Here is a 72089-nt window from a genome sequence, read left to right on the forward strand (position 1 = left end):
AGGAAACTCTATATGTCTTCATATCTAATATATGCCTTAGCCACACATCACCTCTAGTCCGGTCTTCCCAATCTTGAAGACTATGATGAGAACATGAGGGTGTATGATTTCTATCCCCACCCATAGCTACAAAGGATCTTTAAAGAATATTTAAAGGTTAATGATGCCTTTACAATTAGGTTGTGTCAAGAATTTCAAGGTTTCCCTGAGTGGAGGTTTTCATCTGAGGCTATACAGTTGTAGGCCAATTCATATGTTGTTTCATCCAATTTATGTCTTTCTCCTACCTGGAGATTGGTGCATTTGATGGTTTCCCCAAAAGGCTTCCTAGGTATCCTAAGGACAAAATTGTTCTTGTTCAACTACTTAGACAAATACTAGAGGTGAACACCTTGTGCTCTAATGTGAAGAAAATAGTCAATATTTCCTTCCCATAAATAGTAGGACCAAACTCTTGTACTTCAACATCTGACGACTAAAATCTAGTCAAAAGATTTGAGAGAAAGATTAAACTAATTGATAATGAGGTAATAAGACCTCAATATGACCCAGTGAACTTTTTGAAAGATCATTTGAAGCTTGGATATGCTCATAGACATGTCACAGATATTGAAGACTATGGGGTCAAATGTTATGATGAATACTAGACCAGGGAGAGGTATTGGTCCAGGCTAGCAATAAATTAAATTAAATTGTATAATGATACTATTGATGTTTATGATCTTGTAGATGATGGCTCCTACATGCATCCTTCAACCTATGAGCAAGTCAAGAAGACCCTCATTGTGTCAACTTTGCATGAAGGTTATGTTGTTGACACAATGGAAGTCCTAGTGCATGGAATCATCAAAAGGATAGACAAGTGGATGGAATGGACAAGAACAAGGAAGAAAAAAACTAGAAGTGAAAGCTCTACTAGTGGATTAGCTTCTAAAATAGCTCAATCAACTACTGCTACATCCATGATTGTTGCTACTTCATCATCAGTTGGACCAACACAATCTGTTAGTGGAGGAGGAGACCAACCTCTTGAAAAGAATGTTCAAATTACTCCAACCTGAGGAGGAGGATCTCTACCAAACACAAGAAAGGTTGGGGATGATGAGACAAACAAAGAGAAGGAGTGGGAGAAGTTAGTGGTTAGCCTTCCTCCCCTGTGCAATTCATCAACCTGGATGGAGACAATAATTCCCTAGATGGTCAAGAGAAATAGGCATCTAAACAAGGTGACACTCTATCCCTCTCACTCACCAAGGTAACTACTTTTCTTACTGTTTCCCAAAGCAAGATAACACCTCTAGTGTGTGGAAGCTATTTGACCTCATAGCCTTGCAATCACCAATCAATGTCCTTTCAATTGATTCGTGGTTGGAAGAGACTATTGATTAGAAGAAAAGAAGATGTGAGGAAGCTGCCCCATCCAAGGACCTCATTGTGCAAGAAACTTTGACTCAGCTAGGATCAAAGAAGGTAAAGAAGCAGAAGACTATAGTGGCATTGTCTACTAATTCCTCTACTCATCATATGCTAGTAGAGATTGCAGAACCTCGGAAGGAGGGAAGATTTCAAGAAATTATTATGAATGATTTCCATATCAGAACTATTGACATAGGCATTCCAGCGCATGATTCTATGGTCAACATTTGGAAATCAACAAATGAGAAGATCGAGGATAGACTAGAAGAATTGAGGGCAAAGAAAGAGGCACTCAAGGCCTCAAATAAATAATTTTTGAAGTACATCAAAGCTGCACTTGGAAGCACCTCTACAAGAACATTTGACCCAAGTGTTGACAAGAACAAGACTCTTCTACTAAAGCTACATTAGGAGAGGCAATTTGGTCAAATTGGTTGTGCCTAGATTGATTAAATGAAGACCCAAGGACCACCCCCCTGCTCCCCCCCCACCATCAAGAACCTTGGAAACCTACTACTAGATACCAACAAATTAATAGAAGTAGTGTCCAGTCATTAGACCTTAATGCACAATGCATCAGAGAGTCTAACACAGAAATTGGCCTTGTTGTAGGAGGTAATTGATATGAAAACTAATGTTGCTATGACTCATGGGATTCTTCAAATGGGTTAAGAACCATTGCTTCATTGGAAGTAATCATTGGAATTCAAAGTTGACAACTCGGTAATGTTTAAAAATGAGTTAAAGGATGTACATGGTTTAGTGCAAAAAGTCATGGATAAAAAATTTGAACATCTAAAGGTGTTGCATATTGAATCATATGTCACCAATAATGGTCAATTGGTGAATATTGAACGAATGAAAGCTAAATTTCTAGCATTTTTAGATGAAGCTACCAACCCATCAATCTTCTAGATGTCAAATATCTTGGAGCTTTCATTAGTGGATTCCATTGTAAGGAGAGCATGGGAGAAGCTCCAATCAAATATCTCTAGCATTGACAAAATTATAGAAATTCATTATTACTGGATGATTAGAGATGATAACATTCTCATCCTAGGTGTCAATGAACTAAAGAAATGTAACTTATGCAATGAAATAATATAGAGCTAAGGTTGTGACCCCAAAGAAAAATTGATGCTCTGACACTCTCTTTGACAAGTGTCACCTCTTCTCTTTCTCAAGTTCTAAAATTGTGGCCATATTAGGCATTCTTCTCGAAGGCTATATTTTTGTAACTAATGACCCTCTACTCAACCCTATTATTAGAATGATTCAAAGATACTCTACAGAGTAATCATTAATGTAACTGGCCATTCCTATGAAGGCCTAAAAGTGTAACTTTTTGATGAAAAAATAAGATCAAAAAATTATTATGTGCGCAAACCCCTGAAGCTGGGACGACTATGTGAGAATCTACGTTTGCATTTTAATCTTGCTATTCATTTAAGTCTTTTATTGTCCTTGGAATGAAACATGTTGTTAGTGAAAACTATAAGATTGTAAATAAACTAGGTTTTGTTTCTTCTTTTCATTGATTTCATTGATTTGTGAGAAGTTTAGGATTTGGTTAATGAAAGGGACTGAATAGAAAGCAATCTGAGTAATTTTAGATCTCGACAATGAGGGCAATCTGGTTGTTGTCTATTTGACCATACTTTCTCTTCTCATGCAATGTGCATTACTAGTAAGTTTTTACATTGTCCCATCTTGCTTTAGAAGATAGAATAGATTGCATTTTAGGTGTTAGATGAGCTTAACAATGACTTAAAACATTCATATCTATGGAGATTGTGAGTCATAATATGAAATTGGCCTAGATTGCTTGAAGTGTTAGGAAATCTAGTTATACCTCTTCTTCTCTCTGGTTAAGAGCATACGCCCAAAATTAGTTGATCTACTAAAAAAAAATCTTTTCAAATTGTTGTACCACAAGGGAGTTGTACCTTTCAAATTAGGGTTCTTTAATAGATTACTACATTGACCCATTCTATCGTTAACTCTCTTTTTTTCCATCACACTGGGCATATTAAGAGTCAAGGTATAAACCAAATCCAAAGAAGACAAATTGTTAACCAATAGCTTTTGGTGAATATGCTTGGGAACATTTCTAGAATCTCTAAATCAAATCTTTCCCTTCACTAAAAGATAAAATCATGTGCTTTTTTTCATTATTTAAGTTATCTTTAGTAATTCTATCTATGGCTTTACTAGAGTAACTTTGGATTCCATCCTTATTGGCCCTCACACATTCATCAAGTTGTGCCTGTTAACACATGAGGAAAAATGGTGTTGCCTCATGAAGGTCAAATTCCAGAAATTTAGCCCAACCTTGGCTTTCAAGATGAACAAGAAGATATTATAATCATTTGAATACACTCACCTGGATAAATAGAAAATTCTTAGATGAGGATAGAAGAGTCAAATTTGCATTAGAGAGAGAAGAAGTTAGTGTTGAGTACCGAGAAGGTGTGTTGCAGCAAAGAAGATTGAGACAAGCACACCAGTTGTGCATAGAATTAGTTTATCCTTAGATCCCAAATATACCAGGAGTGTTTGTGATTGAGGACAAATTGATCCATTATTTGAAGAGCTAAGGAAAGCTGATTTTTAAATATTAGAAGATCCTTTGAGAAGAGGGAGAACTTGCTCAAGGGACCTAGTGTTCAAGGTATTTGTAGGGTATTATTTCCACCACCACGTCCTATTTCCCAAAGATGTAGTTATTCCTCCTATCTTTCATACTCAAATTTTGTCCTTGTGTAACACTCTCACCTTATACAGAGCTATAGCCCCAACCAATGTCACCTTCCAACCATACCAGTTATTCTTCCTACATCAATGGTTGTAGCCCCAACTAATGTCACCTTCCAACCCATACCAGTTATTCTTCCTACATCAATGGTTGAGCCTTAGGGTAATGCTATTGCCCCCCTATGACTTGTTGCTAATAATTTCTTACCAAGAGCCTCTCAAAAGAACTTCCCTAAATTCAATGGTGCTGGGAAAGTCTCTGCAAATGAACATATTGTTGTCTTCTTTGCAGCTTGTAGCATTTTCTATCCTCAACATGAAGATGTGGTCGTAAGAATATTTTTTAAGACATTATTTGAAAATGTGGCTGATTGGTTCCAACGTCTCCCTATGGGATGCATCACAACCTGGGATGATGTGTGAAATCGATTTGAGACATGCTATAAAAGTACAGAAGATTAACATACTTTATTGTCTCAATTCACTCAAATCAAGAAGGAACCAAGTTTTCCCATGAGAGACTTCATTGGAAGATTTAACAAGTTGGTTAACTGAATTCCTATTGTAAGTAAGCCAACTGCAGATAATCAAAAGATGTTCTTCATCACTTCTATACCTCTAGATATTAGCTTTCAAATTAGAAGAGCACATGTGGAAAACCCTCCAAGCTACTCAAACTTTGGTAATAGAACTAGAAGATGATTTGATAGTAGCTGAAAAATGAAAAAGAGATTTTCCAAGTGGAACTTCCATGAATATTGCTACCAGTATAGCCAATAATACGAAAGCAATGCTTCAAAAGTTGTCAAATGAGATGATTTCCATGAAAAGGCAAATGGGTAAGATAGTTCCTTCATTCCAGTAGCCTTACCAAGATGTATCTAGAAGGCAACATGAAGGAAAATCCTTACAATTAACACTTGCTCAACAAAAGCTTGCCATTGAGGCAGTTCCTAAGAAGTAGAGCATGTGCATATTCCACTTAAGAGCAGATCATGATGGTGATTCATGTCTGTAAATGAATAGATACAAGAAAATAAATGCAAGTAATGAGTTAATAGTGGAATACCCTAAAAGTGAAGATTATTATGTTCCCCTTGGAAACTTTAGAACATTTTACTTGGAGTATGAATTAGATTTGAAGATAGGAGGTGGTTTTTTTTCCACCTTGGATGGAGTAGAAATGACTGTAGCAACAATAAATCAAAGGAATAAAAATCTGACAAGCTTAGTCCATGTTTGGAACAATGCTTCTACCAAGTCACTGGCTATGGCCAGCACATCTACCCCCTCTACTTCAAGGAGGGAACAATCAAAAGCAAAGAAAAGTGGTAAGTCTAATACCTCATTTGATATCATCCAATCTTGCAAAGATTATTGTATTCAAGTTTCTCCCTATATTACTTGAAGTCTCATCCTATTGAACTACAAAAATTAGTGGATTATTACTAAGGAGAAACTAGTGATAAAACTCATCACAATGTCAATACTACAATTCTTAATGATCAACCATGTACTAGTGCGTGTTCCCCTACTTATGAAGAACTAGACCTACCCATGTTATTCAAGGAAGAAGAATCTTCATGCCTAGCTACCTCTCTTGGTCAAAAACTCAATCCATTCTATGTGTCCTTATATGTAAATGGTTAGAAATTGAGTAATTACATAATTGACTTGGGTGCCTTAAATAATGTCATTCCTTCTACTTTTGCATGTGCCTTAGGCTTGCCCTTAACTAAGACCTTTGGGCATTGTTACTCTATGGATGCAAAACAAGTCCCCCTATTAGGTGAAGTAAAGGATGCCCAAGTAGCCCTAGTTGCACACCCAGCAAAGAGAATAAAATTGACTACATAATAACCCAGCCAAAATAACCCTAGACAAAATAACCCAAGGAAAAAACAACCTAGGGTCATAATAAACCAATCCAAAATAACTCGAAGTCAAAATAACCCATGGACAAAATAACCCCATAAGATTATAGAGAAAGGAAAACCAAATTTATAAATTACAAGTATATTTCTAAGAAAAAAATTTATTCGAATTTTCAATTAAAGTGTCAAATTATGAGCAATGCCTCTTATATAATCTAAAATATTATTATTGTAATAGCCATCAACTAGTATTTTTAGTCTTTCTTTGAGTTCATGTTATTTTTTCCTACTTGGTTGTGTAGTGTGTCCAGCCATATATTTCTCTATTGTATTCTCTTGGTGACCCTGTTCTTTTTTCACTGCTTTGATGAATCTCCGGATTGAGCTATGTGATGATTGATGCAATTCACTAAATCCTCTATGCCATCCCTCAATAGAATTATTAGTTTTGGGAAGATCATCTTGAATAGGTGAATAGTAGTTCCACATTGTGATTGGAAACTTGGGTGACCGTCTATTGCCTCTTCTAGTTAGTCTTCCAATCCATGTGTCTTCAAAATAATCAATTATGGGTTTCAAACTGTCCTCATGTTCTATATAATAAGGAGATTGTAGAAGTATTTCAAATCCATTGATTACATATATATGAGGCACAAAAGCTAATGCAACTAGTTTTTTGATCTCAAATGAAAATACTTCATTGACACTGTAACGTGTTTGTAGACCTACTTCTTGAACTTTTCTCCACAAGCACTGAGAGAAATGGAAAAGACATCCTCAAATAGTGATATTTGGAAAAATTTCAGAAATAGCTCCCTTGAAACCTAATTCAAAATCAATAAGTATAGTTTTTAGGTTTAGATCAGGTTGCAGTTGCTTTAATTTACAAGTACTTGTGTATAAGTGGATCTTGTTTTGTTGGTCATAAGAATATAAACGAGTGGAAATATTGCATCATTTTTCAAGCCATGAATTGTGTACAACTGCTGAAATATACTTGGTATTGTTTTAAATGTACCATCACTAAACCAATTTTCAGATTCTTTTAGTAGTTACAAATTTTGTGTAGTGGTGAATATTTAAAAATGATTCTCATCATTCTTGTCATGATAAAGAAACTTTTCCCCTCTATTGGTAATTGTATGTTCAATTGGTAAGATAAGATCTCTTGATGTCTACGGATTTGGTGGTGGTGCTTCAAATATTATTCTTTTCCTTTGAATCATTTTGGATAATGCATTGGTTGATGGTATTGCTCCTGCTAACAGTAATGAAATATTAGAACATGTAGTAGAAATGATATTTCTTGTAGAGTCTTGAGTCAAGCACGCCATGTCTTTCATTTCATTCAACTTTTGTTTGACAGAGATCATTTCAATTTTTGGAGCATGATTATGTCATGTACTACTAATCACATCACCAGATTATGTTTGTGTTGTAGTAGTACAGCACCGACTTGAACATTTATTTGTAAAATATTCTACACAACACCAAATTATTTTATTGATACCTTCTTGATGAATCAAATATGTGTAACCATTTAAAATGATTAATTTCTTATTTTTTTGACTTTTTAAAAATTGAAGAGGCATCATATATATTAAAAATTATGAAGAATTTCTTGATTCCCTAAAAGTATATTTATTTTTGTATACTTTATAGAAACCCCTAGAAAAATTTAATATAATGTTTAAAATTTTATATTAAAAAATATTTTTTTTTATGAATTTTGATTTCGTTTTTTCTTATCACTCTACACACTCTTCATTCTTCTCCCCTTCTTCCTTCCTTTACTTCTCTAAGCTCTTAATTTTACCACTTTATATATCCTCTTAATGCCTCTTCATAATGCCTTTTGACTTACATATTTTCATAATAACTCTTATTTAGCTTATTCCCACGAATTTGTCTTTATTTTTATAATTGTTTACCATTTTATAAGTTATTTAAGCATATTAAAGATGTTTTAAGGCTATTTTAGGGGTATATAATGGACACATGGTCTAAAAATGACCTAAACATCCTCTATGGTGACTCACAATCCCTTTTTAAGCATACTAACTTGATCTAGAATGACTATGGGTTATTTTGTCCATGGGTTATTGTGACCCTAAGTTATTGTGTCCTTGGGATATTATGGCAGGGTTATTGTGTCCAAGGTTATTTTGGCAATGTTGTTATGTCTGGCACCTGACTATCCTTGTGGCTGACATCCCTGCCAATTATGGCACGTTTTTAAGTGGGGTTTTTGTAGGGATATGGGAGGTGAAATTAAACTAGATTGCTCTCATGCTATTATCCTTGTTGGCAATAAAAAGATCAAGCTTGAACCTGAGGAGAAATCTAAGTTTCTTGTTATAAAATCTGATGATCCTTAAGCCCAAATCTTGTATCAAGAAATGGATTTTGGGAACTACATGATGTTTGCTAACTTCAATGCTCTATAAGAAGAAGTAGACCCTCCTAATGATCAAAGGATCTAGACCTTAGAGTTTGATGGAAGTTATGCAACTATCGAATATGGAGCAAGTGTGATGCTCATTTCCCCTAAGGGAGATTTAACACAACTTTCTTATAAGCTGCAATTCAAAAATAAAAATAATACTATAGAATATGAAGCGTTACTATTGGGTATTACTATTTCCAAACAAAGAGGTGGGAAAATCCTAAAAGCCCAAGATGATGCAGAACTAATAGTAAGGCAAGTCTAAAGTCAGTATATTGTGAAGAACCCAAGACTTCTAAACTATAGGAGCAGAGTTTGGGATGAAATAGAAGACCTTGATGCCTTTTCTATACAAGTTATTCCAAGGGAGAAATATGTAAGGGTATATATGTTAGTTGCCTCCTCATCCCTTATGCTACCTCATCCAAAATTCAAAGACAAAGAATATAAGTTCAAAGTGCTCTTTAGACCTAATGTGCCTGACAATATTGAATCATGACAAGACAATTCTTCACCAATTATAAGAAAATCCAGTGTTTTCTAGAAGGAGTCGAGCCTTTCACTAACAAGTACTTTGAAGGAAATTAAAGTCCTTTTCGAGACTTCTCCCCTAATAGCAAGAAATATTTGGAGGTTGGTGTTGACCAACTAAAAGGTAACAAAATTCCTAGGCACCTAATCTCTTTAGAAAAATTGTTTAATAGACATGATGCATATATCAGAAGAGAAAGAGGTAGGAAAGGTGGAACCTATGGAGATTTTGAGGGAATGAATATAAGCACTAAGTTTGAGCCTAAGATGATTAACATTGGTAGTACTTGTTATAATTAAGAAAGGAATGGGGTTAAAGGGTTGCTTTATCAATATCAAGATTTATTTTCTTGGGGATATGAGGATTTAAAAACTTTCAAAAATGGTAAGTTTAAACATAAGATTCCCCTTAAGCTTGATGCAATCCCTTTTAGACAAAAGCAATGCAACTACAACCCAATGATCTCAAATGCCATCTTCAGATAAATTCATAAGATTTCAAAATCAAGGATCGTGTATCCTATACATCATTCAACCTGGATAGCTAATATTGTCCATGTCCAAAAAAAGAGTGGGAAGATCAAAATCTGTGTTGACTTTAGAAATTTGAATCAAGCTTCTCTTAAAGACAACTATGCTCTCCCTAACATGGATCATTTACTATAGACAGTGGCAGGATCTAAAATGATGTCCATGTTGGATGGTTTCTTAGGCTTCAATCAAATTGAAGTAGATCCAAATGATCAATTTATAAGAGCGTTCACCACTCCTTGGGGAACCTTTTCTTATAACAAAATGCCCTTTGGACTAATTAATGTTGGAGCTACTTTTTAGAGAGTCATGAATTCATCCTTTGCAGATTTAAAGTATAAGATTATTGTCATCTATTTGGATGATTTAACAGTCTTCTCCAAGAAAAGAGAAAATCATTTGAAGGTCTTGGAGAAAGTGTTGATGAGATGTAGGGAACATAGAATCTCCCTTAACCCCAAGAAATTTGTCTTTTTTATTATAGAGGGAAAGTTGTTGGGTCATATAGAGGGAAAGTTATTGGATCACATAGTGTCTCAAGAAGGCATTAAGATTGATCCTAAGCATGTCAAACCTATGTAGCAGCTCAACTTACCAACAATAAAATCTAGGATTAAGTCCTTCTTTGGACAGGTAAATAACTTATGTTTTGTTCCTGATTTCTCTAAAATTACCAAGTGTATAATTGACATGATGAGGAGAGGTCAAAAATTCAAATGGAATGACTTTGGAAGGAAGGCTTTTGATGAAATCAAAGCTGCCATAACCAAGGCTCATGTCATGGTCCATCCAGATTATACCAAAGAGTTTATTTTGTACTGTAATGTATCAGCCTACACATTATATGCCATACTCATGCAAGAAAACAAGGAAGGTATTCAAGAACTTATTGCTTTCATGAGTAACCCTCTCAAGGAGCCTAAACTGAGGTAATTTTAGATGGAGAAGCATTCCTATGTTGTGGTAAGAGCACTTAAAAATTTCAAATTTTATGTCTTACATTTGCATTCTATTGTGCATGTTCCTGATTCAGTAGTCAAGAGTATCTTGACTCAACAAGAGATAGGATGCAATACCAGATGAGCTTGGATAGCCAAAGTCCAGGAATATGGCATTAAATTAAAGCCAACAAAACTAGTTTGAGGTAGTCATTTGTGTAGAACAATTGTAGAAAACCAAGAGACAAGTAAAGAAGAAGAAACCTCAAGAGTTTTGATGGTAAGCCTCCAAGATCCTTGGTTTTCAAATGCTGCTTATTTCCTTACTTATGGAGAGTGTCCTAATGGATTGACATACAAGTAGAGAAGACATCTTAGGACTAAGTCAAGAAAGTATGTTATTTATGATTATCAGTTGTATAAAAGGGCAACCAATGGCACCTTCCTAAGGTGTGTGGATAAGCCTCAGCAAGAGAAGTTGCTCCAAGCATTTCATGATGAAGCTTGTGGTGGGCACTTCTCTTCTACATTAATAGCTTATAAAATTATGAGGCAATGTTATTACTAGCCTGGTATGTTCAAAGATGCCTATAAATGGGTAGCTCAATGTGACAAGTGTAAGATGTTTTCTAGTAAATCTTAGTTGGTTTCTTTACCATTGAAACCAGTAGTGATAGAAGGCCCCTTTCAGTAGTGGGGAATCAACTTTATTTATCCAATTAATCCCTCCTCCTCTACTGGTCATTTATACATTATCACTACTAAAAACTACTTTACTAATTGGGTGAAAGAAAATCCTACCAAGAGAACCACATCTGAAGTTGTCTATGATTTTATCAAGGAAAATATCCTTGTGAGATTTGGTGTCCCATTGAAGCTAGTCCTAGACAGTGCTACATACTTTTCTTCAATGGAGATTGTGGAATTCTACTATGAAAATAGTATCCATCTAAGTCATTCTTCAGACTATTTACCCCAAGGAAATGGTCAGGCGGAATCAAGTAACAAAAATCTGGTCAACATTATAAAGAAGCTTGTCTCTAATAATCAGAAGGATTGGCACAAGAAGTTACATGAAGCTCTTTGGGCAAATAGAGTAACACCCAAAAAGGCCATTGGTATTTCTCCATTTGAGCGAGTATATGGAGTTGAAGCTAGCCTTCCCCTTCCATTAGAGCTATATGTTTACAAGTTGCAACAAGTGATTGAGGATCCAGTATTTCAAAATGGTCTAAAAAAGGTGAATCCTATACTTAACCAAGCTAGAGGAAGAGTGCAAAAAATTGGTTGACCATATAACTGAGCATCAGAAGTGTGTGAAGAGCTTCTTTGATAAGAAAGTAAGACCAAGAAGATTCATGAAATATGACCTAGTCTTTTTGTGGGATAAGAGACATGTACCCAAGGCATGCAAAATAAGTTTGACTCTCTTTGGAAAGCCCCTTTCAAAATTGTGCAAGTAAATCAGAACAATTCTTTTATTTTGGCCTATCCCACTGGTGAGGCTCTGTCATAATGGTCAGGACCTAAAGTTGTATCAATCTCACAATTGAAAGAAGGTAAACCCTAGAGTTGATGGTTAGTCTAGGTAGACCTTAGTTTCCTGCTTTCTTAGCTTAGTTTCATGCTTTCCTAGTTTAGTTTTCTTTTTGGTGTGTGCTTAGCTTAGTAATTGCCCCTGCTCAAGTTTGTTGTTCTGGCTATGAGAAACTAGAGATGCTAGGACCCTACTCAGGAATTTACATGCCTAATTACCCAGTTAGAGCCATTTATTGCCAAACTTGCAGTCCATCCCTTGTGAGCTTCTAGCTTGATGTGTTTTCATTGCAATTATGGTCAATTTCTTGTCTAGGTAGCCCCTAGGTAGCTCTCTTCTCATCAAACATCCTAAGGCTTTCCTTTTGTGTCCTTTCAGTATTTTCCCTGCTCCACTTCCCCTTATACCTCCATGTGGGATTCTTGTCGTTTCACTACATTAAGGTCTTAGGTGATCTAGGTTTAGGTGGGTTGTTTTCTGAGCATCTTCTTGATGATAAGAAAGTCATATTTGTTTTGCAATTTTGTTCCTACCTCAAGTAAGAATGTCTCCATCAAATTCCAGCCCATTCCACTAACTATCTATCTTTGCCAAACTTTTTTAAGCAAGAATCCAAAGAACAAAGCAAAAATGGCATCCGCAAATATACGTCCAGTCACTTCATGACGAAAAGACTAAGAGAAGCAAAAATATAGAGCTAAGAAACTCTCTAAATGAAGATCTAAAGTTAGAGTTCATTTCTTTGCAAAGAAATGGAACTTCAACCTTTTAGTTGCTCATCCTTTGGAAGCGAACATCTTCTAATGTGTATCCGAAGAAAAATCTTTCCTAAGGATTAAGATTATATCCTAATCATTGATGTTATTTCAGATCAAAGGCTATGATTTTAAAATGAATGGATACGATGATAAAGCAAGAGAATTTGTGCTCCATTCAAAAGACTCCATGTGTCCAATGGACCCGAGTGCTAGGTTATAAAGAAGTTAATCTGGGCCCTTGATATGCATTAGGAATCTACAGTCAACGATTCATCTCGAGGATATATAGGGAAAATGACTAAATCATAGGAAAATACTTCTAACTATTTCTCTCTTCAGAAAGAAAAGGTCTCAATGGTGCTTTTCCATCTAATGGAAACACTCAAAGCTTCATTTCCAAAGGACAAGGAGAAAAAAAATTAAAAAACTACATGCAAGGATATTCTACGGAGATACTAGAAAGATGTTGTTAGATGGAATTGGTAGTAAAGTAACAGCCCAATGCAAAGGAAATCAATTGTTCAAGTGATTGAGGTGGAGAATACAATTCGTGGCTTCCCCAAATCGAGTTGTGAAATAAAGGGAGAAAGCCTTGTGCAGAAAGGAAATGAAGTGCCCAAGGTGCCAAAGGAGTATTTCTTGCACTGTGATCCCGAATCAAAGGAAAAGGAAAGCTTGCGGAAAGATAACTCTATGTTTCCCCCCCTGCACATAAGAAGTTGTGGTATGAACCCTTGTTCTAGATTTTGAAGTAAAGAGGGGAGTTTCCATTAAACCAAATTCAACCGATTCGGTAAGTGGCCAATCTCACTACTACATGAGATTTAAGTGAATGATATGATCATCAAATTTATGAATCATTATGTGGGTGGAAGTGAAAAGTTTTAAATAGTCGTCAACTATCAAGTTTATTACAAATCTTATCATTACCACTATAAGTTGTGCTTTATTTCATTCGTATGGCACCAACATTCAAATTCCTGCATCTATATTATCAATTTTTTCCCAAACATAGTTCTTCATTATTTTAATGGCTATTTTATCAAACAATTTATCCTTTTTATGAAAGTATAAGCTAATGGAAATCAGAGAAGCAGGGTATGATCATCTGATTGGTTTGGAAAGTGAATTGAAGAACTTCTCAGATACCTCATTCAAATTTTATGATTTAGGTGATCTACACAAAAGGCTCAACTCTCAACCTATTCACCCAATAACCCAGAAATTGAAGGAAAGCGGATTAGTTAAAGCTACTGGAAGCCCCATGGTTGTGCAATCACTAGAGTTGGTAAAGGAATGTATTGAAAGATACAACCTAGAGACAAAGAAAATATTGTTATCCAATCAGTCTATTTTTCTTTCTGTAAACAAAGCGTTGATGAAATTTGTATTTGGCATCCCAGTGAAAGAAGAATAGTGTGACATCGACTTCTCATCCTCTGCATTGATGTTCAATAAAGAGAAGACTTTGAGAAGAGTAGACATGCAAAGGACTTGGTTCTAGACACCTCTTTCTAAAAAGAGTAAAATTTCATGGACTCTTTTTGGAACCAATTTAAAAAGAGAGATTGTGGACATCTTGGCATTATTGCTAAGATTGAAAGGAATGGAGAAGATCTTAGATTTCATTGAACATCACTTCTATTTGGTACACGCCATATGTGATGAGGAACTATAGATTGATTGGGCTCAAATCATATGTGAAGAGTTTGCTTCTTGGCTAAATTCGGCTAAGGCATTTAGGCAATTCTCTATGTGATATAGCATACCGATCTCAACTCACAAAAAACTTAATAAATTCATAAAAAAAACCCAATATAGATTCAAACTCTAAATTTTTCATTACTAAAAACTACTTCTACATGGATCTCTAACTCCATTAAATAACAACTGACTCCAAAAAGAGAAAATAGGAAATTTCCAAATTTGGTAGATTTTGACAACTAGAAAAATATGTCATTTTTGGTAACTTCTAAAAAACCTCCGAAAGCAATTTTGAAGTTTCCTATATCTACCCTTTAAACCATAAAGGTGAGTTTCCAACTATAGTCCAAAATTTAGAAAGAAATTTTGAAGTTATTACAAAGCATAAAAATCAAAAAAACACCTAAGATATTTTTTAACTAAAATTCAAAAGTCAAGATGGAATTTTTGTCTCTCTAAAAATAAATCAAAATGGCCCTAATAGAGCTGGTTGAGATGGAATCCACCTCAACTATGGATTTTGAAAAAAAAAACCAAAAAAATCTAAGAAAACCCAGATCTGAGTCAAAAGTTACGACTCTCCAAACTCCTTGCATCCTTCTCCCCTTCTTGAAAGAAACATTGCTCCTGCAAGTGACTGTTGGTGAAGTGGTGCAACTTGGAAGGATCTAACTGCAGCACTGCCCACTCAAATAGCCATGTGTTTTCAGTGTCTGGTAAGCCATCCCACTGTACTAAATAGTGGTTGTATTGACCGTGCCTTATGGAAGTAGATTGTTTGTCAAGAATTTGGGCAATGGTATCCAGTTTTTTATTTAGAAGGTGATGTTGCCACTCAACTTCTTGTCCATCAACTACCTCTAGAACATTTCCATGAAATTTATGCAAATCAGCAACATTAAACACAGGAGAGATGTCTAGATTGTCAGGCAAGCTAACTTCATAAGTATTATTATTAATTTTCTTAAGGATTTTGAAAGGCCCAATCTTTTTGTATTTCAGTGTGTGATATGTGCCAGTAGGAAACTGCTCACGACATAATTAAACCATGACCAAGTCACCTTTAGTAAATGTTTGGTGTGTCTTCTAGTAGCATCTGCAAGAATCTTGTAGCTGTCATTGTTGAGTTGTAGCTTGTGTCGAACATCTTGTTGGAGTTGTTGAAGGTGTTCAGCAAAGTCCACTCCATCATCAGTAATCCTATCACCCAATGGTAGAGGCGTGAGATCTAGAACACCTAAAGGATTTCTACCATAAGCAATTTGGAAAGAAGATTTCCCTGTTGATCTATTAACGGAACTATTATAAGAAAATTTTGATTGGGGTAATTCCAAGTCCCACCGTTTGGGCTTCTCACCAACAATGCACGTAACAGATTCCCCAAACTCTGATGGACTACCTCCGTTTGTCCATCGGCTTGAGGGTGGTAGGCACTACTAAACTGTAACTTAGTCCCCAATTTCTTCCATAAAGTCCTCCAAAAATGACTCAAGAACTTGGTATGACAGTCAAAAGCAATGGTTTTGGGTAGACCACGTAAGCGAACAACTTCTGAGAAGAACAATTCGATGATCCTAGTGGCATCATTAGTCTTTTTACAGCAATAAAGTGAGCCAATTTGGAAAATCGATCAACAACGACAAAAATAGAGTCATTATCTCGTTGAGTGTGTGGAAGACCCAGTACAAAATCCATACTCAAGTCATTCCATGGTTCAATGGGAACTGGCAATGGCATGTATAAACCTGTATTTTATGAATGTCCCTTAGCCATTTGATAGATTCTGCACCTTGCCACATACTTAGTAATGTTTCTCTTGATCTTCAACCAATTAAACTTATCTTCCACAAGGTGTATTGTTTTGTCCTTTCTGAAGTGTCCAACCATCCCTCCACTGTGGAATTCTTGAATAATATTTTCTCACATAGAGCCAATTGGTATGCATAGTTTTCTTCCCTTGAAGAGGTAACCATCCTGTAGAAAATAATCTCCTTTGACCTGAGATGCCCTACCAATGCTTGAACCATTCAACTATTCCACAATTTCCCAAAAATCATCATTAGCAGTATATAATATTTTAATAGTATCAGATCCAATGACTTCGATTGCCATTGTGGTTAATAGAGAAGTATGCCTACTCAAGGCATCAGGAACCTAATTTTGTTTCCCATACTTATGCTTCAAAACAAAGGTGTATCCCTGTAAGAAAGAGACCCACTTTGCATGTCATGTATTCAACTTTTTTTGGGTGTTGATGTAATTCAGACCAAGGTGATCAATAAATAGCACAAACTCTTGTGGCACTAAGTAGTGTCTCCAATGGCCTAATGCGTGAACAATGGCATAGAATTCCAGATCATATGTAGAGTAATTTTTCCTTGTATCATTGAGTTTTTCACTAAAAAAGGTTACAGGTTTACCTACTTGACTAAGGATAGCACCTATTACAATGTGAGAGGCATCACACTCTACTTCAAAAACTTTGTCAAAATTTGGAAGTGCAAGTATAGGAGCTGTAGTTACCTTCTCCTTCAAAAACTTGAAACTTTCTTCTGCATCTATTGTTTAAGCAAAATCCCTTCCCTTTGTGCAATCTGTTAAAAGTGCTACAATGCTACTAAAATTCCTGATAAACTTTCAATAGAAAGTGGCTAACCCATGGAAACTCCTTACTGTTTTTATGTTTGTAGGAGTAGGCCATTCGAGAATTGCTCTGATCTTCTCTGGGTCCATTTGAATACCATCTCCAGAAATGACAAATCCTAAAAAGGTTAAGCTAATCTGCATGAATCTACACTTCTTTAAGTTTGCATAGAGTCCCTCTACTCTTAGTACAGCCATGATAACTTTTAAGTGTTGTAAATGTTCTTCTTTGTTCTTGCTAAAAATCAAGATGTCATCAAAATAAACAACCACAAACTTACCAATATAAGTTAGCAGTATAGCATTCATCAATCGCATGAATGTGCTTGGTGCATTTAGAAAATTCTCTGTGTCTTCATATCTGATATATGCCTTAGCCAAACATCACCATTGGTCGAGTCTTCCTAGTATTGAAGATCATGATGAGAACACGAGGGTGTATGAGTTCTATACCCACCTATAGTTGTAGAGGAGTTTGAAGAATATGTAAAGTTTAATGATGCCTTTACAATAAGGTTGTGTTGGGAATTGCAAGGTTTCCCGGAGCAAAGGTTTTTGCCTAAGGCTATATCAACTGTAGGCCAATTTGCATGTTGTTTCATCCAATTTCTGTCTTTCTCTTACATGAGGATTGGTGGATTTGATGGTTTCCCCAAAAGGCTTCCCAAGTATCCCAAGGAAAAAATTGTTCTTGTTGAACTATGTAGAAAAATACAGGAGGTGAACACCTTGTGTTCTAATGTGGAGAAAATAGTCAAGATTTCCTTCCCAATAGTAGTAGGACCTTACTCTTGTGCTTCTAGGTCTGATGCCCAGAATCTATTCAAAAGACTTGAGAGCAAGATTAAACTGATTGGTTATGCGGTAATAAGGCATCATTATGACCCAATGAACTTTGTGAAAGATCATCTGAAGCTTGGATACACTCGCAAACATGTCCCAGATATTGAAGACTAGTGGGTTGGATCTTATGATAAATACCAAACCAAGGAGAGGTATTGGTCCAGGCTAATAATAAATGAAAATAAATTATAGAATGATAATATTGATGTTTATGATCTTTCATATGATGGCTCCTACATGCATCCCTCAACCTATGAGCAGGTTAAGAAGACCCCCATTGTGTCAACTCTACCTAAAGGTCTTGTTGTCAACACAATGGCAATCCTGAGTGTGGAATCATCAAAAGGATGGACAAGTGGGTGAGATGGACCAGAGCAAGGAAGAAAAAAAATGGAAGTGCAAGCTCTACTAGTGGAGTAGCTTCCAGAATAGCTCAATCAATTGTCGCTACATCCACAACTGTTGCTACTTCAACATCAATTGGTCCAACATAGTTTGTTAGTGGAGGAGACCAACCTCCTAAAAAGAATGTCCAAATTACTCCAATCTGTGGAGGAGGATCTCTGCCAAACATGAGAAAGGTTGGAGATGATGAGACAAACAAAGAGGAGTGGGAGAAGTCATTGGTTAGGCCCTCCTCCCCTGTACAAGTCATCAACCTAGATGGTGAAAATAATCCCATGAATGGTCAAGAGTAAGAGGTATCTTAGAAAGGTGACACTCTAGCCCTCTCAGTCACCAAGAGTGACTGTTTTTCCAACTGACACCTAAAGCAAGGTAACACCTCTAGTAGCAAGGAAGCTTTTTGACCCCACAGCCTTGTAGTCACCAATCAATGTCCTTTCAACTAAGTCATGGTTGGAAGAGACTATTGGTCAAAAGAAAAGAAGATGTGAGGAAGTTGCCCCATCCAAGGACCACGTTGTGGAAGCAACTTTGGCTCAGCCAACATCAAAGAAGGCAAAGAAGCAGAAGACTATAGTGACATTATCTACTGATTCCTCTAATTTTCATATGCTAGTAGAGATTGCAGAACCTCAAAAGGAGGGAAGGTTTCATGAGATGACTATGAGTGATCTCCATATCAGAACTGTTGACATAGGCATTCCAATGCATGATTCTATGGTCAACATCTGGAAATCAACAAATGAGAAGATCAAGGATAGACTAGAAGAATTGAGGGCAGAGAAAGCCTCAAATAAAGAATTGATGGAGCACATCAAGGCTGCACTTGGAAGCACCTCTACAAGCACATTCGACCCAAGTGCAGAGTAGAATAAGAATCTGCTACTAAAGCTACAATAGGAGAGAAAATTTGGTCAAATTGGTCGTTTCTAGATTGATCAAATGAAGGCCCAAGGTTCCCCCTTATTGAGAACCCTGGAAACTTGCTGCTAGATACCAACAATTTGAGAGAAGCAGTGTCTAGTCATCAGACTTTAATGCTCAATGCATCAAAGAGTCTGACAGAGCAATTGGCCTTGTTGCAGGAGGTAATTGATATGAAAACTAATGTTTATATGACTCATGGGATCCTTAAAATGGGCCAAGCACCATTGCTTCATTGGAAGAAATCATTGGAATTCAAAGTTGAGTGCTCAATAAGTTCTAAAAATGAGTTAAAGGACATACATGATGTCGTGTCGAAAGTCATGGATAAAATATTTGAACATCTAAAGGTATTGCATATTGAATCATATGTCACCAAAAATGTTCAATTGGTGGATATTGAATGAATGAAAGCTAAATTTCTGGCATTTGTAGAAGAAGCTACCAACCCATCAAGCTTCCAAATGTCAAAGATCCTGGAGCTTTCAGCAGCAAACTCCATTCTAAGGCAAGCATCGGAGAAGCTCCAATCAAAGATCTCCAAAGTTGATGAATTAACAAAAATGCATGGTTATTGGATGATTAGAGTTGGTAACATTCTCATCCTTGGTGTCAATGAACTAAAGAATGTAATTGATGCAATGAAAGCATACAGAGCTAAGGTTGTGACCCCAAAGAAAAAATGATGCTCTGGCACTCTCTTTGACAAGTGTCACCTCTTCTCTTTCTCAAGTTCTATTATTGTAGCCATATTCGGCATTCTTCCTGAAGGCTATAGTTTTGTATCTAATGACTCTCTAGTCAAAACTATTATTAGAATGATTCAAAGATACTCTATGGAGTGATCATTAATGTAATTGGTCATTCCTATGAAGGCCTACAAATGTAACTTTTTGATGAGAAAATAAGATTGGCAAATTATTATGTGGGCAAACCCTTGTAGCTAGGACTACTTTGTGAGACTCTGCATCTGGATTTTAATTTGTTGTTCATTTAAGTCGTTTATAGTGCTTGGAATGAAACATGTTGTTAGTGAAAACTGTTAGATCGCAAATAAATTGGATTTTGTTTATTTCTTTTCAGTGATTGTATGTTTTACTTTCCTCATGTACAGTATTCTTTCAATTCCTCTATTCTATGCAAGTTAGTTCATATGCATTTCATTGTTGTGTGAGAAGTTTGGGATTTGGTTAATGACAGGGAGTGAATAGAAAGCAATCTAAGTATTGTAGATATCAGGAACTGGGGCAATCTAGGTGTTGTATAGTTGACTATACTTGCTCTTCTCATGCAATGTGCATTGGTAGATAGTTTTTGCATTGTCACATCTTGCTTTAGAAGATAGAATAGATTGTATTTTAAGTGTCAAATGAGCTTAACAATGACTTACATACATTCATATCTATGGAGATTGTGAGTCATAATCTAAAATTGGCCTAGATTACTTTAAGTGTTAGGCAATCTGGTTATACCTCTTCTGCTCTTTGGTTAAGAGCATACCCCCAAAATTAGTTGATCTAGCATTCTTCTTGAAAGCTATAGTTTTGTATCTAATGACCCTCTAGTCAATACTATTATTAGAATGATTCAAAGATACTCTACGAAGTGATCATTAATGTAATTGGTCATTCCTATGAAGGCCTATAAATGTAACTTTTTGATGAGCAAATAAGATCAGAAAATTATTATGTGGGCAAACCCTTGTAGCTAGGACTACTTTATGAGACTCTACATCTAGATTTTAATTTTTTGTTCATTTAAGTCTTTTATAGTGCTTGGAATGAAACATGTTGTTAGTGAAAATTGTTAGATTGCAAATAAATTGGGTTTTATTTCTTTCTTTTCAGTGATTTTAAGTTTTACTTTCCTCGTGTACAATATTCTTTCAATTCCTTTGTTCTGTGCAAGTTAGTTCATATGCATTTCATTGTTGTGTGAGAAGTTTGGGATTTGGCTAATGACAGGGAGTGAATAGAAAGCAATATTAGTATTGTCAAATCTCAAGAACTAGGGCAATCTGGGTGTTGTCTAGTTGACTATACTTGCTCTTATCATGCAATGTGCATTGGTCGATAGTTTTTGCATTGTCACATCTTGCTTTAGAAGATAGAATAGATTGTATTGTAGGTGTCAAATTAGCTTGACAATGACTTACATACGTTCATATATGTGGAGATTATGATTCATAATCTGAAATTGGCCAAGATTGCTTTAAGTGTCAGGCAATCTGGTTATACCTCTTCTGCTCTTTGGTTAAGAGCATACCCCCAAAATTAGTTGATCTACTAAAAACAAATTCTTTCCAAATATTTGTACACGGGAGTTGTATCTTTCAATTCAGGGGTCTCTGATAGATTACTACATTGACCCATTATGTCATTAATTGTTTTGGTTTCCATCACATTGGGCATATTAAGAGTCAAGGTATAAACCAAATCGAAGGAAAACAAACTGTTAACCAACAAAGACGTATGTAGTAACTTAGTAGTATTAATAGGATGAATAAGAGGAAGGTTAAGAACTCAAGCATGAATCAATGTAGTCATCACCTCAGACAAAGGCTTAGATAATTGAATGTATTAACGATTAGGATGATATACAGAGGATAAAGTAGATGTACCTCTAGATATAGTATCTACTTGATCAAATTGTATTTGTAGATTTGATTTTGTTGAAATTGTTAGGTTTAGAGAACTTGTTTGAATTTCTAATAGCATCACTTTTCTCATTAGAAACAGGAACCATCAAAGTAGAGCTCTCAAGTTCACTCGCTTGTAACTTGTAATGGTGATGCACTACGCATAGATGTGAAAAGGAGGTATACTCAATAGAAAAATCTAATGTTAGAATGTTTAGAATAATTGAGAGGGTGAATCAGTTATCCTTAGGTCCAGATTATAAAATCAACTTTTAACAACTCTAGCAAACTTAGTCAAGCTCATGAAATAAAATTGTTCATCACCATTCAACATATTCATTTCATTTTAGCTCTATGTTCAACATATGTCGACTAGCAAAATAATATCATAGTTGACAATAAACTTCAAAATTAAAATAGTAAGTAGCATAAACACATAACAAACATCCCCACAAATGTTTGACACTAGTATTTACCGTGGAAACCTGATTGGGAAAAAACCACCCAATAACATGCTACCACTTTTCACTCTTTTGAAGTGAACTCTGTTAGGAGCCAACCTTGTTAAATATTACAAAGCACACTGTTAGGTGTGACCCTATTAAAGAATTTAATTACCATGTTATGAGTTTCCTTGTTAGAAGAGTTTAGAACATTCCCTTAGAATGTCACCATGTTAAAGGATTTACAAATGATTGTTAGGTCAACCTTAATCAAATGGATTTTACTATTGCCACAATGATTAGAAAGTAATAGCTAGGTTTGATCTAATAACATACAACTCACTTTGAAAATTCAAATCTCCATTCAACTAAATTCTAGTTCATTGACTAGACTCCATCTCTCTCGACAACTTAGATCTTCTTAGCAACCCCTCAAGCAATCTCCCACATCACAAACTTTGCACTTCTCCTTTGCATGTTTGTCCACTTGTCTCCACGAATTCTAGTCCAACAACCAACATAAAACATTTCATATGCCTCCTTAAGTAGGTATCTTATATCTTTTGTCGCTTAAACATAACCGTAGATCTTAGGGTGACGATAAGATTCAACAAATTCAATGAATATAGCTATCTTTTGTTCTTCTTCCTTCTTGAAACTTCTAAAACCATTCCCTCAAATCTTAGCATTTGATCGCTCCACTAATATTTTTCATGCATTAAATAATCTAGTTCATCAATCCTTAATGTCAACACATTTTGATTTATTTCAAAAATTCAACTATGTCGGCCACAAATCTTGATTCTTTGTTAATCTTTTAATTTGTTGACACTCGATCAAAATGTCAACTGTGTCGGCCACAAATCTTGATTCTTTGTCAAACTTTTAATTTGTTGACACTTAATCATTACAACATTTTGATGATTGGTCATCATCAAATCACTAGGTCACCACTACACTATCTTGCACGATTAACATTATGCAACTTGATCATTATTGTTGCTTGATATTCTCTATCACTCGGTCAATACTGGGACTCAGCCAATGTTGTTCTACTAGGCAATGCATAAGTTCCTTAATCTTCTATTGTAGATACTTGCTTGCTTCACAACTCTTTTGCTTCTCAACTCATCTTTCTTCCTTTCTTATTGTAATGAATAAACAGATTATCTTGGAAAGTACTAACTTATTAAGTGCCCAGTGTAATTCCATCACACTTTCACTTCTCAACTTCAACCTTTTCACTAGGTCATCTCATGATCTCTTCTTTTCAAATCATCTTCATTAATCAAATGATATGGCACTCTACACTATCAGTAAATGCCTTACCAGTCAAGTTTGACATCAATGACAACATTAAAATTGTTGCACAATTGTATTTCCAACAATCACCCTCTTTGGCATTGATGGAACCTTCAAAATGAAACATCTTCTAAGGTGTCATACAATCGAAACAGTAACCAACACCTGAAGTGTTTCACAGCTTAGCTATCTCTAAATTCAAATGGGTAGATCTTCATTAATATCCTCAGTTTCATTCTAATTCACATCCATCATCTCAAGTGTGCTCCCTCTATATATCAACTTCATGTTCTCATCATCGTGTGTATCATTGTATACTTCTCATATCTCTCTCCCTCTTTCTCATAGCTTTCTCTCATCATCTAGCCTTGGTAACTGCCACATCTATTTCTCCCTCTATTTCACTGCTTTCTTATCTTTCTCTGCCTCTTTGACAACAATATCAAAGACGTTCCAATTACCACATCAAGTTCATTGTCATACATAAATGTTTTCATGCAAATAGTTTTTTGTGAAATCCTCTAGCCAAGCGGCATTCTCAAAAGAATGTTCAAATTCCTCGAACCAAGTTACTCCTAACAAGGTAAAAACTTTATAATAGGTTTCCAGAGAAATCCCTTAATCGAGTAGCATTTAACAATGCTTTTGTAACCCTTTACTAGACAAGCTCTTAACATGTATTCCAAAAGAGTACAACTATTTGTGGGCATCATTCTCACACTGTGGTTTTCACCCTAATCAAGTTTCCACAAGATAAATCTGGTGTTACTATTGCGTGGTTATTATTTCATGTTATTTGATTATTTACTTAATTAATAATATTGTTAAAGGATAAAAGATATCCTAATCAGTGAATTTGTTTGATTAAGTTCTATTGGGTTGGTAGATTACTAATTCAAAAGAAATAAATACTCATTAGGTGACTTACAAAACAAACATGTTATAAACTGATTTGTTGTTTGAGGTCACATATTAATACCACATTCATGCATAGTTCTATTAATATGCATAGTACACTATGTATATCAAAATATGTCATAATAGAATCAAAATTGAAGTGAAGCTCACCACAACTAGAGGCTTTTTCTTGTTAATTTATACATAATAGATTTTACTTTTTCTATTAAATATTTGACTGGTGTTAATATTTGCTAGCACTAGATTGTCTAATAACTTTATGTGAAATTCAACTTGGAGTAGTGTCTAAAAGTTTTTTTTTTTTTAATATAGAGCACAAATTTTGGACCCCACTATTAAATATAAAACATTTATAGCATTAGATGACACCCTTTATTATCATGCAAATACATCTCAGTCAAAGTTTTGATTTCATCATGGAGTCTACTACTAAAACTCCAAAATTGGTTGATTGGATCATTTTCAATGCTAACTCTCTTCTTCTTTTTTCTGTCACTTGTCAAAGTTTTGCAATATTTATTTTTTAATAAAATCAAAGATTCCTCTAGTTTAATATCTTTCTCCAAGGAGGATTTCTTGAATTTATCATCTATGCAAACTCCAATAATTCATAGCAAAATGGCAATCATCTGCTATTGTGGTTCGCTTTCCCAATTTCTACGTAATACAAATTGTAAGCCACATTCGCAAGCGTTTGTCATGCACAATTATCACCTTTCATAAGCAATAGATAGAATGTGTTCGGCTAATGCTCTTTCCCAGGAAATGCAAACCCTGTCACCTTTCATAAGCAATAGATAAAATGCGTTCAGCTAATGCTACTTTCCGGGAAATGCAAACCCCAAATGATATAAAGAGAACCTTGCGATCATTTGCTAAATAGGGTTCACTTTACCAAGTCTTTCTCTATGGTACAAATTTAAAGGCCAATTTGCAGCATTTATTGTGTTAGTAATCAGCCTTTGATTCAAAACCTTCAGAGAACAAATATCAACTTGATGACAAACTAGTACCACTATCTCACTCCTATATGTTGAGCAACGACCAATTCATTGCAAGTTTTGTATTAAGGAACCCCATTAATAGGGTTCACTTACCCAAGTCCTTGTTATGGTACGAATCGGAAGGCTGATTTGTAGCATTTATCAAGTAATCAGCCTGTCATTCAAACCTTCGGAGAAAGAAATATCAGCTTCATGGCAGACTAATACTTTTATCTGACAAAATTTTGAACAACGATCAATTTGCTGCAAGTTTTGTTATTAGTCTACTTAGACCCCCAAAATATAATTTGACCATAAGCTACGTTGTATATGTTTATAATAAAGTGAAAACAAATGCACTCATTCACATTCCGAATTTCCCGGTATGTTTATTTCTGAAGTTATATTAAGGATTTATCTACCTTAGGGTTATGCCCCATTGGAACTTTTTTGTTGGGATGTAGACTTTATTTTGTAGATAATGTCTCCTCTGAATTTTCAAGGCCTACTTTCCGTTTTCTTTTTGTGTAAATGTTTCAGCTTGTTAATGTAAATGGTTGTGCCCTTCAAGTCCCATTGACCTACTTTCATCAATTCCATATACATATCATGCATCTCAATCACCTTTTGATTTCTCCAAATATTGGTTCATTTCATGTATCATGAATGTTTACTGTTGCAGAAGCTATTGTATTAGATCCAAAGAAGATAGATATTGATACTTGTAATCTATACAAATTTTATTTTCTCTGCAAAAATAAAAACATATAACATGCAAGACAAACAACACTATCCTGTGCGATCAAACCATTCTAAGCCTTGAATATCACTGTAAACTTACAATAAAAGGTGTCGCCATGGTTAGATTCCTAATATTAACCATCCATCCTATACTGAAAATTGCATACAATACAAAAACCAGCAAAGTATTTACTTTCATTTATTATAGATCAAAATAAAACTTTGCAAAATGGAGACAGTTAGTTGACACACATCGACCATACATGCTTATTTCAACTGGCATATAATCCCTACAGACAGCAACCTTATTTAGCATTTCGCTTGAATTTACCAATGAATTAAAAACATTGATAAATTTTTTACTGTTAAATTATAGCATATTATATCATTCCATTTCATTACAACTGCATCTGACACAGGCTACTAACTACCTGAAACTAGGTTTGTATTTTTCGTACTTCCAAATCAGTCTTATGACGTAGTAAAGTACAGCAGAAAAAGATACATATGAAATCTCTAAAACAAGATGCTTGGCACAAAGGTTATCGAGCTTCAATTAGTGGACCTTTATATTCTGCTCCTTCAACAATAAAGTCATCTGGCTTTTCCATCTCGTCCAACCATGCATAACCCCCTTTGCTATCAAGATCAGTTATCATATTACCATCATCTGCAACAGAAAATAGCTAACAAATCACTTTTTTACCATCAACAAAAATACTAACAATTCAACAAATACAATACTATCTAGGAATCTACTAAACAGACATATTCATAATGACCCAGAAAAATCTACAATGGATAAACTTACCGGGAAGACTTGAGTAAGGATATTCACAATAATAAGTGCAACTCCTGCCAGCTGTATCACAATATGGAGGAACAAGAACATCAAGCACTGCACAGGAAGTAACTGCTGTAAATTGATGTATATTGCCTCCAGATGTAGGATATAATATTGATGTACTGCAGGGAGCTCTAAAAATATTGTCAATCTTCAATTTTGCTAATCTTACTGCACAAGGAAACAGACAAATTATTAGACAATCCTTCCTAGTAGTAGTTGAAAAGCAGTGTGCTTTTCTCCCTGGGACAATATCAAAAGCACCATGCTTCGGATGTACCAAGTATTTAAGACAATGGAATAAATTAAGCTGAATTCCCGGGCAACTTTGCATATACACAAAGTAAGAAAATTTCCATCTTACGACCAGCTATCTCACATTTTAATCTATAACACAGTGACATAGGTATTCAATTATAAATGGCCTAGAGGACTTACCTTGTGATGTATTTGGTTCTGTATCCGTGGGACAAACCCAATCGTAAGCTTTTATGTGCATTGATCCAAATAGAAGCTTACTAAAAACTGTCATTCTAGGATGGTCATGAAATGGAATGACTGCTGATGCTGGCAAACAAAATATACCTATCTGAAACAAAAACATCAAGTCATATTGAGCTCAATATAAAAGTAGTAGGCCAAAATGAATATTTTCAACTGCTGATAAAGAAAATTTGAGATATGCTAGTTTTCAAAGAGGCAGTTTAGAAGTTAAAATCCATTTCTTTACAGATTGATCCGAGCCTTCGAACTGGTAAGTACTGGCTAGGTCAAGGTTGATACAAGCCTAGGAAGTAAAGTTTGGACTAGGTTGCTAGTTGGTCTTACGATGTCACCTAGTCGAACTGATAGTAATCCTGTTTGGATAGGATCTTTCGTCTTAGACATAGACCTTTGCTCGATTTTTGTCCTTAATATGGTTAAGTAATAAGTTTCAGTGTTATTGTTTCAAAAGTATATTAATGTATACTCTTACCCAAATATATATTTTAATGTACTACAAATATTACATATATATCTATATCTATCTATCTATATATATATATATATATATATAGAGAGAGAGAGAGAGAGAGAGAGATTTGGATATATATATGTGTGTGTGTGTGTGTGTGATAAGCAAAATAAACTTATAACTGCATTATTTTGGTATAAACTATATTCCTGTTTTCCTTTAATGGAAATTGAATTCCACTGAAAAATCATAGTGCGAATTGGAAGGTTGAAAAAGACGTTTGGAATTCATATAATTAAAATAGAACAAATTGAAATATACTAAAAGCCACTGCATAGTATATGTAGCACAATGGATGAACACTGAAATTATAAAGAAAATCGAAAATCTTCTCATGCATAGGAAGTCATCCTTCCAGCCACGATGAGTAGTCACACAAGAAGGGAAGAACTAACTTTTGAATTTGTTTGAATAAAGATGTGCATATGGGGGAGTTGCAAGAAGCCTAAGGAGGGAAAACAGTTGGGTGCGCTCGAGCTGGAGTAGTACTGGGATGGGTGACCTCCCAGGAAGTCCCAGTGCTTCACCTCTAAGAGCATCACCTAGATCCAATGAGTGCTAAGTATTCCATTTATTCTCATGAGAGATGGATTTGTCTGTGAATAACTAATCATGATATATGGGTCAATGAGTTTGACTCAAAATCTAGCTAGTTAAATCCTGATAGCAATATCATAATTTGACTTGTTTTGGAAAATATCTCCTACTGATCAATTGATGAGCTTTAAGGGGCTTTCTAATGAATGGTTCATAAGGCACAACACGTGGTGAAGCTTTTGCAAATGGGGTTGCAAGCAGAGTGGGTTTAACCATGGAGGGAACTCCATAGTTAAGCGCTCTCAAGCTGGAGTAGTTCTGGGATGGGTGACCTCCTGGGAAGTCCTAGTGCTTCACCTCTATGAGCATCACCTAGATCCAATGAGTGCTAGGTGTTCCATTTATTCTCATGAGAGATGGATTCATGTGTGAATCACTACTCATGATATATGGGTCAATGAGTTTGACTCAAAATCTACACAGTTAAATCCTGATAGCAATATCATAATTTGACTTGCTGTGGAAAATATCTCCTACTGAACAGTTGGTTTTGTTAAAGAGTGACATATATGTCTGCAAAGCGCATAAGTTGTCTTGGCTTTTACTGGATATACATGTTGGAAAAGGTGTTCTCTCATCATTGAAGGACACGCATGGAATAGAAATATGGAAAACAGTGATGAAATTCAGAGAAAGAACCGGTATAAGAAGAAATGTTGTGATCTCTCTCATATACCCACCCAGTAAATAGAATAAGCAACACATGCTTCTACAGTTGCTGTTAAAAAATTTAAAAGAAAGAGAGGCAAATATAGAAGTCTGAAAACTAAAGGAAAATTCTCAGGCAGCGGTAGAAGACAGAGGACATCCATTTCCTCATTCCTGGTGCAGGCTTATATACTGCAGCGGTAGTAGAGAGAGGACATTCATTTCTTCATTCCAGGTGCAGGCTTATATACTTTCACAGGCATGTGTAAACCTTCTCTAACACCTTTCTTCACTTTGATTACGCTCAGAAACATACTAGAAATATTTCTAAATCTTCAAATGGTAACATAGATATCAAAAAGAAATGTTAGTCAAAGCTTACTAGAGCATGGAAGTAGTTCTTAAAGCCATGAGTAATTACAAAAGCTAGAGAGCTATTATACTTAAACTGTCGACAGTCATCCATCTTCTTCTAAAGTATATTAATGAAGAGTGTGACACACATTAACAACCAGTACATATGCTGTAATCTCATGTAGACATAGGAAATAATTTCCTTGGTATCTAAAGAAGATAGAATAATGGTATCATTCCCTATCTTTGCTGGAAAGCTTTAACTCAAAGTAGAGATATATAAGTTTATAGCAGCAAAGGAAATGTTTCCAGACTGTCAATGGAAACAGAGAGATGTCTTTTAAGGTTAACTACCCATGTGTGGGGTCATTTGGGTAAGAATGAACAGCTGCTTCAGTACTCTTTTGAGAATTTAGGAGAGAATTTATTATCTGGAAAGTGAGAACAGAATTAAGCTACTAAATAAATTTGAGTAAACCATTCCTACAATCTCTAGACTCAGTCAGAGTCAATTTGTAATCATGAGTGGATCACTTTGCATTCTTAAACTATCTCATCCTGAGGATGGATCATTGAGTATGTTCCGAAACATTGGTGTTAATTAACATGCACAAAATCTTACCCAGCAGCATAAATTATAAATATAATATCATGGATTGTGGAAATCTGTTATCGATAGATCAATATCGTTGGTTACAATAGACAACTATGACATAGAATTCTGTGGAAGTGGTAAGAGTAGTAAGCCTACATTCCTGAAAGTCCCATCATAGCTATAGACCATGATCATTGTTAATGTCATACCCCAGAATGAAGGATCAATGTTACTGATTTCTAATAAAATGAATGTATATGAACTCCATTTCTGTATTTTAAATCAAGAGTAGAATGACTAGGACTAGTAAGTCAAGAGTCTTGTGCAGTTAAGAAATAAGATACCAGAATTTCTATCAAGAAGTGGAACCAAATCAAGTAGGGTGAAGAACTAAACTACATGTCCTGTACGAGCTTGCGTGTTTAAAACCTTGGCCAAGGTACAATTAAGTTATGCTAGTGTTAAACAGATTGTATTGTTCTGGATGCATTCCTAGTCGAAGGTCATGCTAATTAGAAGTAGCTATAGGATATGACCAACTAGAGTTATGGAGGACCATATACCAGATTCAAATAGCTTGCTCATCACCATGTTTACATCACTTGCGAAGGACCGGGCCACTTCAAGTAGGAAGTGTGCAGGGGAGATCAGTTGATCCATGGTTGTGCGATAAGAATGCCCTGGTGATACTTTCCCCTCATGTTACTTTGAAGTATTCAAGAAAGACAGAATGGATTCAGTAATGCTAGTACACTCAAGTAAGATTCTACATTTCGTATTTTATGTTGAGTAAAATGGTCAAGATAAAACATGATAAAATGTTTTTCCTTTAAACATTTTTTAATGTTTTGATTGATGCAATAACTATATTATAAAAATAAAATGGCATTTTATACTGGATCAAACTTCCTTTGCTTCAGTTAGCTAAACTTGTTCTTGCCAAGAATTAGCTTGTTACATCAATGGCCAACCAACTAAATTATTTTTTATTTCCTTGAAGTGATCATTATTAATTTCTTTCAACAGCTCCAGTGATGGCCTGTAGGATTTCTCTATAAGGTTCCAAGTACACAATTAATTTTTTGGGTCAATATATTTCCAACTAAACAATTTGAAAAGCACAAGGTCTACATAATGAAGTTCTACCTAGTGATACTCTTAAATGTTCTAACTTTTGGTTAACATTGTGATATAAACAAATAGTACATCGTCTTAGGATTCTAATTCTCTCCCTAATTATTTATAGATGTGTATTGTCCTAAAAAGTTAGCACCCATAATTGGAGGCTCTAGGACCTATTAGACCCCATTCTAGTGATTTTGAGGTCTGAAAGTTTGTTATGCTTGATCCCAACAATCTGCAATTTCTCCCTCCACATTCTATCACTCCCTTAGATCCCAAAAAAATTTAGATTTGTATTGTTATGCTTGGACCAAGTTGACTGGCCGGCTTGTTTCTGGGAATTTGACCCCAATATTTGGCCTGGGACCAGATGGCGAGGTTTTCTTCCAAGGTTTAGATACTAGGTCAGCCTTGATGAAAACTGAATCCCGAAATGAATATAAAATGACATCAACTCCTCTCATTTTGACATAACACACACAAGTTGATTTCATGATCAAGTGCAAACTATTGGTGATCTCAAGAACACGTAAATGCAAGTTAAGTTGCACAATTGAGAATTTGGATTCAAGATTAGAAGGAAAGCATCCAATTAAGATCTCCAAGTCCCCATTTCTTCAAGATCCATTCAAGAAAAGGTAATCTTCTCTAATTGATGCAAGTTTCTCTCCCATGATGGACTATTAGAGGAATTCTCAATCAAGCAAGAAGATCCACACATCCATTCTTCTTCTCTCTCCTTCTCCGTTGAGGCTGTAAAGCATATCTACATTCTAGATATAGGATTGGTGATCATAGATCTATGCACTCATGAAGGCATCCTTGATTCTACAATTCATTCAAAGGTCTACACATACAAGCATCTTCATGGATTTAACTGATCACTAAATCAATCCATGAGGATATTCCATGCAAGGTGAATCTAAGAATTATCTCGTTCTCGTTACTTTCCTTTATGCAAATTCAATTTCATTTCAAGGTTAATTTCTATACAGGAGTTTGACCAAGGAAAACCCCTTTCCACAACCTTTTCCCCTTATTTTCTGTGTGCGGAAACATTTTTTGGAGTTGCAGATCTGGATTTGGAAGCTTCAGACACAGTTGTAAAACCTCAGAAATTTTCATTGGATTTGGAGCTACTGGGTTCCTGAATATCGATTTGTTCTTGCAATTTTTTGGGTGACAATTGTACAGCAGACAGTTATGGACATCAGATTCGCAGATTTGGAATTATAGTTGATTCCTACGTTCCAACGGTAGTCAAATTCAAATCTAAGGGTCCGTTTGGTTCGTGGAAGATGATGGGAATTGGCTTTTTCATAATCCGGATTTGAATGTTTTTGCGTTTGTTTCAAAATTGGAAAAATGGAATTAGAATACCAGACTTCTAATTTTGTCTCAAAAACAGGTTATCAAACTTGCCACTAGCAACTAGGAATTGAAAATCAAAACCTGGTTACATCTTTTGAGGAGAGTAAAAACAATAGATTGGACTAATTTTTGGAGTCTACCTGCAACTCCAAGCTTACGCATAAAAATTCAAGTAAAATCACAAAAATAGGAATGAAGACTTGCAAAACCTTAATTTGGCTAAATCGAGATTTGTAGAAATCTCGAATTCTACAATTCCACGAACCAAATGGACACTAAAGGTTCATCTTCCTCTTCTTATTTCAAGGTGAGTTCATTCTATCCATTTTCCCTTTGTACTTACTTTTATACGTTAAATCTGATATCATAGCATTTTCATTTACTTCTATATCGATTTTATTCATTCATTCATACACATTCCACAATTAAAAGGAATCCCCCAAATCCCATCCTTTAACTCACATCTTGCATTACCATTCCTTCATCCTTTTTAGGTCGTGTTAATCAGATTTGCATAAGGGTGAGCTTGGGATTCCAACGTATAACCACATAACTCATCTACCTCCTAGCATTTCTCATCATTTTATATTATACAAGTTTACTAAAAGTTGATCTCATCCCATGATACAAATGTTACATATTAGGATCAGAACAATGACTAGCCCAACTCTTCTGTAAACCTTAAAAATTAGGTAACTAGTAAATAATAAGCATCAGTATAGTTTGAGCTCAGCTCAACTCTTTTACTAAACTACAGACTTGTTTTTAGCAAGTCTTGCAAATAAGGGTTGCAAGGCCCCTTTTCTTTTCTATCAAGTATTTCGTAACAACATTGTATTGGTGCAAGTAGATTTCAGTGATGATACACCCTTATCCCTACATTAACGCCTAAACTGCAGTATTTCCCAACCATGGGCACACATATATAGGGAGAGGATCTGCAGCACACCTTCTCGAGTAAACTACAACGAAATCCTTTTCTGCAAATCGGATGATCTAGTGATGCAAAGTAAGGAGTTATTTACACTTGTCAAGCATATGGTAATAGTGCTTCTAAATTTCCTACATAACTTGGCTCGTAGGCTTTTTTTTATGACTTGACTCGCGGCTTGTCTTAGCGCATTTGAACCTACTGTACTATATCATTTCAATGACATTGGACAGACCCTCTGATGTAGTGCAATGGCCAAAAGACAGCGTCCACATGAGGACTTTCAATCATGCATCACTACATAGGTTTTACAAGTTGGAATGACAACTTGAAGGGAACAAGGGTAAACAAACCCAAATGGATCCAACCACAGCCAACAACTTGAAGAACCCCTGCACCTTGTATTCAAGTGATCTCATGAAGCTTTTGATGATAAAACACAAGGAACACACAAATTGACTGTTTATTGACTGAGCACTCACTATCATACACAATCCCACTTTAGGATAGTCATTACATTTTGATATATAGTTACCACTAGTGATCACCAACATCTTAAACAACTCTGTAGGACCTTCAAACATACTCTCAAAATCTTCTCCTATCAAAAAAAGACCAAACCATTCCTTGCTACGATCAAACTTGTCCTCGCTGTTGTAATAGGGTCTGATACCTCCATATATCAGGCCAAACAGTCCATTTAAGCATTTGCAAAACTCATCGTTGGAGCCTGCAAGTTTGGGACTCTGTGTAGCATGGTTTATCAGACCTCCACACAAAAAAATGGGATTTTTCACCACACCATATGGGAGATATGAATTCTTGTGTTGTTGGAAACCCTAGGCAGGGTTCAGGACACTTTTCAGCGAAAATGCCATAATTATCAAATTATTGGATGAAAATTGATGAAACCAAAAGCAAAACAAAGTATATTCATGTGGGAACCTTCTTCAATTGGTCTCAAGTCATGAAATGGACCATACAAACCGTGAACAGGACTGTTGCAGGAAAAAACGTTAAAGCAGAAATTTGCTCCAAAGTGATTTAAAATTTTCTTTCAAATGTCCACCAGACCCTGGGGTCATGATTAAGGCATATTTATGCTATTCAAGTCAGTTTCCCACTCTCGACTGTCCCACAACTGCCCATTAATAATATTGTAACAAGTTCTCATTATGATTGAAAATTGTCATAACAACATTGACGACATTTTGAGCAATTTTTACATCTTGTAACCAATTGGCCTATAACTTTTCAAAATGAATCAGCATGATTTGAAATGGCCTCAAAGGACTCAAAAACACCTAAACAACTTAGAAAACAAAAAGTGACAATAATGCTTGTAATGAGGCTCCGGATGCCCCTGCATCATAGTCCCCAGTGAAAAGAAGTATACATTCCATCTCAAATGATGGTTTGTTTTTTCTTTCTCTTCTTCCGATTGTGCTACATGCTTAGCTGTTCTCTGACCTCTTTTCAATCATCTCCATGCTCAACTTGATCTGCTCCATTTTTCTTGGTTTGCACATTTTTCTTTATCGCATTCTTATTGCATCTTCTCTGGCTTATCAGCTTTTCTGCTTTAAGACTACAAGATCCTATGGCTCTATCATATACCTCACTGCTACTACCCATTTCATCCTCATCTTCATTTTCTCCTTGGTCTACACTTGGAAAAACATTACCATCAACACGCGTTATAAAAACCATAGAGACAAGATACCTTTACCATAAATTTCTCCTTGGTCTTCTTCCTTGATCTCAGCTATAGCCATCTTCATAGCATTTGTGCCTATCTGAGAATATTGTAATTCCATGACTTTGATGCTTGCTTGAGAACACTCTTGATCTCCCTTCATGTCCATGTCAATGAATGTCGCTTCTTCCTTGGTTTCATCTTCTCTTTTCAAAGTAACCATCATTTATTTTCTCCTTTTGTGAACAATCAGCTTTATGGGCCACTTCACCTTCTTTCCCATTGGCCAATGCCCAACTTTTCCTCCGTATTCGTCTTCAATATACTACCGCACTACAGGCTTAATACGTTCTTCCCATTCTGCCATTCTTCTATCAATCTCTGCATCTGACCATATCTAGCTTCCATCTTCTCCTTTTGAGTTTGTTGTTGCATCTTGCCATCTCTTCTCTTTTCTTGAATTGCTTATTCCAATACCTCACCTAGATTTCTTTATATTTCTTAATTACCTATTTTTCTCGCATGTATGTTCTCCTCTTCAACCTGTCAAAAGCAATACAAAAACTTCCAAAACATCCTTGCCCAGAACTTGGGGCTCAACCCTCTTTTCCTAAACCTTTTAAGTTCTGATACAAATTTGATGCAGAGCAAGGATTTATTTAGGCTTGTCAGGCATATGGCAATACTGCTTCTACAATTTCCAAAATAACTAGGCCCATGGGCTTATTTCTAGGACTTGACTTGGGGCTTGTCTTGAAGAATATAAACTTTAAACCCACTCTACTTGATCATTTCAATGATATTGGACAGGTCCTACACAATGGCAATGGACGACTTCCACGTGAGGACTTCCAATCGCGCATCACTACTTAGGTTTTACAACTATTGTCTTCTTGAGGATTGGAAGGGCAACTTGAAGGGAACAGGGATAAACAAACCCAAATGGATCCAATCACAACCAATGACTTAAGGAACCCATGCACCTTGTATTCAAGTGATCACATGAAGCTTTTAGGGATAACACACTACAAGGAACATACACACTGACTTGGTACTCACTGTCACACACAATCCCTTAAACAAATTTATAGGATCTTCACACGCACTCCTATCACAAAAAGACCAAACCATTCCTTGCTACATTCAAACTTGTCCTCACTACTGTAAAAAGGTCTGATACATCCATATATCAGACGAATCAGTCCATTAATGATTGAAGCACGTGCAAACCTCATTGTTGGAGCCTGCAAGTTTGGGACACGGAATAGTATGGTCTTTCAGACCTCCACACAAAAAAGTTAGGATTTTTCACTGCACCAAGTGGGAGATATGAATTTTTTTATGTTGATAGAAACCCTAAGCAGGGTTCAGGACAGTTTTCATCAAAAATGCCATAACTTTCAAAAAACTGGATGGAAATTGATGAAACCAAAAGAGAAAAAACCCTTAACAATATTGTAACAAATTCTCCTTACAATTTGAGCAACTTTTACATCTTTTAACCAATTGACCTATAACTTTCCGAAATGGATCAACATACTACCAAATGGCCTCAAAGGACCTTACTAGACTCGAAAACACCTAAACAACGTAAAAATCAAAAAGAGACAATAACTCTTGTGATTTGGCTCCTGATGCCCTTGTGTCACTTAGGCTTGATTTTAACACCACATGCTTTTGTTGGTAATCTTGCAGATTAGCATTTATGTGCCTCACTTTCAAAACATGATTCAAACATTAGGTTGTAGTTAAGTCTACTTCACCCTTTCATGACATCAAAGTTCAAACTAGATGTTCCCACCTCTTCGCTGTTGGAGCATTCCAGTGGCAGTTAACCAAGCTGCAAGTTAAATTGGACCTATTTGTATCCACTCATAACTTCAACAGCATTTGTTGCTTAATTCTCACCTCCTATGAATGGCAACAGTTGGTGATTTTTTTCTTTCACACCTTGAATATGCACATGTTACGAAGCATTCATCTACATCTTGATTATTTTGAAGTCAAGTAAGTTATCACATCAGCTTGGACATCAAACGTTTTTGATACACCAGCACGACTCATTGCCTTTAGTTGATTTGCCTATTGTATTGTCTCCTTTCTAATCCATAGCTCTGGATGACTTTCAGCATTGCTACTTTTAGAAGTTAGGATTGTAAGCACTTTCCGTTAAAAAAGTGGAATATTGGAATAAGGCAGCTACCTACCAGAGAGTTGTGGCAGCATAGATGTATCAGTTAGATAGGCAGAATTGCAGTTCTTTGCGTCTTTCAGTTGGAATGAAGTAGTTGACTTTGTCAGCGGTATAAGCCACCAAGTCTTTCAGATACGAACGGCCAAGTCTTCAATAAAGAAGTGGTTGAATTCTTCAGTTCTGTCCAGTTGACCTTTTAATTGAGAAATATACTATCACAGCTGCCACCATTTTAAGGGATGAACTGCCTATGATTGTGGATCAACCAATTGAAGGAGTATTAAAAGCACTTGAAGGAGAAAAAAAAGCACTTACTAAAAATTAAAAATATTCAACTCCCATTTCAGAAACGTGATGCTGCAACAGAAGCTGGGTACTTGCAACGACCATCAAGAGGTGTGGAACTGAGTATCATGGGGACAAAATCCCTGAGGTACACGATGTCATATAGGGAATCAAGAAATTCATACAGGGAGCTACTAGAATCCCCAAATCCTGATTCGAAGTCTAAAGTGCATTAGAATCAATAAAATTATAATTTATAAAGGGATCAAATCTACTCTAGGTTTGCCAATAAGTTGGTCTAGTTTGACTGTGTGTGTAAGACCAAACATAAACCGTGTATATATATATATATATGGCATACTCATTGTGTGTAACAAAATAGCACGTTTCATTTACTCACCAGAAAGACTTGCCCTAAAAATGTGGAACACAAAAACAGTTGGTCAAAAAAGTCATGATTTTGACTTAAAAAATGCATGAACACCCGCACACTTCCTCGCATAACACTTGCTGAGCAATATTCTTCATTGAACTGTCCCCAATACCTAATTTCTCACAAATGATGAACTTAGTGTGTGCAACAAGAAGTTTTGTCTGGTTTCAATGGCCTTAATTTGGGCTTGGGTGTGAGGCCACTGCCCCTCACCCCACCCTGTATTTTAATAAAGAATGCACCAAGGGCACTGCTTCTGGACCCCACGAGGGGTTCTGCCCCTCAACCTCACTAGAAGCATCACCCCAAAAAACCCACAAGAGGTATTTCCCCTTGACCCCATTCACTCCATTGGGATCTCCACACTATGACCCTGACTAGTTATTGGGATCTCTTCCCATATAAAAATATGATTACAATAAGTTTTAGACAACTTGACAATTGTCTTTATCAGTATGATAATATCACTGGTCAATAATTTAGTATCATACTATGAGTATCAAAAATTCAAATATCATTATTATTTTATAATTACCCTCAGCCTTGCACAAGAAACGTAAGTGACAAATCAGAGGTGTTCATTGATTTGGTCAAATTAAAGCCATGAACACATCCTTTGATGTAGAGTGAGGAGCTACAATGGAGTGCAAAGAGTAGAAACTCCCCAAGTTTTTACAAGACTAGAGGAAGATGTCAAATGTTGTAATATGCAATTTAATAAATTATGAATTATGATGATGATTTTCAATAGCAATCCTCATAAATTCATAATACCTGCAAGCTAAATATTGTATCAAGATTTCATGTGATGATACAATTTACTCAATTTGTATTCAAATGATTCAATTTTAATAGAAAACACTTCTGTACTAATTGATGGACTTGCTGGATATATTTTATCTTTGAATTTTGTAAAACTTTCTATCAGAATTTAAACAATTTTTTAAGTCGCCAAGGTTTTTGTCAAGTCACAAATTTTGGGTCTGGCGAATCTGCATTTCCCAACGTGTGTGTATATATATAACCAAAAAAAAAGACCTTAATTGTTACTAGAAAAGATTTCTATGTTAGGAAATTATCAGTTATAGATTTTCTGTGTGTTTTCAGTTAAGAATCATTTCAGTGGTTCCAAAGCTGTAATCTTGCCAGCCTGAGGCAATTTTATTTTAATAAGACAAAATAAAATCAGATATCAGATGTTGCATGTCAGTAGGTGATAAAGAAGTCAAATATCAACTCAGGGAACAAAAGAAAAAAAGAGCATACAAGGATAGAGGACAGCTTTTCAACATACCCTAATAAAAGTTCAGCAGGGCTATGATAGAATAGCTAAGTTACCACATTCAGTCACTGAGGGTGGAAGTTGGGGTTCAACTCGTCCAAAATTCCGGTTCGATTCAAAATCAGTTCAAATTCGCCTGCAGAGAAATTCCATGCAAATTCGTCACGCAGGGCCCTGGTCGACTTCCGTGCGAATTTGGTCAACTCGTTTTTTCCCTGTGCGAGCCCTGAACGAATTTCCGGTGACTGGGTGACAACTTGAGCAGTTTGGAATTCCATTTTAGAGCTTTCTCTACTTTTGCGATTTCAATTTTTGGTTTGAAATACACACACGGCATTATAAAACCCACATATTTACACCACCGACACAGCTAAACACGCATTACACCAGCAATGCAGGTAAACACAGATATGGCTTTTTGAAATACGCAGATTTACCACAGAACAGTGTCATGGACCAGCAACACCAGTGACACAGATTTCCAACCCAGCACTGCGACTCTACTTGTCTTTGGCTTTGTAATGTTTTTCTCAGTTTTTCCTATTCTGTAAAAATTATATCGTGCAATCTAAGGTTTTCTTAGTTATATTATGTTTTATTTATAAAAAATAAATGTTTCAAGTTTTAGAATTTAAATATTTTCTTAAAATAAACTTTAATTTAATATGTTTAAACTTATGCTTTTATAAATTATATTTTTACTATTTGACTCAAAATTTGAAGTCATTAACAAAATACAAGTGTTTTTATTTTATTAATATTATTAAACTATTTTAAAATGATATATATATATATATATATATATATATATATATATATATATATATATATATATATATATATATATATATATATATATATATATATATATATATAATGAACCCAAAACGAATCCGAACCCAACTCAAAAAAATCTTGGACAAATTTTGAACCTGAATCTCGAACCCGCATCCGAACCGGAATCCGAACTGGCAACTTAGTAGAATAGCCAAATTATTAGCAGAGATGGTGCAGCTCCAGAGGAACAGAACATGCACAATAAAATTCTTCTACAACATTACAGAGAAAGAAAGCTCAACTTCACGTAAACAACCACCAATTAGTCAAACCAGTCCCATTCAAAAACCTCATTAACCCATGTTTTCACAAGAGTGAAAAATCAAACTAGGAGACTGTTACCACAGAGGCGTTATATGCACTCCTTATGAAGTATCAAGGGAAATCCAAAGACTACAAGGCCATGAGATTATATTGCTTTTATGTTTATTTCTTTGTAATTGTAATAACAGGCTAAATTTTTGCACATACACCCTCATATTCCACACCTCCACTTTCTTCCAAATAACAGTCAATGTCTAGTATATTTCAGAGTCTCATCTAGAACTATCATCGACTGGCATCAAACAAGAGCTGTGCACTAAGTAAATGTCCATAGGTGGTTGTTGATGTGGCAAAGCTACCTAAGATTAGCAAAAATCATTAAAATAAATAAATGGTTAACAAAGTACAGTAGAACTCCAGATCCACCAAGATTAACAACTGAGCCCCTTTATTAGCAAATCAATATTAGAAATATTTGAGTACAAAATTCGGAATTCCCCTACATACAAAGGGAGCTCTTACATTCCTTCCAAAGCTATCATAATATCTGTATTCTACATGGGAGATATTGCCAATGCATTATCGAATTTTTATTTTCATCTTCAAAGAAAATACTACATTGGCAATGCTTCATAAAACATTTTGTGGTGACCTCCATTACTTAAAAAGGAATAACAAATTTTGTGCAAAGAACCTATACATTTAGTCAAGTTTATGATTCAAATTAGCAAATACTAAGAAAATCATCATTGATCAAATCTAAGTTTAACTATAGAATCCAAGTTTTAGACATGAAATAGCTTCACTCAATGTTCTTGTGATGAGATTGGACAAAGGAAGTATTAAATAATAAAGAACCATCCATCATGCTCCTCTATAGATGCCTAATGATGCAAGCTTCACACTGGGGGAAAACCCAAAGGCATATGGAATCTTATGTTTAAGCTTACCACCTCTAATTCAGATTACATGGTGTCTGTAAAGCAGCAATGAGTATAACAAAGCCTGTTTTTCTGGGTCGTAATTCACAGTGGCCTACCACAGAGGGGAACACTGGACAATCTTGGATTGTAAATATCATATTTTTATATGGTCAATTTCAGTATACAACTATTTTGGCATTGTTTTAAAGGTCAAACCAAATTGAATTAAGTCAGCAAATTTTGTGAGCATATTTTGAATAGCTCAATTTATTTGATAGTTATAACTTATAATAGGTGATAGCTGTGTCACAAGGTTCGCCGAATTTTCGGCATGAGGTTCGAAATTCGGCGAATGTATAAAAAATATTGAAGTTCGAAAAAGTTCGCATCAAGTTCGTATGGCAAAAATGGCCACGGGCAAAATTTATCAATGTGTTTTTGGAAATCGTCTCTTGTTTGCATTATTTTTAACGGCTGCTTCGTTGGTGGAATCCGTCACTTCTGGTTGCTTCCCTATGCGTGGCTTAACATTCCTCGAAACCCCTGCGTCGACGTTGGTTGCTGAAACCTGCCAATTCACTACCTGCCAAAGTCGTTTATCTCTGCCAAAGCTTTGCCGACGGGCCGATGGTTGCAGAGCTAAAATGTTTTAAATTTCTAAAGTTTTTCCATGTATATAAAACTTTACATTTTAGGTTTTTCGGTTTGTTTATTTTAGAGTTACTAATGTTTATAATTTAAGGTTTTAATTTGTTTGCTACTTATTATTATTATTATTAATATTACATCGCTTTAAGTTTATTTATTATTTTAGAAGTTAAAAGTTTAACTCAATATTTTTTTTTTTTTTAATATCTAATATTTAGTATTATTTTAACATACTTGTTAATCTAAATACAAAAATCATATTGTAATAAACAGTTTATTTTAGTTATTATTAATATAATTTATTGATTAATTTGTAAATAAGTAAATTAAAGTAATATTTTTATTAATTTGAGGAAGGATCGTATATTTTCATTTTTTTTGAAAATTATACAAGGCGAATTTATTGTCGAATTTTTTCCGAATTTTTGGACCTTGCCGAACTTCATCCGAATTTTATAGTTGTCGAACTAGAACTCGAATTCGAACCTTGTGACTTAGGGTGATAGTTTTTATGCTACTGTTAAGTTTTAAAGAACATCAATCAAAAATAAGATTATCTATGGAAATATTATAATAGTAAGTTTGTTTGTATAACCACGTAAAATTTACAATTAGCATTCTATCCTTGTTAATCCACCATCAAGAAAAGAAGGTAGCAATGGGTATTGAAAATAGCAAAAAGTTCATTGCTGACCGAAGCAATGCTCTTCGCATGATCAGCAACCCTAAAGGGAATGTGCTAGATGCTCTCTAGTAGCTCAAGACAAGCATTTTAGGCCAAGTGGAGACCAATTTTCTCAGTATCTAGGACAGTTTCTTGCACTGGAGATGGGGTTACATGAGTGCATTATTGGTTCAATGACGAAATGGGCCCCACAATATGCACTCACCATATCAAAATAAGCAAAACAGATCAATGTGGGAGACAAATAGGGAGTCGGTGCTACATAATCAAGTGACCCAAAAAGTTGTGCAATCATATTCTGATAAACAATCACAGTCAGCATATTTCCTCGGGATCTATCTAGATATGGATTCAATCCTGGTGTATTTTAGCTTCTAATGTAGATGCCATGCAGTTTTTCTTGTACCATTTGCAGAAAAGGGGAGTTATTGATATCTCAAAATTGTATTGGCGAAACATCATATTCACCACAATTTCTTGAAAAAGAGACTGCATTACACAAGGAACTCATCGGTACATAATGAAAATGAAAATGAAAAATAACACTGCTCGCTGTAACAGAAGATGATGAAATCTCAACATGGAAGGAAAATGAGAAGTTAGTGATGCCCCAACAAACAATAGAACAAAATTATAGCTAACTTTACTACAATGACAATCCACCTACGCCCGCCAACTTCTTAAGAAGCTTAGCTGGATATGAATTCAATCTTGATCCATTTTGGTTAGGGAGATATTGATTTTTATGTCAAAATTCTATACCATTGGCTTGGGGATATTCACCCATTATTAGATTCAACAATACTGGTTCTCAAATTATTTGACAATGATCCTAGTCCTTCCCAAAGTTCATATATGAGGTATTCATATAACTCGCCCAAGGTTTTTGCAAAACATTTCTACTTTTGCAATAAACTGTGTATATAACCTTAGCTAGATATGATGCTACTTGATTCAACATAATGTTCTTACTTATATGGATTAGGATGGTAACTTCAGTGATTAAAGCCTCCGTAGAAAGTCAAACGAAAATATAAAATAATCACTCTGATCGTCCACTAGGCAACCATTTTAATGAAAACCAAAAGGATCTTTTTAATCTTAAATGCGTGTTTCCCTATGAAAAACCGCAAAACAATGACGTGTTTGAATTCACCAATAAATGGAGAAATCTATATAAAGAGATTCTCTGTCACTTGGAATTTTATCAACTGGAAGCATCTAATTTGTATCGTAAAGTTGAGGATGGGTTTACCATCAAGGATAGGCATCTTTCATGCTAAGATTATGATGATTATGAAATGTGAGTTTACTTTTATTCAATTTCTGTCACATGCTTATAACTTACACAGGATATGCAAAAAAGACAAGGATTGAAACAAGATGTTTTTATATGATAAATAATGATAAGGATGAAAGGGCATACAAAGCCCTAGGTTATTCTGGCAGGAGAATTTTCAAAAGGAAAATTGCTTGAGCATTCCCTTTGCTTATATAATTTACTTTATATACTTGTGCTTGTCAGTGTACGAAGGCTGGCTTGTAAATTGATATATATGTATTCCTCTAGCAATGGAAATTTAAAATAAAGGATAAAATTAACTACGTATCAATACAAATTAATTGTTATACTCACCGAAAATCTATCGCACTCGTAAACATGAAAATAAGTGATGGGTGCTTCCCACTGGGCTGCAATCGTCGAGTGTTCACCATTCTGTACATTTGGTTCAAAAAAACCATAGCCATAAATGTTTTCAAATAACTCCTCAGTTAGCCCAACATCAATAGGTTTAATAGAATCTGCAACACAAAATTGGGATCACTAGTTAATATGGCTCTTCTAGTTAGTGTACTGTGATTTTCAAACATGAAAGAAAACCACTAGATGCTGCCCTTTCTTGAACAAGCAAAGAAATAAAGATCAATGGCCTCTAGCAACTATAAAAGTTGTGAACAACTTCAGTTATTAAAGAATCAAATACTTGAGTTAATATGTCTTGCGGTGTCTTTTATCATTCTTACTGTCCATCCATAAATCATTTTAAGGCACTTTACTATAAGTAAGAAAGACCTGTGTCTGTGTATTGAGAGAGAGGCTTCCAATCACCACATTTCACATGTATATATTTGTGCTCAATACACTTTAATTTTATATAAATAAATTAAAACAGTTTGTGACGTAAGTCACTGTGTGTTAAGATAAGTATCCATAATTGTTTATGCGCATAGATATTTAGCTAGCCTAGCCTGGAGGTATTTGTACTTTATAATGCAGGTCACACGTTTGAATCTAGAGTTGGCAGTACACCTCAAAGCAATTTAATAAACAAATCATTCACTTGTGGAATACTTGTATAAGGAGGTCTCATGCACTAAATTGGTGTGTTTCTTGACGATGACCCAAATTGTGTACCTTTATTTATATATTAAATAACTATGTATACATGCATGTGCGCATGTAATTCTGCACATAATTTGTCTGCTTATGTGTCTAGGATGTATACATCAGGTACCCATAGATCTGTAATTAAGATAGAAATTTCATTCATAAACAATCAATACAAATCTCAGCATGATGTTTAACTGAAAAGCTTGCAAGCATATTGATGCTCCTTCAAACTTAAAGCAGTTCAACATTGAGTTGTGAAGCTATCTAAGCATTAATACTGTTAAGTATCAAATTTGATACACATCAATGTTGCTTAAATAGTACGCTCAAAAACAATTGGGCGTTGAATTGTGAAGCTATCTAAGCACTTAAAACTATCAGATTGTAAATTTGATGTCTTATCATGCCCCTTAAATTCTTAGGTAAGAAACAATTACACATTGATTTGTGACAATATCTACACACTACTAATTATACGGATAATATTGGATGTATATACTGGTGTTCCATAATACAAATTGGGTGTTGAATTGCAAAGCTATTTGCATACTAACATTATCACAAAAATTGTACAAACACGAAATTGAGCAAGTACATGACCCAGAATAAATCGCAAAAAAGTAAATTGTCACAGAATTATCTTAGAGAAATCCATTGTATAGAAACTTCAGTGAAATAGTGCTGTGCTTCCTTATATCAACTTATGTCAACAAATATCACAAGTCAATCACTCTTATGAATCTTAAGAACACTGTGGGTCTGATATAACACTTATACAATACTTTCACGAGCTTTACCTCCTTTGAAATTCACTCAAACAGCTTAAATCACATCCCCATGTTTTGCTGAAACACAAAGTATTTTCCTAATTCATCTATGGGCATTTAGTCTCTAGGTGTAAAATTTCCAATAGAAAGCTATAGTCATTCTTCCACCTCGTCTACCATGGATTATCTTCTTCTTCTTATTCTTCTTCATCAACGACTTTACTTGACTCATAAATAGTGTCAATGCCAATGGGATCAGCTACTCGAATAACATTCTCCCTTTCCGGAGAGCACATTTGCTGTAATCAACATCCAGCGTGAAATTGTTTAAAAAGTATCTTGCAACTCCCTTCACCTATTGAAGATATTGTTTAATGTTTAACTTTAAAGTACAATTTATGAATATAAAGAGCTTGCAATTGATCAGACAGAGGTCATTATCAGCAATTGGATATAAAAATTTCACAGGATGAAATCTTGAGGACTAATTTAGTTTTCTGTAATAAAGATATGAACTTCAGCAAATCTTGTTTTGCAATGTTAAAGATCTTAGCTAAATTTTGTAATAATAGTTCCCTACACTGAATTATCAAATGTTTCTCAGTAGAAATCTACTTAGTCAAAAATGTTCTTGAGGCCAAAGACTAATTTTTCATAATTGACTTCTAGTTTTAAACTGATATTGGAAACTAAATAAACACACACAGACATGTAGCAAAAGGTGCCCCATATGTTGCATATGGGGAGAGGTATTAAAAGATGAAAATCACCTCCCATTCATTCTCTACCATAACTACTAGAAACATCAGTTGGGGCCTATGATAGGGATTTACTCCAATTTGACCAGAATAAAGTCTTGGTCTGTATTACAAAAACAATAAAGTTTGCCAAAAAAATGGTGCTTTATTCTGCTCAGTTCGCACTTGGTATGTCTGGGTCTGCCCTCATTCGACACTGGCTTGACCTGTCTTTGGCCCAGTCAAACCAGCCTGCCTAGGAATGAACCCTGTCCAAACCCACATGCAAAGCGGACCCAAACCCAAACAGGGTTCGAACTGGGCTGATACTAGGGTCCCAAGCAAGCGGACCAGACTTCCTAGGTCAGAGATGTAACTATTACTTGAATACGTGAGATAAGCTGTATAAATATCTTAAATCTGATTTCTCGTATCAAGTTGATCCCTTAGATTGATTTCCTTTAGAAAATGGAATTCTTCTTCTTAGGCTGCTTTCAAAATCTGACTAATACTCTTTTATTGTTGCCCCTCTTAGAACTGAGTCACCACTTTTGGTTGTTACATTTAAGAATAATATATTACACCCCAAATTGCTCTCCCTTGGATATCCACAATGAAAAGTTCTCCCCTTTATGTCTTCCAATGTGGGGACAGTCACACCTCTTCATCATGGCTTCCCTTTTCAAAGATCACAACCTTCCACAATTTCCACACATTGGAGGAGTCACATCCCTTCATCATTCATGCCCTTTGAAGGAGTCAACCCTCCATAACTGTCCCTCTTCCGGGGATTTGGGGATAATGCCCCCAATGGAGTCAATAGGCAGAGCCCCTTGAGGACAGCACACCTCACACGGTCGAGGGGCAGCAGAACCCCTACTGCCTAGATCAAATTAGCACCTTCAAAACCACATAAAACTCCTTAGCGTGCATCATTTTCTTGAATTCTTAAGATGCCAAAAGCAGTACTAATAAAGCCCAAACATGTGATTTCCAAATCTCTTCCTGCCAAATCTCTTACCTGTTAAACAAAGCACAAGAACTCAAGGAATTACAACTATGTAAGGGTAGCATTCATGAAGCTTTTATTTGATGATGTTATTGAAGCTCAGTGACCCACTCAGATTCTAGAAATGACTTTTGCAACTCAAATAAAAAAAAATTAAGGCTGCAAGGAAGAAATAAGTCAAAAAAAATTGTGTTTTATGCCCAAATTTACACTGACTTCAGTCAAGTCAACTGGCTTGGACTCGGCGAGCCAGGTTGTGAGTCGAGAATCAGCAAGTCACAAGAACTCACATGTCTAACTTGTCCAAGTCCAAATCAGGGTCATTTTGACCTGGCAACCTTGTCTCTACTCATAACTCCCCAAGACTCAGCGACTCACAACGAGTCTAGAAACTCTGCTATTGAGCTTCCAGTGTCAATGTCGGCCAACCCACTAGTGGACACATGACTGCCCGATAGCAAGTGGGTTCTAGCCCTGGGCACACACTAGTGGAAACCAACACACCACAACATTTAGGTAGGACATCACAACACACCAAACCACTAGGGCTCAACTACAAGATCTTAGCTTCGATACTAACAAAAGCCCAAAATAATAGTTGAATAGAGCCCACCAATGTTAGGAGTGGGATTTTCAACGCACTAGAGTGCCAACACAAGCCAATTTGTTGTTATGTAGCGCCTAATCAGACTCATAGGTTAATTTTTCCTACTCATTTGGTGCAGTTTCCCCCTAGATTTTCTACGGGAGTTTGGGGGGAGCGCCCCCAGCTAGAGGTCAAGGGGCAATAACCCTTGTTGTTGTGATGTAGAGCCTAATCCGACTCAAAGGTTTATTTTTTCCCACTTTATTTGGCGCGGTTTCCCCCCAGATTTTACTACAAGGGTTTGGGGGCAGCGCCCCCAAGACAGGGGCAATGCAGCAAAAATCTTGTATAAAATGGCTTAGGGTTAGGGATTTCATTATGTATGATGAGATTGTAGCTTCTTGCTGCAGCATTGAGCTGTAAGGGATTATGGACTTTAATCGGGTTGTAATCACTAGATAATAAGAATATTGGACTCGTTGTTTAGTGGGCGTAGCCCAAGGATTGGGTGAACCACGTTAAATCTTTGTGTCTTGTGTTCTCTTATGTGTGCTTTATTATTTTCAAGATATTGGTTATATTTGCATGTAATTGTTATTTATGTCTCTCTAAACCCTAACACAACCCTCTTATGGACATACTAATGCCCAATCATGGGTGGGTCCCAAGTATAGCTACATGCCCAACAAGAATCTACACCACTGCCACATTAGTCAGTACACAGCCAGTAGGAATCCACACCACCACAACATTTAGGTTGGGACAACACAAGTGCCAAAATCAATTTTCAGCACTAAGGTCATAATCTTTTCAGTTGGTGTGCTTAATCCAGGATTTCAAGCAACCTTGCATCGGGCAAAACATAGAAATATTATTGTTTCCAATGTTTGGTTTTCTATGCAAAAGAATCTCTTGTACCCCATGTGTTTTGATATCTGGTTTTGTTGAGGTGTGTTAGAAGTGGGTATTTTGTTAGTAGACTTCCACTTTCACATGGATTGTTCTTTTGGGAAAATTGAGCTAGACTAGTTGTTTTGTGGACCTTGCCAAAGCTTTGGGGTGCAATTCAACCCACATGCTACCATGCAAGCTTTTGCATAACCTCTAAAAGATTTTGCATAATGACCCAATTTGGTCAATTGTTCCTGATCAATACACATGTCTATGCATAGATTTCTTCCTACAAAAAAATTTTGCATGATTCTTCTTCCAAAAAAAAGTCACATGAGCAGATTTTAAGTATAATCCACAAGCAGGTTTTTTGAAAAACCTAACGACCATCAATTACTCTCGTCAAGTAGCCAAAAATTGATCAAAAACTCACTTATTGACAAAAAAACACTTCTTCCAAAATGTTAAGTGACACAATACACTCATCCTTTCAGTGTCAATTGCACATCCTTTTTGAAGTGTCAATTATGCCACCTCGACAACACTTGAAATAAATGTTCAAACTATTTAGCTCAATAATGGAGACCAAAGGTCACACACAATATATTTAATAAGCGTATACTTTAAGGAGGAGGAGGTTCAAGTTTTGAGAGTTTGAGTAGTATAATAGAGAAGGTTTCTACTAAGGAACTAGAAGGGCATATCTGAATTTGGAAATTTGGGTAGATAGTAAGTTGTAACTCAAAGAGCCTCAAATTAGGCTCAGTGGTTTTGATCAATTTGGGTAGCTAAATTTGATAGGTTCCTAATGAATCAGCTCCCCTCCCAATGCTAATTTTACAACTTCACGATCATAATTATGTTCATGTTTGTTATAGATTTTGAACTTATTAAAGTGTAAACAGTTGTTTCTTTTTTACATATGGTGTGGTTGTTTCCTTTCCAGGGCCCCTTGATTCTTCACTTTCCAGGTTGGTCAGTTTACTCCATTCGGGAGCATGATTTCATTTTGCCTTCTGTTTTTTGAGGATTAATTACGTGTCTATCTTTTGGTATAACTATGTGGTTATCTTTTGTTGATCGATCCTTCAGTCTTTGATCTGGCTAACTAAATTGAATTCTAAAGATTCCGTTGTCAATCTGCAGGGGTTTGAGAAGGGCCGGTCAAGGGCGGTATCCAGTCCCTCAAAACAAAGGATCACCCCATCAAATACAGACAGACAGAAACAAAGGGGTCTAATTTATCAAAAAGATTGTTAGTTTCCATAATTTTTAACAGTCCATGACCTTATTTTATTCTGCTACAAATTAATATGTGCTATGTTTCTAAATCTCCTTGTTACTTCTTAGTTGCTTCTGTTCTGTGCTTTGAACTTCTGTTTGCTGATTTATTTAGCTGACCCACATACAGTACTGCATCGACAAGCTTACTTCGGGTTCAAGCAGTATCTATCAAATGTTTCATATATAAGATATGTCGAATACTAAATTAATAGCTTGTATACCTTACGAAAATTAGAGGTTTCACTCTCATAATGACCATAGCAATTCCAGAAGCAGAATATGTTTACTGGGTGTTTGCCTTCTCAGCAGTGACCCACTCTTTCATGCCGTCCACAACATCACAAAGCCATGCAATGTTCTCAGCTAGATCTTACCGTTAACCTATGTTTAAGCAGCAGCAGGGAAACATAAAAGATGAAAATCAAGCTGCGTGTATCACGAAACACGCCTTCATAGTCAAAGCCCCGGAGTAGTTAGGGTGTTTCAAATAATAATCAAGCCCCTTCTATTTACTAGTTTTGTCACTTGCTTAGCGTTGACTCTTTAGCATATATGTTTTTGTGACAATCTAATGGATTGATTGAAAGATATCAGTTCTGTTGGTTCCTTCCTTGCTTTCATGAAAATTTCCATCCAGCCGACAGATGATGTATGAATGTATGCCACATATGCCTGAAATGTTCCTGAACTTTGATTTATTTGTTCAAACTGCTCATCTTGTGGTTTGAGTCTCTGAATCAACTTTCACGATCCGTTGTTTTCATCTTGTATAAAAAGATTGCAAATAAATATCTCTTATTCAAATAAATAAATGAAATTGAGATGTTAATCACTACATATCCTTCTTAAAAACCCTGTTTCGCCCAATTTTCCTGGCTAAATTACATCCGCCGGACCGGACAGGAGAAAGTTTAAGAAACCACATCGATTACAAAATTACGGACATATCCCACCGTAAGGCGTTTATGAACCCATTTCCGGGAACCCAAAAGTGAAAAAGAAACTTCCCCAAAAGCCTAACAAGGCCTTTTTCCAAGGCATATTTGGAATGGGGATTAAAAAAGAATGCAGATAACGAACAAAGAATACCCATAAATTTATAAACGGGCCGTCTGAAAAGCTCGCAAACGAACATAAGAGGCTCCTGATTTACCAATAAAGCGAATAATTGGACCCGGTAATAAATTAAATTGTTAGCAACTGACCTAAAACAGAGCGCAGGGTCTGAATAGACCGAGACGAAGGATCGGGAGCAACAACAGAAGAGAAATTCTCATTGCAGGCTTCGTATAATTTCTGAACAGCAGCAGTCGGCATTGGAGACTCGAACCCTGACAGATTATCTATCTGTTTGTGCGTCTTCCAAAATAAGAAGAATGAGAAAGCTTGTGAAGAGTGTTTGAGAAAAGCATGCCAAGGATATGACCCAAGTCACAGATTCCAAAACAGATATTTAGTTTAGACGGTTGAGGGTTCGCTCCCGAGGTCAAAGATGGATTCCAGATTTGGTGGCTGCAATGTACTGGGGAAATGAATGACTGGAAAATGAGGGAGGACTTTGAAGAAAAGAGATCCCTTGAGTCGAAGTGGGCCCAATGCATGCCCTGAGCATAGGGGCATTGCTGATAATGGCGTTTGCATTTGGTAGGTTTGGAATAATGAGTGAAACCAGAGGGTTGAGCAGAGAGACAGGATCCAGTGTTTCTGTGGGCCAAAATACCGGAGAGCGGCTGCTTCCCAAAACACGTTCTGCGTTTTAACGTTTGCGATTTCGATGCTTATCTTGTCTTGTACACGTCAATGTTTGCAATGTGCTTATAGTTCTTGTTAATTGCTTGAAGATCACCAAAAATAAAAGTATTCCATAGTTTTTACTCTTGGAGGAAAAATGAGTGATTATAGAAGTGAAAGTTCATAGTTAATTATTAATTATTAATTAATTAATTATTAGTTTCTCTCATTGGTAGGAAACTATAGTATTCAATTCAATGAACCTTTACTTCTTTACTTTTTAATTTGTTTGTTCTAATTAGAACACTTTATTATTATTCAATTACTTTTGAGCTATAAAGTTCTTATATATTTAAAATAATTCAACACAATATATTTATTGACAATTTGAGTGGTTGTTTTGTACTACACTAAGGCACTGCAACTTTTCCTTTTATTTGTTTGTCCAATCAAAACAATTTATTATTCAATTACTTTTTGCAACTACAAAATTTTCATCTATATTATATTTGAAATAATTCATAAAAATATATTTATCTTTATTTGTTTGTCTAATCAAAACAATTTATTATTCAATTTTTTTCAACTATAATGTTTTCATCTATATTATATTTGAAATAATTCATACAAATATATTTATTGACAAATTGACTTGTTGTTTTCTATGGCTTTTAATTATTTATACACAAAATGCAACATATTATTTTAGAGACTTTATACATTTTACTATTGCATAAAATTCAAGAACTAGATGTTTTGCATCCTTGTTATATAAAATTATTGTTTTTTTTTATTTTATCATTTTTAATAAATAATTCCTTTTTTATTAGTTGTAATATTAAAGTTATATATTCAGAAACAAAAAAAGGGTTGGGGTACAATGATCATCCTACAAGAGTTCACACGAAAAAGCCAAAAAGTTAACAATTATATATATATATATATATATATATATATATATATATATATATATATATATATATATATATATATATATATATATATATATATATATATATAGGTGGCTAAAGCAGTGCCACTAGAGGGAGGTGGATCATGACAATCGTCAGAACCCTATACATCAATGGGGTTGGTGGGTGGCTCAAGAGGAGCCCACGTGTCATCAACAACATCTTTTTCTTTCTCTTCTTCTCTCTTCGCCCTGAGAGGCAAGATCGCCAAATCTAGGCAGGAGAATGACTACTTTGGATCTCTACTAGAAGAAGGCCAACCAAAGGCAATAGGGGTAGTAGGAGGAGGAACCGGTGATCAACCAAAAACCTATTGTAGAAAGGCTGAGCAACAACGCCAACCATTAAAATCACCACTAGGGGAGTGGCGAGGAGCCTGGGAACGTGACATCTAGAAGCGGAAACAAATGATTGTGACCCTATTGATGGCCACGGGGTGGAATATGATTCATGGACGCATAATCTGATGGACCCGATCAAGCGTACATGGCATGTTACCCCAATGATTAAGCAACTCCTATAGGTGGGCCACCTTAAGAGCCACCTTGTTGGCTTGTACTTGTATCTACATCATTACATTGTTATATATGCAAGCTTTAGTATACATAGAGACATTTACATCTAGAAAGTTGTGAGTGAAAAGAATAGCATTCCTATCCTTCCAAAGAGTGAAAAGAATCTCCATCCTAAAAGCATGCCAAATCTAGGTATACTTGAAGGGGATTCTGGGAGAATCTCCTAGAAAGATCATGTGCCAAGAAAATGGCTCCAACCTAAAAGGCTTGAAAAAATCATGATTCCATAGCCAATAATGTTGGGCTCTGAGACAAAACTAAAAAATGTGCAAGAAAGACTCAGGTTGCCCACAAAAGGGATAACGAGGGTCAAGAATGTTAGAGCATTGCGTTATTTTAATTTCATTAAATAAATGTGTTTTACTTCCTTCTTAAGATTTCACTTTATGCACCTTTTGCATTTGCATTTAATAATTATTTAGTAATTATTAAATAGCATTTACCTTTTAGGTTACCCTTTTCGGGCTTTGATCTCCTTTTATAAGGATAGATCGTTTGTAATTATCTCATATCTTGTTCATTTCTGATAATACAATTTGCATATTCTCAAAATAAAACCCTTGCCTCCTCTTGTCTTTTTCTTCTCTGTGACAGGTTTTTACATGCAGGTATTCTTACGGCTTTGTGGATTTGTATTGATCAAATCCTTCATAGTATCAAAGCTAGATCTAGTGTAGTTTGTTTGGTATTTGGAGAAAAAGGAGAATGAGGGTTTGATAGAGTAGACATAGAGTTTTTCGAGTATTTCTTGTGACAACAGGGGGGTCTCTGATTTTCAGAGCACTTTGAGGCCAAATAGACCTCATGGTTGGATTTAGAAGGCATCAAAAACCCCATTTTCATATAAAGTTTGTCCATTTTGGACAACATTGATTGGAAAGGCAAAAAAAATTGCCCAGCAGTGTTGTATGACCTCTTGCACACAAAATGATGCTTAAATTAAAACTTTAAAAAACCAACCGCAGCACAAACCTATTTCCAGTGTTGCAAAAAGAAAACCCAGCACCGTTGGGAAATCTGGCTGTCGCCATTCAAACCTCCGGCCCACAGGGAAATCCGACACCAGCATTCAAAACTCCATTATCGACATTCAAAACTTTGTCACTACCGAAAACCTTCTCCGATCGTTGTTGGGCTCCACTCAACCACTTCAACCCCACCACTAGTGGCGCCACTGTCTTCCACGACTCTGCCCCCACCATCGCTCAACTAAGTGGTGGTGTGCCTTTTTTTCTTCTTTTTTTATTAATTTCATTTTTATTGCATTTACAGGGGCCCTGTAATTTTTTGGTGATATCTTGAGCATACAGGGGTCTTTTTTCATTATGAAAGAAGTGCCAAAAAGACAGTTCCGAGATGGAGATGATGGCACAGGTATTCTTGGGATTTTTTCTAGTTTGGTACTTGTTATTATGTTTGAAGTTTGTTGATGACTTATGGGCATAACTTCTTCATTATAGCTCTATTTTCCATTTTGAAAAAAGCGTTAGAAAGCTCTTCTTGAGCACTTTCTAGATTCTTTGTCATTATACCAGTATTTTGTACCAGGTATTTGTGATTTATTTTTTAATCTTTTTTGCTCTTCACTCATTTACACATTCTTTCTATAAGCTGGGGTTCGATTATTTGCATTGTGGGGTTGTTTTTATCTTACTTCTTGTTATTATATCAGCATATCAGAAAACATCGAAAACTCCTTCTAAAACAATGGTTGAGACCTCTTCTTGTCTAGAACTTCTAGCCCTGACAACTATTACACTTGGAAGACCTCAATGACTCGAATTCTCTGATCAAAAGGGTTGTGGCCATGTTTAGATGCTATGCAACCTATTTTTCAGAGGCCTTATAAGATCATGCAACATTGAAACAAGATGGATGAGGTGATCAGATTGATTGCATTACAGATATCAAATAGTCTATAGTTTCATTTGAACAAGTGCAATACTCCTCTAACTATGTGGACCAAGCTTCATAACTTGTTTGGTACTGTGAATGAGTTCAGGGCACTTCATATAGAGGCAGAGCTTACCTCTCATGTATCAGATTCCTTTTCGACTACTAATGACTTCTTGATGAAGTTTAATCAATAGAGATTCATGTTGTAGGGTTGTGGAAAGACGAAGAATGATGTTGAGTACATCTATCTGATTCTCTCTAAGCTTTGAGGGAATTTTCAATTTTTTTGCTTCCACCTTCTATTCCACCAAAGATGCTTTGGGGAATAGATTTGTTATGCCTACTTTTGAGGTCTTTTGTGATCGCTTGACTAGAGAGCAATCAAAGCTTATATTGTTGAATACTATGACTAGTTCTTAGATGAAGGCATTGGTAGCTCAAACACCTATAGGAAAGTCAAAGTAGAAACCGAAGCATAAATCAGATTCAACAGGTAGTGAGAGTTCCTCCAAGTCATCTCCCAAATCAGATGCTCATAAACCCTCTCAGAAGGGTAATTCTTCTATGTTTGGTGAGTCTTCCTCCGAGACTAAGAAGTACACAAGTGAACTTGCAGTTTTTTTGCAAGGAAGGACATATAGTTTCCAAGTGTTGGAAACATCTTGAGGCATTAGAGGAGGCCATGCAACATTCGAGTATTGCTTCTTTGAAGCCTCCACCTCCACCTATAGGGAAAGGACATGTTCTTTCTGCATGAGCATTTTCTTCTACAACTTCTTGGATTCTTGATTCCAAAGCTTCCCATCATATGACACACTCACCTGATTTGGTTACCTCACTTGCTCAGAGTGTTACTACATAGGTTATAGTTGGTGATTCTTCTTAGCTTTCAGTCATAGGTTTAAGAACTATCTCTTTAGAAGGTGGTTCACTATAGGATGTTCTCTTGGTTTCGGCCATTTCTAGGAAACTCTTGTTTATCTTTCAAATTTGTCATTCAGGCTCTAGAAAGATAGTTGAGTTCTCACCACATGATGTGGTTATTTGAGACCTCCATGATCCTTATTTGGTTATTGCTACAAGGAGTGTTGATCTTTAGTCTCACTTATATTATTTTGATGGCTTTGAGAGCTGTTATTTTATAGGTGTTTATCTTATTGCTTATGCGAACATAGTGAGCAAGCTTTAGCATGAGCATTTTGATCATGTCAACTACAAATATCTATAGCAAATGAGTACACATGAGCTAGTGATTAGGTTGCCTCAGATCTCTTGTATTGACGGTGTGTGTCAAGGTTGTGCACTTGGCAAACATCACATAGATCCTTTTCCAACAGGTAGATCCACATTTGTTAAGGCATCAGTGGAGTTAATACACAATGAATTTATGTCATTTCCCACTCAATCTTTTTCAGGTGCTCGATATGTGCTCACCTTCATAGATGACTTCTCTAGATGCAATGGGTGTAATTTTTGAAGTACAAGTCTGATGTCTTTGATTCCTTTTGAATCTTTGAGATATTTGTGGAGAAGCAGTATGGTCTTTCTATCAAGTGTATACACACTGACAATAGGGGAGAATATGTGAATTAGTCTTTCAGAGATTTTTGTACTAATCATGGTTTACAATATCAGTTCTTTGTTCCCTGTACACCTCAGCAGAATGGGGTTACAGAGATGATTTAGTCTAGATCTATGAGTTCTTCATTATAGGTTGAAGCTTTTAATTGTGCCAACTATATTCAAAATTAGATGCCTCATAAGGTATTGTGACACATGACTCCCGAGGAGGCTTGGACTCATGTCAAGCTCGATGTTTCTACTTTCTACATTTTTGGTAGTGAGGCTTGGGCATTTATTCTAGGTGCTCAACAGTAAGCCATGGAGAAGAAGAGTCGACCACTCATTTAAGTTGGCTATTGTGAGGATATGAAGGCGTATAAGTTATTTGATCTTGATTCTAGAGATATCTTATTTCAGCGAGATTTTCAATTTGATGAGTGTTATCCTTTGATGGATCTTCCATCTCTAGCTTCTTCCTCATTACCCAATACTTCCTTTGCTCCTCTATAGGATTATGCATCTTCTGAGGAAGATGTAGATATTGATCCCCCTTCACCACCTCCACTAGATGTTCTGCAAGTGCCCAAGTGAGCTCGTGATACTGTTGATGCAGCTAGACCTTTGGCAGGTGATCCTACAGATAATCATTACACTCATGCTCAGACTGTAGGTAGTGGCCTTTTGAGTCATGGCATTTCAGATGATCTTCAAAGTTTTCATAGGCAATAGGGATATGGATGAGAAGTACTCTTGTTTGATGAAGAACCGCACATGAGATCTTTCTCCTCTTCCGAAAGGAAGAAAGTTGGTTTGGTGTCAATGGGTGTCCTATAACAAGTTTGTTGTAGATGATTCTATTGATATGTACAAGGCACATCTTGTTACAAATGGTTTTCCATAGGTTGAGGGTATTGATTATTATGAGACCTTTGCCCCTATTTCCAAGATGAATTATATTCGCCTTGTACTCTCTCTTATAGCTTTACATGGATGGAGACTTTCGCAAATGGACGTGAAGAGTTCTTTTTTGCATGGAGACCTTCACAATGAGATCTATATGGAGCAATCACATGGTTTTGTGCATGACTCTTCATTGGTATGTTGACTTTGGAGGTCTTTATATGGTCTCAAACAGGCCCCTAGGGCTTGGTATGAGAAGATGGATTCCTTCTTGCTTGCTTCATAGTTCACTTGGTGTCATTCTGATCCTACAACTTACATTTAGCATCATGAGGTTGAATTATTGATACTTTTGCTCTATGTTGATGACCTCATCATCATAGGTAGCTTAGTCACCATGATACAGGGTGTTCAATAAGCACTGAGAGAGCAGTTTGAGATGACAAATCTTGGACTTTTGTATTATTTTTAGGGCCTACAGGTTGTTCAGTCTTCGGATGGGATAGCTATACTCCAGTAGAAGTATGCTCTTGATATGCTTCAAAGATTTGGCATGCTTTATTACAAGCCTGCTCCCACACCTTTTCAGTCAGGTGTTGTTTTATCTACCACTTACTCTACTCCTATAGTGGATTTTGCTTTATACAGATAGCTTGTGGGTAGTTTGTTGTACCTGACACACACGCGTCTTGATATTTCCTTTTTGGTTGGACTTGTCTCTCAATTCCATGATCCTCATGACAGTCATTGGAAAGCTTCCAAACATATCTTGAGGTATATTAGAGGTACAACATATTATGGCATTCACTACACATCAGGGGATCCTCACATTGTTGGTTTCACACATTCAAATTGTGTTGGTGATATTGATGATCGCAAGTCTACTTTTAGTTTTGTATCCTGTCTTGGTTCTAGTCCTATCACATGGTCTTGCAAGCAGCAGCATGCTCACACATTATCATCTATAGAGGCAGAATACAAGGCAGCTGTATTGGCTAGTCAGGAGATTTTATGGCTGTGACAGTTGATGACAGAGTTTGGATATTCTCCTAATAATCCCACCTTTATATGGTGTGACAATCAGAGTGCTATACACATTTTACGCAACCCAATTGAACATCAGCAAACCAAGCACATCGAGCTTCACATGCACTTCATCGGGCACCTAATTTAGGATGGCGCTTTGAGCTTAAAGTACATTCCTATTGCTCAGCAGGTTACAAACATCTTCACTAAACCTTTTGCATCCCTACAGTATCTTGAACTATGTTCTATGCTTGGGGTGAAGGAAGTTGTCCTTGGTCGAGGACCTAGAGGCAATCCCTAGAGCAAAACACACCAAACAAAGTGTGCAATCTTTGACTCAGTGATGGCATTCCAAATAATATTAAAATTGTACCTCCAATTATGTTGTGAAGACTAGAGATGTCAATGTTGGTTAAGAGTATCAACCATAGGCAAGTGTGGCACTAAGAAAAGGTGTCCATCTCATTTTGGGCTTATAATTGATAAGAGGAGTACACAAATACCACTTTCAATCCGTGCACCATGCCTTAACTGGTTGAACACCCACCTTGTGGAGCATATGAGAAGGCAAAGCAAAGACCAATAGGTCAAAAGTTAGATGATTTGGACGAGTCATATGAAATTGGACTTACAAATATTCCATGTTCCAAGGCTCATGGTAACTTTGGATAATCGATCTTTGGGAGTCTTAATGCCATGTTTAAAAAAATTCAACACATTGGCACCATGGACTTTAGCAAGTGGAACTCCTTGCATTACAAAAAGGGGAGACCACTAGATATTGTGTTGGTTCGTAGATAGAGCATCCCTAAATCCATCACAAACCCAACAAGGCCATTGCTTGATGGCTTCCTAGATGCTTTCAGTAACAAAAGTGCCCTAGATGTACATCGGTTTCAGTGTGATGAGAAGGGTTTGAAGTCCAATCCCCTTCCAAGTAGGTCTATTTATTGGGAATCTGGAATAAATACAATGGCTAAGAAGGATTTTTCAAACTTCATCTCCAATGAGAGAACAAATGACCCATTTGGCACATAAGATTATACCCTATTTATAAGTGGAAATAAGGCCAAGACCTCCAAACTCCTTAGGTAGAAAACAAGACTCTCAAGCAACTCTATAAAAACCATGGTGATCAAACCTTGAAGCCCAAGGAAATCTCTAAGGAGCTTCTCCAACTTTAAGTAAGAAGCCTTAGAAGGAGCCCAATAGGAAGACTAATAAACATGGACAACAACCAAAACCTTAGAAAAAATCTAGAATTTACCAGCCAAAGAAAGAGGCTTGGTGAGCCAATGATGCAACTTTTTCAAAATATTGGTAAGCACAACATTCCAAAGGTCCATAATTGAGGCTTCAAAGGTGAAGGGAATGACCAAGAAATAAAAAATCTCTTTGTGTTGAATCCATTTCCAATTATACTAAGCAAGACAAGGTGGAGCAAAAATAAATTATTTCCTATAGCACAAAGTTTTGTGTCATTGAATGGCAAACCCAGAAGTCAAGCAAAAAGTGTCAAGATATTAAAGGGTATTAGAAACATTTTCCTCATCCTCAATGAGAGTGAGAAAAGAGTCATCAGGAAAGTGCCCATTGACAAGCTAAGTAGGCAACTCGGGAAAAGAAATACCTCTAACATGACTAGAGGAGATGGCATTGGTGAGCAAATACTTGAACTCTTTAACATCAAGAACATACAAAGCCAAAGCTAGAGGACATCCCTAGCTGATGGACCTGAAGAGAGAAAAAGCCTTAGATTTCTTGTCATTGATGGTAATGCAAGAAAAAGCATCACCAAAGAGCATTTGAATATATAAGAGAAATATTGGACCAAACCAGAAGGCTTGAAGCATAGCAAGAATGAAAGGTCACCAATGCAATCATAAGCATTGGCAAAACTATTTTTGAGAAAAAGGGTTTGTTGCTTATGAGCCCATTACATGCCTTCCCAAACAATAATGATGTGTCAAGGATATGTCTAGATTTGATGAAACTAGTCTACTCTAGGCGCATAATCAAAGGCAAAAGATGGAAAATTTTGAGAGCCAAAGCTTTAGCTATGATCTTGTAGGAGACATTCAATATGGTGATAGGTCTCCAATTGCAAATATCTTCAAGATCACAGGTTTTAGGTACGAATTTAATGTTCTTTCTTAATAATATTGCCAAGGGATTTCGAGTAGAAAGCTTCAAGGTAGACTTTGTTAGATTGGGCCCAATGGAATCCCACAAAGCTTTATAAAATTCACATGGAAAGCCATCACACCTAGGAGTCTTGTCATGTGCCATAGAGAAGACAAGTTCCTTAAAGTCACTCAGGGTAAGCATTTTATCATAGAAAGAACAATGTTCAACTGCAAGCCGATTTGGAGTCACAATAGTGCAACCATTCAAGGCTTGGTCCTTGTCAGCTGAATTTCTCTATGTTGTGAACATCTTCTCATAGTATTGGACAAAATCTTAAAGAATGTCAGGAACCTCAAAGAGGATATGTTAACCTTCCTTACTCCTTTTTATCCCCACATAGGTATGATGAGCTCTAAGAGCTTGGAAGAATTCCTTTGAAGCTTGGTCTCCAACTTCAAGCCAGTGGAGATGAGCCTTAATATGAGCACCTCTAGTGGCATAATTGTCAACAATTTTCTTCTGATGATGGAGAATCACAAGATGAAGTTGCAAGTCTGAATCAAATGGATTCAAGGCCAGGGCCTCAGAAGATGTGCATAAGTCTTTGGTAGCGACATCATAGGACCACATGTGCTACAGAGAAAGTTTCCTACCATAGATACAAACAAATCTTGTTGTACATGAGATGACATCATTCCACCATTGAACCCATCCAATGTGGGTGTGGGGCTGAGGTTTCAAATTTCAAACACATAAAATATGAGTCATAGTGGGGTCATGACACATAACTGACATGTTGAGAAAATAATTACATCTTAGATGGATGCCTCTGAATTGTTTGCCAAGTAAGATTAAATAGGATAGGATAATGGTTTGACAAAGCCATGTCATGTAGAGGAATGACTGGCAATTCCCTTTCTTCACAAAAAGAAAAAAAAGATTTTGCAAATATCATCACATGATTAAGCCTCATAAAAATATTGTCTGAAACTACTCTAAAATTAGACCAAGTATTCCAAACCCCACCATTATGGCAGCAATGAGCATTGGGATAAAAAAGACCCAATTTATTGTGTATATAATATCAAGCTTCCCATTCCCCAGTTGTCCAATAGAAAGTTAAAATCCCATCTTTTTCAGAAGCCAACTCAACCATATTGAAATCCCCACATACAACCCTAGTGGTAGGTGGCAAAAAATCAAACATCCAACACCATAGTTGTGATCTTTCAACATCATTGGGAACATAAACATTAACTATACTAAAGGAATGATTATTGAAGGACAACAAAATCCATATAATTTGTTGCATGGGATCAAAACCATGCAAAATAACTAAAGAAATTAAACAAGGGGAGAGGAGAGTGACCACACCACCTTTGTCGACTTCATGATGGGAAGAAAAAATAGTGTTGTTTAGCCAAATAACCCAACAAGAAATAGTGAGCAAAAACCCTAAAATTTTAACTTCTTGGAGACACAAAATATTCATAAACCTAAGCTGATGTCTGATGTCACACACATAGTACTACAAGGAAGGTCTATAAGACCCCACACATTCCATGAAAAAAAATTCATAATAAAAACTCTTGCATGTCAACCTCGTCCCATAGAGAGGAGAAATTGTTGTGCAAGAAGGAGCTTGTTGTGAAGCTAGGAGAAGAATCTCTACCAAAGATAATTCTCTGCTTCTCAGAGCCACCATTGGGATCTTCTCAATGTCCATCTAAGTTATGAGACCTTTGCAAAGGCTAAGAAGCAATCATAGAAGCTGCCTATAGAGTGTGGACCCAAGTGGGCCAAGAGACACTCGCAGATGCCACTATGGGTGGTGGATGAGGCACCATCGACATGATTGGGACAGTAGTGAAAGTCACTAGAACAATCTCCAACAAAGGTTGGATAAAAGAAGATGTTATTTGTTTCAAAGGCAAGGGATTTTTACCCTTGCACACTATAGTTGTCCACTCATGTTTTTTCCATTCTTAGTATGCTTAGCCTACATCTCCTTGGTAGGAGCTAGCTTGTTAGGCACAACTAGCAAACATTCTTTGATCTTATGCTCGGTCAATTTAAATGGATAACAGGTGTTTGGTGGGTTCAAATTCAAAGCACCTTTAGAGTGAAGATATGAGCCCCAACCTAGATGTTGATAGTTTTTTTGAGTTCATGAGAAAGGTTGACTTCAACGAAAACCCTCCTTTGAGGGCGAGCGTTGAAAAATGTATCTAGTTCCATGCACACCACCTTGCCAAGGGTTTCTACAGTGACATGAATAAATGACCAATAAGGCACATGGAGACCCAAGAACTCAACCCATACAGGGACCTTCAGTTTATTGTTATTTGAGACAAAGAAGTTTTGGGACTAATGCTAAAAACAAGCAACAAAGACATAATTTTCTAGGGCCTGTGGTTGAAAACCATGTCGGTCTAGGAAGGGTTTGCAAACTGACATTTAAAAAAAATCCCTTGGTGAGGCTTTGAACACCTTCAAGCCAAACCCCATGAGGAGTCCAAGCCTTGGAAACTCATTCTTTAACCATGCTTTCAAGAGGAGTTCTACCCACAAAATACCCTATCAAAGTATGCTCCTCTAACTAGCCACAAGTATTATCAAAATCCTAAATGTTAAGAACTATATCACGGGGGGCCTTACCTCATGAAACACTTTTAGAACAAACTTGCAAGGGTGTTTGTTCAGAGGAGATTCCATGAGCATTCATGGAAGCAACTCCAACACCAGTATCAACTATTGGGCTATAGTTGGTCAGAGCGATATTAAAAACCCCTAATGCTCTTGCAATAAATGCAATATGACAGGTGCAATACACATAGATGGTCTCAGAAGGAAATATGTACTACATGCAAAACCCTAGCAAAGCAACTTCATGCTCTCTAGTAAAGACCAAAATTAGAAGTTTTGAGAACTAACATGTTCTAATTAATATTTAAATTTTATTTATTTTCACCTTTTTATGGAGGTCTTCCATAAAATCTCTTTAACTTTTTATATTTTTAAATATCTTTCATTTATTAGTTTATTGCATAAATTAAATTATCATTTATTTTGTTTTGATAGGTAATCGGTCAACACCTAGATTATTTATTACTCATTTATTATTATTGTAAAGATTAATTATTATTATTATGTGTTAATCTTGATTAGATTCAAACCCAAGACCTCCCCAATGAGAGTCTTGCAATTTACCAATGTGTTGTAGGCTCTTGCCTATAAATTAAATTATTATTGCTTTTACTTACATTTTAATTAACTAATAGAGAACATGTTGTATTGTCGACTTTATGTTTTTATTTGTCAAACATTTTCTGAGTATCTAGAGTTCAAGGGCTAAAGCATCCTTATCCAACACAAAGAATCAGCATAGCATAGCAATGAATTTAGAAAGCATGTGCTTTTGATAATCTAATTATAATAGTAACATGCTAGTATTTGGTTTATTAAATAATACATGTGATCATAGAATATAAATACATTCATATAGCACCCTTGATATAGAAAAGTCACTTAATGGGGATTTGAGATGTTTTGCTTCTTTTTTTAATGGTTTTACTTCATTTTTTGTCATAGTAACATTTGGTTTGTGGAGAACTCGTCACAAATAAAAAAGTGACACATTTTCCCATAGTTTACACATTTAGTTTTTATCCAAGAATAAGATGCTTTACAAACATGGATGACAAAAATCCTAAGAGGATCCCTAATTGGCATTACAAGGGCAAGTGTAATCCATCTATTTGATTTTTAAAGAAGATGCTTATAAAACTTGAGCTTCGTCTTTAATTTGAATGGTGAGTATTATTATTGGAAAATTCTAAATAATTGATAGTCAATTTCTTCAAATTAGATGATAATATATTGCTTATTGTTAGGGATTGTAAACCACCATGGAGCTACAAAGCAAATATGATCAAACATTCTATCATCTTGTGTATTGCAAGGGAGCTTATTCAAGCAATTCTTGAAACATCGTTGAAATATGAAAAGATCTATTAAAATGTATACTCTAAAGGTTGAACACATCTACATATTATAGCAATATGCACGCCCTCTCCATCAACCTATAACTCATGCCACCACTCGTAGTCTTAGCAAACCATAAATAATTACTACTAAATATGATTAAGAGTAATAAAGAATACATAAAGTCTTTGTTAAAAAGATGGGTTGATTAATTGGATAGGAGAGTTGATCATATGAAAAAGAAGAGGATAGATTATATGAAAAACAATAAAAGAAGTTCAAGTTTTTTAGCTTATACAATAAGATGGATTTTGCATTTAAACCCCAAATTAAACTCAAATATTGAGAGTTATATAAAGAAACAAAATAAGAACATTGGTTACTTGATACCTTGAATTTTGTACCACATTCTTGGGATGGTCATAGATTCTTAGGCCTTTAGAACTTGGTACTTTTAATTCAAAATTTTGCAGCGGTAAACTATTTTGATTGAGAATCTATTGAGAACAATGCCAAATTTGGTAAGCATATTCGTCTAAGTGTCTCATAAATGTCAATAATTATATCATAGTGTAAAAGATTATTGGCATTGATTAAGCAACAATACAACAAAAATGAAGCATAAGAGGAAATAATTGGAAGTAATAACAAAGGTATAGTTGAGTATCAAGAATTTATATTCTTGTGCAGAGTAATAAAAAAATGTTGAATACATAATATTAAACAAGTTGAGTGTGGATACTCGAAGAAAACAAATGAAGCCCTTGCCTAAAATAGCAACCATCAAGAAATGTAATGTAAAAATATAAAATAATTGCAAAATGTATTGGAATATGTATATAATATCGAAGTAAAAAGTATTAGTTGAACTCTTCATTGAGGAATTGTGATCCATATTTCATCATCTTAGTTTATATTATGGATGTTAAAGGCCTTGCCAACCATTTATTGTTTCCCTAATAAAGAATGTAGTTGAGATCAAGTAGTTCAAATTAATTACATGTTGTTTATAATTATAAAGTCAACAAGATGATTGAGTTTTGAACTGGGAAATAGTAAAAAGAACTTGAACAATATGTTTAAAAAAAAATTGTTTTTATCTTTTTTTATTCAACCCTAAGTTGAAAAATTTGACATTGTTCTAATTCTAATAACCTAGAAGTTTTACAAATTTGAAACAAGTTAGAACTATAGATTACATTTTGTAAACAATAATAATGTTTAGATAACCATATAAGAATGCATTCGTTATACAAAGATAAATGGCTATATATGGTACACAAAATCTATGGTGATAAAATAGTCCCTCTATTAAAGTTAAGCATCAAATTGAGTTTAAAATTGTATAACAATGGAAAAAATATATACATTTATGTGCAGTTGGATTTAGATTGCATTTGTTTGGGAAGTTTGTGTTTGTTTTGATAATAAGGTTGCATCCAATGATGTATATTAATAGTGTAAGGGTGTGTATGTGGTGTTACAACTAGGTTGGAAGTATTTAATCAGATTTGAGGGGTCCACATTTTACACCTCAAGTGAATGTGGACATTTTCTTTGTTTGGGTGGATTTATACATAAACAAAGTTGAAGAATGGTGTATTTAGATAAGCAAGCATTTTGATAATAAGTAAATAGAATAAAAAGAAAAAAATATAATACATAATAATAATGTTATGAACTAAAAAAAATTAGTAAGGCACAATTATACTAAAAAGAGTAAGAAGAATTGCTTAATTTAGTTAAGTGTTAGCATTAAACTAAATATGCATAACATGAAAGCATGAAATTGTGTGTTAGAAAAAATAAATCAAACTTTAAAATAAAAAATAATTCTTGCTCAATCATGCATAGCTCCATTTCAAATAATAATATTTTAGAATATGTTCCTCTTTCAAACTGACTTTTATTTAAAGTATATTTCTTAGCGAATGGGCTTGAGTGATTGTAATAAAGATTTTCTCCTTGTCATTAATGAAAAAATTATAAAGCTACTTTGAAACACTTAGGCAAGATCTTATTCCAAAAATTAAATTTTAAGATTACACATCCAATCCAATGACATTGGGACTGCCCTTGTGATTGGAATGCACAAAAGACAACATACAAATTTACCTTAAGGTTAGGATGAAATATGTGGCATTATTTTTATTGTGAATAACAAAATATGAGAAACATTCCTCTTATCACATGACTTCATGCTTTCATGTGTTGAATTGTATGTGGCATCTAAGGAAATTGTAAGTATAAGATCAAAAAACAAAAGAAAGAGATTGTGCAATTTCAGACATATTGCGATATATAGAAAGTAATAAATACATATTTAAGCTATTGATTGGTAATCATAATGTTCTTAATGTAGTTGGTATGACAGAGAAATTAAATCTAGGGAAAAGACAAAGCATGGAGAGGTTTGCAAAGCTTTAGCCAGAGTGTGAAAAGGATGTGTTTGCCTTGTAAATAAAACAATATATAAATTTTAAAATAAAATTAATCCACACACACACACACACACACACACATATATATATCGTAATATTTTACAAGATAAATTTAGAACAAATGAAAAAGAATTTTTAAGTTGGCATGAAAAGAAATTGCTAAGAGAGTACTTTTCCAAGGATTTGATGTTGATTTAAAGAAACTATAAGATGCTCATTTTTATTTGGGTCCCAAGGTATTAACTGTAGTGCCTATTGCCCTAGATTTTTTGTGTACTTCGAATCTAAACCGCTGCCTATGTTAAGCCACATTCTTCATTAATACGCTAGCAAATTGTATATCTATAGGGTGAAAGCATGATGCTAAAGAAATTACTTTTCTCACAAAGGGTTCTCAAAGTTTTTAATATATGCAATGGAATGAAAGGCACATGAATTACAACAAAACATTGAGTTTGAATTTTATTACTACTTAATGCATTTCATTTATTATAATATGCTATATTTTCATTGCCCAAAGTTTTATAATTTATTGCTTTATTTTAATTATACTACATCAATTCTTGCTAATGGAATAAAATAGTCCAACTCTAGTTTATACTAGTTTCCCTATTGAGTGTAGAGTTATTGTTGAAGAAGTGGTCTTTTTTTAGCATTCAAAAAGATTTTTAAAATATTGGTAAATTAATAGTTTAGGTTTTTGCTTTGGTTGTATTGATTTTTATGATATGATGTGTTGGAAGTCTTATTGCGAAACAAGATACTGAGAGGGGGGGAGGGGGGTCAATCAACACCTATAAATTTTTTACTACTTGAACAAAATAACTAATTAGCTAGATTCACTCCTAATCCATCTCATATCCTGTACCATGTAACCATGCATTATAAGACTAAAATAAATATATGCATGACATCCATCAACAAAGTTTTTTTTTTTTTTTTTTTTTACCCAGATACCCTCCAAGGTGAAGGTAAAATAGGGGTGGGGATGACACCCACAAATATCCACTATTGCAGTAATATCTCACCTGTTAGGGCTATAATGTTGACCACTTTTGATATCTACCCTATGAAGGGTTTGCTTAGTTAGAAGCATTACAAGACTATTAAGTCTACCTTGATTAAAGGATTTCAACTTACAATGAAGTAAGCAATCTATTAGGAAATTTGACTAGGTCTATTAAAACCACTCTATGAAAAGATTTGCCTAATACATTGGTTAAAATGTCTCAGTATCCTCTAGTTTGCTCTTATAGATAATTATATATCTTCTCTCTTCAATATGTAAATCTGATCTCCTTATTTGGTTTGCTCTATTTTTTCCTTCACTGCTAGGTTGTGTTGTTTGATCTATATATCAAACTTAGTCTTCCTTGCTCTGTCCTTAGCCTTTTTGTGCATATCACGATCTTCCTTCACACAGTTCTCGATTTAGGGTTTGATCCCTCCTTAAATAGACAATAGTGGAAGGTTCTAGATCATAATCAACGATCCAAAATCCATTCTTTTGCCGCTTAGTCCTTCTATTTTTTGATTGGTCACTTTGCCTTCCTAGGGATTGATGTCCTCTGTCAAAATGTGTAATTTTCTCCTTAGTTGTCCCTACAATCTGTAAATCTCATATAGAAGTTGGCCAAAATTATTTACATAGGTGTTTGTGCCATTACAAACAAGGATTTCCAAGATGTGGAGTGAGGGTTCATGTAACGCCCCGCCAAGGGATCCAAAAGAATTAACCTAACGTTTTACTAAGTTTTCCAAACATTTTTTTTTAAAGAAAGAATAACATACACATCAAACATAAAGTAGCAAAATCAATAATATACAAGCATAATTAAGCAAACATCACAAATTACATTCCTTAGGGATCCCAAGACGTTTAATCACATTTAAATTTAAATAATACTAAGTCTAATAAATACCACATCCACATGAAAGAAGAATTATAAGTCCAAGTCCATTTAAATAATATACATTTGTTTCAAATGCCACTTGGCAATAAAATTCAGAATGCTCAATCATCCACTGTACATGTCATAGGGTATGAAAGGCTAAAAGAATATACATTTATAAAAATAGATTCCATCATCCTTTTCAAATCCATGAAACAAAGTACAATACAATAAGTGAAATCAACCATCACAAAGATATAACCATCCATCATAATATGCAAGAATAGAATGAAAGGAAATGTAGACAAGGAAACTCCAGCCACGACAACAACGGATAGATCTTAATGGTAAGAGTAAAAAGCATTACCACCCAATCATGTGGTAACCCAAAAAAGCCCACTCCCATTGCGTTAAGGAGATAGTCTCAAGTCCCAAATAGGATATCAATCCAAATATCAAAAGTAATCTCTAAGTCCAGGAAATCCTAAAAGTAATCTAACTCAAAGGTCCAAGATAAATTGGCATCTAGACCCAAAGGCACATAAGACATGTAGGAAACCTACTATGTAAGCGGACAAGTGTCATCGCACGAATCAATGCAAGAGTTACCCTAGAAGTCTCTCAAGACCTCGACCCCCTAGTGACCCTATGCGGCACTAGTATCCTCTCATACTGACAAGGCATACTAACGATGCATGGTCACAACCAAGCATTCTCTCTACTCCCATCCTAGTCCGTACTAGCACTCGAGGCATAGGAAAGAACATACAAAGACTCTTATTAGGTTTATGTTACTCTCATTTAGTGTAGCATTTTCACTTATTAAACAACTTACAATGGGTTACCCTAACAGCCACTTAGGGACTCGACCTCCATTGCGAGCCACTTCCTAACATTACATATAGATAACCTACCCTAAGCTCATGAAATCACAAATCAAAGAATCATATAATATCACCTCAGTCCTATACAAGTGACTGAAAAGCATCAAAAGATAAATCACAATAATCCATCAGTTCTCTACAAGAAACTGGAAAGTATCCCAAAATATTGATTGAAGACTGAAAATGGTTAAGTCAAGTAGGTCATAACTTTCATCCTGTTATCCCATAATAACACTGAAAACAATAACCAACAATATAAACAAACTCATCAAAGAGCATACCAACACATTACCATGGTTGAGTTTAAAAGATCAAGATCAATTCAGTATAATACCGCAATCACAAAACTCTTAAGCCTCTGGTAGACGTCCTAATAATGGTCAATACTCTAGTCAACCCAAACCCAAAACATAGACAACATACAAATAACATAGTGTAGGTTTCATAGTTTGGTTTGATTTTGAAGACACATGGTTGAGTTTAAAAGTAAGCTTTCAATTTCTAGTTTAATGTTTGTTTCTAGCTGAAAAAATTGGTAGTTCACCCTTACAATTAACCCATTCTTATATTTAAATAATTGCACAATTACCCTATTTCGGTTTTAAATCCATTATTCCAAATGACTCAAGGGTAATTATTTATTTAGAATATTAAATATAAAACTTATTGATTTAAATTAAATAATTTACAATTTCATTAAAATTAGAATTATTAATAATAATTAAACAAATTTTAAAACTTTATCGAACAATTTCCATTATTAATTAAACTTAATTAAATTATATTTAGTTAAATTAATTAATAATTATATACAATAATCATCTTAATCCTTCATTAACTATTTACTAAAATATTAAATATTAATAAATTTATTAATAATAATTTGTTAAATAAATAATGATTTAAAATTAATTATTATTATTTTTTAATAAACAAATTTTAAAAATTAAATTATAAAATTTACATATTAAAAAATAATAATATAAAAAAGGAGGCGTGTTTTATAAAGGCTCATTAGCCTTAAATGGCTTGCGGCCACTACAGTTGCCACAGGGACCTACGGCCATGGCAGTACTATGTACTGTCGCTATCGCAGTAGCCTGCGTCAGTGGCAGTCAAGCCACTTTAATAAAGGAAAGGGGGAGGTGGGGTAAAACCCCCTCCCTCATATTTTATATATTATTTTTAAATTATTTTTATAGTTTTACTTTATTAAAAAAATTATATATATAAAATAAAAAACAGAACCCTCCCTTATAGAGATATGTTTATATATATTTTAAAATAATAGTTCTAACAATTCAGTGATAGGGAAAATACGGCCAATCAATCGAATTTTCCATTTAAAAATATCCTTTTTCAATTCTAAACCCTTCCTGG

General features: G+C 35.3%; 1 protein-coding gene across 1 annotated transcript; it reads right to left on the bottom strand.

Moving 5' to 3' along the window:
• Positions 1 to 26504: 26504 nt before the first annotated feature.
• Positions 26505 to 52470, bottom strand: LOC149553431 (plant cysteine oxidase 1-like). Its single transcript, XM_089788878.1, has 5 exons — positions 51925 to 52470; positions 44690 to 44856; positions 27612 to 27762; positions 27141 to 27344; positions 26505 to 26999 (listed from the first exon to the last, which is right to left on the bottom strand). The coding sequence occupies exons 1-5, from the start codon at positions 52034 to 52036 to the stop codon at positions 26872 to 26874; spliced, it is 762 nt and encodes a 253-aa protein (XP_089645004.1). The 5' UTR covers positions 52037 to 52470; the 3' UTR covers positions 26505 to 26871.
• Positions 52471 to 72089: the final 19619 nt, after the last annotated feature.

Source organism: Cupressus sempervirens, chromosome 6, assembly GCF_028749045.1.
Source record: "Cupressus sempervirens isolate cs-2001-9-10 chromosome 6, ASM2874904v1, whole genome shotgun sequence".
In the NCBI taxonomy this organism is placed as follows: domain Eukaryota; kingdom Viridiplantae; phylum Streptophyta; class Pinopsida; order Cupressales; family Cupressaceae; genus Cupressus; species Cupressus sempervirens.

Excerpts from the sequence above, each read along its gene's own strand:
- LOC149553431 (XM_089788878.1), bottom strand. The coding sequence starts at position 52,036 with ATGCCGACTGCTGCTGTTCAGAAATTATACGAAGCCTGCAATGAGAAT. Across the intron at positions 44,857-51,924 it reads GACCCTGCGCTCTGTTTTAG|ATTCTATTAAACCTATTGAT; the intron begins GTCAGTTGCTAA and ends TTTGTGTTGCAG. Across the intron at positions 27,345-27,611 it reads AGAACCAAATACATCACAAG|TAAGATTAGCAAAATTGAAG; the intron begins GTAAGTCCTCTA and ends TTCCTTGTGCAG.